Below are 64,393 nucleotides of genomic sequence, written 5' to 3'. Positions count from 1 at the left end.
AAGGGTTTATCGTGTCAAATAATAATAACCTTGTACTAGGGAGTCGGTGAAAGCAGGGCGGTATCTAGACAAGATTATTACTGTTTGTCGACGAAAAGTCAAAACATCCAAAATAATTAGAGGGAAAGAGAAAGTAAATTTACCAAATAAAATCCATGGCACATGTTGAAACTTGACCTCCAACCCAAGCTTGAAAGAAAATTAGATAGTCATAATTAAATTATGGGCAAAATGAGAATTTATTAGAATACATAGGAAATACAAGATAAAGAAGAAATTACAGAAAATTAAACTAAAAAATGAATTCAAAGATGCCAAATTAGGGGGGGAGAGCCTCATTTTTATAGATATATTGAGTAAATCATGGCCATCGGATTAAAAACATTTCGGACGCTTAAGATTGTACCATGTCATCAGTCAACAGTACGCGGTTTGACCACATGGTTTAAACAGTTACACGGTTTGGTTGTAAGTTATCATGTGTATATCCATGTACCGTACGCATAATTTTTGGTCCACTGATATGCTGCCACATCACCGATCAACAGTATATAAGAATTTTAGTCCAATAGAATCGTGACACCTCATTAGTCAATGCCACATCATCGGTCAATGCCACGTCATCGATCCGTCTATGTGAACAGTGACGTAGACAGTAACGTACATGTGAATAGTACCGTACATGTGAATAATGCCATTTTTCCTTTTATGCTCCTGCAAAGGTTTTCGACTGTCCTGAGTCCAAAAGTGATGTCCATTTTACTGTCTAGACTCTCGTTCATTGTAAAATGACTATGATGCCTCTAAAATACATAAAATACTTAATTAAAATAAAACACACATAATTAAATCACTAGAAGCTTAAATACATGAAAATAAGGATGTTAGTAAAACTTGAAATGTAAAATGACGTTTTTCTCTTTTATAAATATACACTTTCTAACATTCAACACAGTCGCACAACTAAACTTAAATGTTGCAACATATTTGAAATTAAAAATTATTACAATGTTGCTCCCTTGATTTTACAAGAAAAAGATCACCGCCAAGCTTCATCCAAGATAGTTGGGCAAAATTTTCGACACAAGTTTAATGGTGCTTCATCTTCTCATAAGTCCGTTGATATAAGACAAAATTTTCAAAAAGAGTTTAGTTATGAAATAAGTTATCACAAGGCATGGAGAGCAAGGGGGTTTGCAATGTAGAGGGTTAGGGGCACTCTGGAAGATTCATACTATTTATTACCCTCGTACATGGCAATGCTCGAAAAGAAAAATCCTGGAAGTTGAACACTGATTGAAAAAGATAGTGCAAATAACTTTAAGTACTGTTTCATGGCCATTAGAAGTTCTTTGAGAGGATTCACTTCATGTATTAGGCTTGTTATTGCAGTTGATAATACGTTCATGAAGGGCAAGTATAAAGGAACATTATTCACTTTGAGGGGAGGCATTATGGTATTATGACAACTAACATCGCAGAAAATATGAATTATGTCTTAAAAGAAGCACGAAGCTTGCCTATTCATAAGTTAATGGATTCTATCACTGACAAATTGCAAGAATGGTTTGCAAAAAGGCAAGAAATGACATGGATGCATGTTCTCTAATAAGTACTTGGGATAAGAAACAGTTGAAAGGGAAATTAGAAAAATCACACACATATCCAGTAATACATACTAATTTCCATGAGTTTATAGTAAAAAATGGCGACCTTGATGGTCATGTTGACATTCTACAAAAGACTTGCAGTTGCTATGAATTTCAAATTGATCAACTTCATTGTGAACATGTGGTAGCTGTATGTAAGCATATGCATAACTATTCTGTTTATGATTTATGTTCTCACTATTACTCTGTCAATTCATGGGTTACAGCATATGCAGAGAGCATTTATCCTGTGGGTCCACAGGAGGAATGAAATGTTTTAAAAGAAGTGCGTGCATATATGCTGTCACCATCAGTGAAAAAGCGAGAGGTAGGACGTCCACGAAGTACTAGAATACCTTCTCAAGGGGAAGGCACTGTGCACTGTAAATATGGTAGGTGCAGATTGCAGGGACATAATTGACTAACATGCACTACATCAATTTCACTTTCAGAGTAAGAGCATGACCTTAGGGCTAACCAAACTTAAAATAAATAATTGTAATACATGCAATATTAAATATTGCATTTGCAAAATTTTAGTTTTGGACGTATTGTGTCTGGAAAATGTTATTTGTTGCATTACGAAAGAACTTAGTTTTTCTATATTCTAATTTACTGATCATGTTAATGTGAATTGTCCTTATTTTCACTAAAGAGAATGCAAACTTATATGATTTCATTTAAAAAACTTCTTTGTTTAGTCAGTTTACAAGCACTATTTTTTAGTAGATTTATTCATTAAAGAAATCATGGAGTCATATACATAAATAGTCTCTCTTACAATGTCAACCTCAGCAAGAATCAATGGCACTCAAGGACATTAATTGGGGCATGTAAGCCTACAATAATTTGAGCAAACTTAAATAGGAAAATTTAAACTTTAGAGCAACACTAAGAAATAATTATAACTGTAATTGCTTACCTTATAAACATCTCTCCATGGAATAGCAAATGGAAGGTCTTCACCATCTGCTTGTTTGATTGTTAAATCATGTTTTTTCATCTCCATCTCGTATTGTAGTTAGATCATTATTAAACAATTTATACTTCAACAGAAGCTTTTGCTGAAAAAGAATGAATTGCTAGTTGTCAGTGCACACATCTCACTATCTCATTTGTTTCTTAATATAGATTACCAAGTACTTGAAATACACTGTCCATGATTGCATATCGGTGCAAATGTGATGTAGTCAGCTTGGCCAAATTATGTCGTATCACATAACCAATGTCTATATGCTGTTTGTATTCAACATATGTAAATTAATATTTATAACATGAATTATTGCAATAATTTACAAGCTAATTAAAATTAAACAATAACCCGCCATTTAACTACGCGTCTGCCTCTTACAAGCCATGAAAGAAGTTCTTCATTACTTCATGCATAGGCCGCGATATTATTTTGCTATATAGTTACGAGAAATATGAGGAATATTTATTGCTTGTTATAGTCAAGAAAGAAACATTGTTTGAAATAAAAGTAATATAAAGTAAATCAGGGAATTACAGTTCCATATTATCCTCCTTTAGCCAATACTCGAATTGGACTTGCTGTTTTAGTTCATTAACATTGACATGTTGTAGTTTTCTAAATGGGTTAGAGTATGACGTGCGTAAAACAGCGGCGTCTTTTCGAGATCGCCTTTTTCTTTCATATTTTTTTACCTTTTGTTGTGTAGACGGAATAATTATTGGATCCTCTTTCAGTATACTAAGATTTGTGGTCAAGCTTGGTTTAACAGTCGCAGGTGTGGCAATACTCGGGTCATTATCAAATGTTATTTGAATTACCAAAAAGTAAATATTATTAACATCACACAATTTTTAATGCAAAAATTTGTACTTAGTTAAAAATAATAACTTAATAAACCTTCAACTTGTAGTCCGTTGAATTTAAGAACTCCCCTAAGTCTACAATTTTATTGATCTGTCCACTCATCTCCCTTACATCACTCGTATTATCCTCTAATGAGTGAATTTTCTGTACCTTTGCTTCGATCTTTTTGAGACATTTATCCAAACAATTAAAGTTGTTCTCGATGAAGGAAATTAAATTATCAATGTAACCAAGACGTTTACCCTTGAAAAAAAATGCAATTGTTATTAAAAGATAAAAATGACTTGCAATTTTTTCCTCAACATAATTTGCATGTACATAATCCTTTTTACATTTCATGGACATAGCCTCACCATCTGCATGTTTTTTAGTCTCTTTAACTTCTATGACCATAGACTCTTGCTGCACAACGCCACAAATTTTCTGTTTTGAGAGTGGGGTGACTGATTTTGTATTCTTTGAGTGAATACGAAAATCATTTTCAAGTGAGAAAATATCCACCGTCCACCTATTTTTTCAAACTTTATAAAAAATACACAATTCTTTTTTTTTTTTGCTGGAATCCAGCTAAACTTACATTTTGTTTCATTTCTCCACTTCCGTTTGCTGCCCGTTATAACATTACTGTTGTCGTAGGGGTAAATCAGTCATTTCAGCATAGCAGCCAAAAACGACGTCGTTTGCAACTTTAATTGGACAAAAAAAAGACAAAGTGGTCCAGAGAAGCAAACGAGAACAACCATGTTTATTCACGAGTGACCCACCACCACCCTACATGAAGAACCAACAAATTCCCACCATTCTTTCTGCAATTTCCATCAATTTTCATTAACAAACAACGCTTGAGTATCAAAACTTTTGTTAAGTCAAAGATTCAGAGGTATTGAGGGAAGCTGTGTGCGGTTTAGAAATCTCGACACTTATGTTTTTTGGGGTTTGAGGCTAGTATCAAGTAAGTTTAGTTTTATTTATTAATTTTCATTTATTTTTCGTATGAAATAATGTTATTTAAGATTTGTATCGAGAACGTTGTTAATCGTTGTTTCTTGGAACCCTAGAATACAGATTAAGTTGATTTATAGTAAATTGAGTCCGTTTTTTTATGGTAATGATAAATTGAGAAGTAATATGTTGTTTTAAGGCTGGTGAGAAGCACATGCATGAAAGATTATTGCTAGCATGGTTGAATGCATGTTTATTCCCTGCATACTCATGTACTTGTGCACGTGGTTTACAAAATTTGGGGTTTTTGAAAATTTGTAGTTGCTACACTATGGGTCGTGATTTTTAGAAAATTTTTATCTATATGCCCTAGCCCCCTTGGTGAAGGTTTGGCATATGCATGTGAAATTTGAATCTCTCAAAGATTATAATTTTTAATCTAGCAAAGTCCTCCAGGATGTTTGTTCCTTTGGTGAATCTGATTGTTTGTTTTGGACATTCAGAATGCCACCTCTAGAGTTAGTGATATTCTTTCGAGGTACGAGGCAAAATTTAGGGTTGGTTGAACCTGACTGTACTGTTATGAAGATAAAAGAGGCTACTGTAAACATTACAAGTCCATATGGATTAGACTCCACTTCAAAAATAATGTTGAATGCCACGAACCCGGAGAATAAGATGAAAGTTGCACTGGATTCAGAATTTGCACTTGAATTTTGCGTAAAATTCATCAGATTGTGGGTGTCAGTACTTTAACTGTTGAAGTTGTACCAGTTCTTCACCCTCAGTTTTAAGATTCCTCCTTACTGCAAGCATTATTAACGAACATGGGAGTTATGTTGCTTGATGAATTAATTACTCAGCTGAATGAATCTGTTGATGGAAATGCTTCTGTTGGGGGACAAATTGTTGTCGGGAGACAAGCAGTTGCTGGGGAACAAGTTGCTGTTGGGGAACAAGTTGCTATTGAGGCTGATAAATCTGATGAGGATGCATGGCTATCTGACTATTCAGACAGAAGAGCTGACAGTGATGATGATGATGTTAATATGGAATTCATGGAAACTGAATTTGATGGTGCTGTTGAACCTAAACCTATTATTGACGAGGGTAGTGAGGACAGTGGAGATCATCAGAGGGGTGAAAGCAGCGAATTGGAATCCGATTCAAATGACAATCTGTTTGATGCTAATAAAGAGGTAAGAAGACTAGTTGATTCTTCTGATGATGATGTTGAGTTAGGCACTGTCCAATTAACTAATTACTTACAGCAACATGAGTACAAAGTAGGTGCCGATGGGAAACATAGGCTTAAATTAGGGCATGTATTTAGAGATGTTGGTCATTTTAGGGAGATATTGCATGAGGTAATGGCCAGAAAAAGGTTTGCCATTAAAACAGTATATAGTGAGCCAGTAGGTACTTGTAAAAAAGCTAACTGTCCATGGTACGTGGCTGGTGCAAAGATGAATGATGGGACTGGTTTTATATTGCGAGAATACAATAAAAACCACGAGTGTACGCTTATTAACAAGACTGTGAAAGTTACATCTACTTGGGTTGCTTCTAAAATAAAGGGTCAGGTTGCTGTTGACCCTAATGTCAAGATTGATATTCTGAAGAATCATGTGCAAGAGACATATGGTTTAAAGATTGGGAAGCTGACACTATATAGGGCTAGAGCAAAGGCAAGACTTGAAGTATTTGGGGATCATTCGAGGGGATATCAGAAATTATTTCACTATGCTGCTGCCATTCACAAGGCTGATCCAGGAGCAATATGCAAGGTGTTATGTGATGCTATTTCTATTCCTACTAAGGTATTATTCCAGAGGTTTTTTGTTGCCTTTCCAGCATAAAAAAATGCATATCTTAACGGCTGTAGACCTTTTATTGGAGTAGATGGATGTCACTTGAAAGGTAAGTACGGTGGAGTATTGTTAGCCGCTGTTGGCATAGATGGTAATAATGGGATTGTCTCTTTAGCGCTATGTGTTTGTGAGATTGACAATACAGAGACATGGGGATGGTTTATGGAGAACTTGAATAATTATTTGGATGATGGAAGGCAGGTCACTTTCATTAGTGATAGACAAAAGGGGTTGATTAATGCAATTTCAACCACTTGGCCTACTGCCTATCATAGGGCGTGTTCTAGGCATGTTTATGCTAATTTTTCCAAGTCGTTTGCTGGTGCACAGTTGAAACAATTATTTTGGAAAGCTGCCAAGAGCAGTAACAAGCATGATTTTGACGAGGCAATGGCACAGATCAAGGCTGAAAAAGAAGGTGCATTTGAGTGGTTGGAATGAGAACTACATAGTTATAATTGGTCAATGCACACATATGACAGAAATTGCATGGTAGATTGTACCGATAACAATGCATCGGAGTGCTTCAACAGCTGGATATTAGCTTACCGAGACAGACCTTGCTTGACAATGCTTGAAGAAATAAGATGTAGACTTATGAAACGGTTTACAAGAAGAAGAAATGAGGCAGCCACTTGGAAAAAACAGCTGACCCCTAAGGTTTTGAAAGACTTGGACAAAAAAAATAAGATTGCACAGAAGATGATTGTACAAGCTTCTGGTGATCTTAATTTTCAAGTCATGGATAGAGGTTATAATCTACCTAGGAGGTTTGTTGTGAAGCTAGAATCTAGAACATGTGATTGCGGTTATTGGGAAATTGCTGGCCTCCCTTGTCAACATGCTATGGCTGCCATGGGATATGTAAGACATCAAGTTCAGGAATATGTTCCAACTTGCTTTAGCAGACAAGCTTACCTTAGCACTTATTCAGTGATGTTCAGCCCCTTTCCAGATCAGTGTACATGGGAGCCTACAGGAAGGCCGTTGATTGACCCACCAATTGTTGAAAGAAAGATTGGCAGGCCCAAAAAATCCAGAAAAAGAGCAGCAAATGAGCCTCAGAAAGAGAAAATAAAATTCTTTGTCATTTGCTCATTTTGTGGTGGTTCTAATCACAACGTGAGAAGCTGTCCGTTGAGGCCATCTGTTGCAAGGTCAAATAGAGCGAGAAACAATCATTTTCAGGTATATTTAATATACTATTACTATTTATTATGTTTAATATATTTATACTGTCGTTATGTCTACTATTATAATGGTTTGTAGGCATCAACAACATCAAGCCAGCCATTAAATGCTTCACAGCAGTCAAGATTGAGAAGAAAACAGGTGCTGCTAGCAGTTCGTTTGTGCCTTCATAGTTTGTTTTATGTATAATATAAAATTCACTTACAAATCAACATATTTTATAGGCGGCAGTAGCAAAGTCAATTGGTTCAGGCCAGCCAGCAGCTACTGCATCTGAACCAGCAAGAAAGGTGTTATCTTGGTTTAATATTTGTATATTTTTCTATTTTTTGTTCAAGTTCTTAAACTAACATAATATATAATTTAGATACCTAGTGGCCCAGGTCAAAGTTCTAATGCTGGAACAAAGAAAAGAAGGGCTCTTCGAGGTGCTGGAATAAGGGAAAGACAATCAAGTCCAAGACTGAACCAATCCCAAAATCCATCTCAAGCTTCAATTATCACAGGTTCTTTGTAATGGGAACAAACTAAACTTGTTTAAACAATCTAAACTTGTTAACTTGCCATTTTGGTTGTTATTTTGGCATATTACTGGTTATTTTGGATAATTATGTGGCTGTCAAAGGTCATTTATAATTTATTTTGATAATATGATTAATGGTTATTTTGGTTGTACTTTTGGATAACTATGATATGATAATATTTTCCAATTATTGTGGTTAACAAAATGTTATTTAGGGTGTATTTAAATGCAATTGCAAAGATAGATACTAGGACTGTCAACAATAAGCTTTTATTTCAGTAATGCATGTTTTATAGGATACATTACATTTTAATAAATACAATTGCACAGAGGCACACTAGCAGTTGCTTTCCTTCAATCAGCCTAAGCCTTTTCTTTATCTTCACCATCTCATCAGCTCCAAAGTTTACTGCATTTGGCTCCAAATTTTGATTATCTACTATTTGATCACTTCTACTAGGGTATGTTGTGCAAATTTTAATGTACTCGCAAGCGCACGAATCTATTGTAGTATAGATCTATGGTGACGAGTGTCGATCCCACGAGAAGGTGGATTTTAATTGTGTATAGAATTAATTTTGTAAATGGGTTGTTGGATTTATGGTGGAAATGATTTGGTATATGCTAAAACTTAAATTAAAATGGCGAGAATAAATTCTAAAATTGGTATTGAAATGGTGAGAATAAATTGAAGAGAATTCTATTGAAATGACGTACTTGGGTATCTGGATCCGTATCAACATGCATCATGGGCTAAATATTCCTTATTAATGCCAATTAAATCATGAGGGGGGAATCCACACCTCATGAACCACGCTCTAATCAATATGGTGCTAAGGGCTTATCGTGCCAAATAATAATAACCTTATACTAGAGGGCCGGTGAAACCAAGGCGGTACTAGACAAGATTAGTATTATTTGTCGACGAGAAGTCAAAACATCCACAAAAACTAGAGGGGAAGAGAAAATAAATTTACCAAATTAAGCCCATGACACATGTTGAGACTTCACCTTCAACCCAAGCTTGAAAGAAAATTAGCCACTCATAATTGAACTAGGGGCAAAATAGGAATTTATTAAAATACAAAGAAAATACAAGATGGAGAGGGAATTACAGAAAACAGAGTCCAAAAATGGATTCAGAGATATCAAATTAGGGGGGGGAGGCCCCCTTTTTATAGATACATGGAGTAAATCATGGCCATCGGATTAAAAATAGTTTGGACGCTCAGGATTGCGCCACGTCATCAGTCAACAGTCCACGGTTTGACCACGCGGATGAACAGTAACACGGTTTGACCCGACTTTGAACAGTAACGCGGTTTGACCCGGATGAACAGTAACGCGGTTTGGTTGAAAATAATCCTGTGTGATGCATGCACCGTACGCGAGATTTTTCGTCCACTGATATGCTGCCACGTCACCATCAACAGTACATAAGAATTTTAGTCCAACAGGATCGTGACACCTCATCAGTCAATGCCACATCATCGGTCAATGCCACGTCATCATCCGTCTATGTGAACAGTGTCGTGAACAGTAACGTATACAGTATCGTACACGTGAATAGTACCGTACATGTGAATAGTGCCATTTTTCCTTTTATGCTCCTCCTAAGGTTTTCGACCGTCCTGAGTTCAAAAGTGATATCCGTTTTGCCGTCTGATCTCTCCTTTATTGTGAAATGACTATAATGCCCCTAAAATACATAAATTACTTAATTAAAATAAAACACACGTAATTAAATCATAAGAATGTTAAATACATAAAAGTAAGGGTTGTTAGTAAGACTTGAAATGTAAAATGACGGTTTTCTCCTTTATAAATATGCATTTTCTAACACTCAACACACCCCCCAACCAGCTTATTGCTAGTCCCTAGCAAATAAAGCGAAAACAAAATTCAAATTCAAAATAATTTTTTTTTTGTTTTAATAGAAACACTCGTATTTATTCCATCAGATTAATGATAGCAATCAAATAAAAGTATAAGCATTATCTCCAGTCTAAAGCAACATCACACCCACATCAACCATCCACATGAATTAGCCCAGTAGACTTTGTTTTAGCTACTCTCAAGAATGACATGTCAAACCCCAAAATCTCACTGGAAGTAGTGACACTCTCACAAATAAATTAATCCCAATAAAAATAGTCACTCCAATGAATGGTAATTGAGAGAGAAAATAATAAAGAAGTGATATCACATGCTCTCACCAAGATGAAATAAATATGCCCTCAGCTTAGAAATAATACGATCTCAAGTCAAATAAAATGTTAGTCAACCCACTTTATTTATCTTTTTTTTTTTTTAATTATGCATCACTACATCTTTTTAGCCCATATAACTAGCTTCTACTTCAAACTATAGTTCCCTAAAATCAAGAAGGACTTTTATTAGGACGAAACGTAGGCTAGGGACATGGCTAACAAAGAAGGAAAATAAGGAAAACAAAGTGTATGTTTGAGAAAAATGCAGAGAATTTTTTTTTTTTTTTTTTTTGGAAGTTGCAAGGTGGATTTCTCCTTTTTTTTTTTTTTTGAAACAACAACTTTTGTTTTTGTTTTTGTTTTTTTTTGTTTTTTTTTTTTTTTGCTTTTATTTGGCATAACTTCACTGAACAAAATAATTATTTACATTTTCTCAAACATACATAGGTGATGGAACTTATAAGATATCAGGTAATACTCCAAATCGGAGTGGGTCAAGATGATAAGTTGACAAAGAAAATGTTTTTTTTTTTTTTTTTTTTAAAGGCTCAAAAGGGTTAACTATGGATATTAAATAAAAGGGATGGCTTGAAAGGCTCAAACGGATCAAAGATGGCCTCTCCATCGTCTTTTAGGGCTCTAAATAATTTTCCATATCTACTAGTTAGATGGGCCTCCAAATGTAGCAACACACTCTTTTTTTTCTTTTTTTTTCTTTTTTTTTACCATTTTTTTTAAAGGGTTAACTCAAAAGAAATGTAGAGATCGTGTATAAAATAATAAACTGCTAAGCTGTATAGAGAATGGGCAAAAGGGTTACTCTCCAAGAAAATGATAGGCTCAACAACTCACTTGGCACTTATTTATGACATGTTCATTCCTTCAAGCAACTCATATTTGTCTCCGACATCAACATGTAAAGTAGCAAACATAGCGTAACATCACTTAAGACCAAAGATAATACAAATAATAAAATTTGAAATTAATCATGTCATCCAATGTTAAAACAAATAACACAAATTTTTTTTTTTAACAACATTCTACCCCCCAACCTATTCTAAACATGAAAGAAAAATATGCATGCAGGAATGTGAAAATGATGTAGAAAAATTTATTAGAAATTTTTTTTTTTTTTTTTAACTAAGAAGATGCGTTTCTAGAGGCACTACACTCCATATTCAGCCATCTTTGACTCAAAAGTTGGAAAATGTATATTTATAGAGGAGAAATTAAAGAAGAAAAATAAACATAAACACATAATAAAGAAAAAGAAAATGTCTGAAATTAATTTTTTTTTTTTTTTTGATTTTTTTTTTTTGAATTTGTTTTTAAACAATGAAGATGCGTTTCTAGAGTAACTACACTCCATATTCAGCCATCTTCAACACAAAAAGTTAGCAACAGTTAGTTTCTACAACAAAAAATTAGTAAAAACTTAACCAAAATTCCACAATTGTCGACTATTCCCTCCCCCCAACCAGAACGAAACATTGTCCTCAATGTTTGAAATGAAAGAAGTAGAGTTTAGAAGACATCACCTGGGTGGTGCAACACAGAAGAAAATATTTACAGGCGGAGAGTTAAATCTAATTTGTACTTCTTACTGCGGCTACTGTTACCATCATTATTTGGACGCTCCAACACAAAGGTCCAGGGGTCTGGCTCCGGTCGATAAGCTTGTAACATATCAAGTAGCTCATTAGCAGTGTGAGCACAAATAAAGAGTTTTTTCGCATTAGAGGGAATGAAATAGTTTTTTATTGCATGGTTAAGAAATGCGATAAAGCCATCATAAAAGTTATTGACATTTAACAAACCGATGGGTTTCTGGTGGATGTGCAGATGGGCCCAAGATGCTAGTGTCATAAGTGCCTCTAGTGTTGCAAGATCTCCTGGAAGGAAAACAAAAGCATCAGCATGATTAAGCATTTCAGTTATTCTTTCTTGCATACCTGAGACGACTAACTCTTCTCCAGTTGATGAGTCAGACGAACTGCCCAATGGTTTTAGGACTCTTGGGATGATGCCTAACACTTGACTTCCTCTGATAAAAGCTGCTTCGGAGACCATTTTTGATAACCCTCGGTTACCTCCTCCATACACCAAATGTAAATTTCTCGCTGCTATGCTTCGACCAAGATCTATGGCTGCCTCAACGAACTCTTTATGTTTGCCATAGGTAAATCCAGAAAGCACACAAATGTTCTTGAATTGTCTATTGGGAGTAGCTGCCATTGGAATATTTCTCAAAAACAATTTGTGAGTGTTTGACAAAAGAAATCACATTTAAGAGTCTTGGTGATAGTGGGTCACAGCTGTGAATGAGGTAACATGTTAGTGTCAAATAACGCATGAAGCACATGGCTCGCGAGTCAAAAAGAAAACAGTAAAAAGGAAATAGCAAACAATAATAAAATTATTAAAGACAATAATGCAAACAATAAAACAACAGTGAAATGAAATAAAATAACAGTAAAGTAAAAGGATATTTACACGTAGTTGCGACTGTGGCTCACATCTTCCTCTGGTTTTACGTCCAGAAACGGCTTGAACGCCCTCTATGGGTCGAGGATAGGCTTCCCATCCAGTTTTCTTATAAACAGGCAAACAGGGTCGTTTATAGTCAGATTCCCGAGACTATATCGTGCATGCTCTTTCTGGAATAATGGCCATAACTGGAGAATCGCTCCTTGCACATATCCACTGGGATGCGTTTCAAGAGACAAAAGGATATCATCCAATGACTCCTTATTCAAGCCATCCCTAATGAATTGAATCTTATCTTCCCTGTTATCAGACATCATTCCTAAAGAACATGGGTTTTTATTGCAACTCATTCTGGCACACTTATGACAAGCAACAGAAATTCTTCGAGCTCGTCGTTTTCTTGCATAATTTCCTTTACCACAACCAGGCATGTATGCAATAAATTTTGGAGGTAACTCACCTGCCGATCGTACTTTAGCCTCGATTAACCAACGGATGTCAGCAGGTATGTTATTTCTCATGAGTAATCGCATGCGTTCGGACCGAGCTTTATAGATCGTAAGGAGGGCATTCTGAGGAAGTGAAGGGAATCGCTTGTGAAGCTTCGTTAGAATCTCGTTTCTGTCCATACCTTCGCCTCAGAATATCAGTTATTATAGGAAACTGAAGTAACCGACTTGATTGTCACGGAGTACCGTTATCCGCCACTTCACCGGGGTAACAAACTAAAGCACACAAACAGAAAAACAAATTAAAACACACAAAGAAAATTAAAATCGTCCTCTTATTGAATTTACCTCAAGCTCCAACTGGATGTCGTAAACACTTCTCTCAATGTCTCTGAGTTGGCTTTCTAAACCCTCAACATAGGCTACTAACTCTGGTGGTTGTAGAGCCCAAATGCGTTGTGTTTTACAAAATTGAATCTGCCTTTTGAGATGAGTTTTGACACGTTGAAGTGGTTTAAGAATGTTCAGGAGGAACGGCCTAAGTATGAGACTCATGATTAACAATGATAAGAGAAAACTTAATGGTAAAATAAACACACTTATGCAAAAACAATTTCAATTAGCAAAAGAATAATATAAAGAAAGAAAACAAAATCAAATCAACGAAAAGAAAGAAAAAAAAAATCAATTCAAATCTGGTGGGTCACTCAAATTTATTTCGGTGTCTTCTCCACGTGGTTGGTATTCTAGATATGGCTTTAATCTTTGACCATTAACTTTAAACGTGACACCGTTCTTTGGGTCCTTAATTTCAATTGCCCCATGTGGAAAAACAGTATGAACAATAAAGGGACCAGACCAACGAGAGCGTAACTTACCTGGGAATAGGTGCAAGCGAGAATTGAATAAAAGCACTTTCTGACCTGGAGTGAACGATTTTCTCATAATTTGCTTATCATGGAAGACTTTCATTCGTTGCTTGTAAATTTTGGCATTTTCGTATGCATCATTGCGAATTTCTTCAAGTTCTGCCAGCTGTAATCTTCTTTCTGAGCTGGCTTGCTGCATGTCAAAGTTGAATTTCTTGATGGCCCAATATGCACGATGCTCGAGTTCCACAGGTAGGTGGCAAGCTTTTCCATACACTAGCCTGTAGGGTGACATCCCAATTGGGGTCTTGAAAGCCGTTCTATATGCCCATAATGCATCATCAAGTCTTAATGACCAATCTTTTCTGTCTGGCCTCACCGTTTTTTCTAATATGTGCTTTATTTCTCGATTGGAGATCTCAACTTGGCCACTGGTTTGCGGATGATACGGGGTCGCCACTTTGTGTGTGATTGAATACTTTGTCAAAAGAGCCTTGAATGCTTTGTTACAAAAGTGGGCACCACCATCACTGATTATCGCTCGAGGGAATCCAAAGCGTGAAACAATGTTGCTTTTCAAAAATCCTATCACCACTTTGTGATCATTGGTCCTACATGGAATTGCTTCTACCCATTTCGAGACGTAGTCAACACCAACCAATATGTATTGATGGCCAAAAGAAGGGGGAAAAGGTCCCATGAAGTCGATACCCCATACGTCAAAAATCTCAACCACTAAAATTGGATTTAGTGGCATCATGTTTCTTCGTGTAATGCTCCCCATTCGTTGACACCTATCACATGAAGAACAGAAAGTGTAAGCATCTCGAAATATAGTTGGCCAATAGAAACCACATTGTAAAACTTTTGTAGCTGTTTTCTTAGCACTGAAATGGCCTCCACACGCTTGTTCATGGCAGAATGAAAGAATATTCTGAATTTCATTTTCAGGGACACATCGTCTAACAATTTGGTCTGCACAATACTTGAACAAATATGGGTCATCCCAAAAGAAATTCTTTATTTCTGCAAAGAATTTAGCCTTATCTTGCTTGGTCCAATGCTCTGGAAGTTTACCTGTAACAAGATAATTAACTATATCAGCATACCAAGGTAATACTTCCACATTCATTAATTGTTCATCTGGAAATGACTCATTCAATGGTAATGATTCTGTAATTGTGTCAAAATGGAGACGAGAGAGGTGGTCCGCCACAACATTCTCTGTGCCTTTCTTATCTTTGAATTCCAAGTCAAATTCCTGCAAAAGTAATACCCAACGAATTAGTCTAGCTTTTGCATCTTTCTTTGTGAGAAGATATTTAAGAGCAGCATGATCTGTGAATATAATTATTTTACAACCAATGAGATAAGATCGAAATTTTTCCAATGCAAACACTACTGCTAGCATTTCTTTTTCAGTAGTTGAATAGTTCAACTGTGCATCATTCAATGTCATACTAGCATAGTAAATAACATGAGGAATTCGATCAACTCTTTGTCCTAAAACTGCTCCTACTGCATAATCAGATGCATCACACATAAGCTCAAATGGTAAGCTCCAGTTTGGGGCCTGAATGATGGGTGATGATGTCAACAATTGCTTTAATTTTTCAAAAGCCATAAGACATGAATCATTAAAGATAAAAGGTACATCCTTAGCAAGTAAATTGCATAAGGGTCTAGAAACTTTGCTAAAATCTTTAATGAAACGTCTATAGAAACCAGCATGCCCAAGGAAAGATCTTACTTCTCTGACTGTTTTAGGTGGAGGGAGATTAGAAATGAGATCCACCTTGGCTTTGTCAACCTCAATACCTTTGCTCGAAATGATGTGACCGAGAACAATACCTTGTTTTACCATAAAATGGCACTTCTCCCAATTTAAGACTAAGCTCTTCTCGGTACATCTCTGCAGAACTAGCGTTAGATGATGTAAACATTGATCAAACGAGTCACCAAAGACAGAAAAGTCATCCATAAAGACTTCAAGGAATCGTTCAACCATATCAGAAAAAATGCTCAACATACATCGTTGAAATGTAGCAGGTGCATTACATAATCCAAATGGCATTCTCCTATATGCAAATGTGCCAAAAGGGCAAGTGAAAGTAGTTTTCTCTTGATCTTTTGGTGCTATGGGGATCTGATTATATCCTGAGTAGCCATCTAGAAAGCAATAAAATTCATGGCCTGCTAATCTATCAAGCATTTGATCAATAAATGGTAAAGGAAAATGGTCTTTACGTGTGACAGAATTCAATTTCCTATAATCGATGCATACACGCCACCCTGTAGTTACTCTAGTGGGTATCAATTCATTATCTGCATTCGTAACTACTGTGACTCCTGACTTTTTGGGGACAACTTGTACAGGACTGACCCATGAACTATCAGAAATTGGGTAAATGATACCTGCATCTAATAGCTTAAGGACTTCAATTCTAACAACTTCTTTCATATTAGGATTTAACCGACGTTGCATTTCCCTAGTAGATTTAGCATTTTCATCAAGGTGAATGTAATGCATGCAGTCTACTGGATTTATACCTTTGATGTCTGCTATGGTCCATCCTAATGCTCCTTTGTGCTCTTTTAAAACATCCAACAACTTACCTTTTTGTTCGTCATTGAGGGATGATGAGATGATTACCGGTAGAGTACTTTCTTCTCCCAAAAATGCATATTCCAATGTGTTGGGTAATGGTTTGAGCTCGAGTTTCGGTGGTGATTCTGATGATGGGATGAGTTTCTTCTCTGATGGTGCTAGTTGTTCAACTCTTGACTTCCATTTATTAGTGTCCATAGATGGTGCTGAGTCAAGCAGGGCGTTGACCTCATCAACCGATCTGTCAATATCAAAATCAAAACCAAAGTGAGTTAAACATGTTTGTAAAGGATCATCACTAAGGTTTGAAACAAAAGTATCATCAACTAATGCTTCAATTAAATCCACATCAACAATTCCATCATCTGCATTGTGAGGTTGTTTGGCAATATTGAAGATGTTCAGCTCCATAGTCATGTTGCCGAAAGACAACTGCATATTTCCAGTCCTGCATTGAATGTGAGCATCTGCAGTTGCCAAGAAAGGTCGGCCTAGAATAATGGGGATGTGCTTCCTTGAATCCTGTATTGGTTGAGTGTCAATTACAATGAAATCAACAGGAAAATAAAACTTGTCTACCTGGATAAGCACGTCCTCCACAATACCACGAGGTATTTTCGTGGACCGATCTGCAAGCTGTAACACCACTGGAGTTGGGTGTAATTCTCCCAGTCCAAGTTTCACAAACACAGAGTAAGGCAACAAATTTACACTAGCTCCTAAATCCAACAAAGCATTCTCAATTGTGTGGTTCCCTATACTACATGAGATAGTGGGGGAGCCAGGGTCTTTGCATTTTAAAGGAATTTTATGTTGGAGTATAGAACTAACGTTTTCTGTTAAAAATGCCTTCTTTTGAACATGCATATTTCTCTTTTTAGTACAAAGGTCTTTAAGAAACTTGGCATAAGATGGAACTTGTTTAATAGCATCAAGCAAAGGGATATTAACACTTACCTGTTTGAAGATTTCGAGAATCTCACCTGTGGATTTTCCCTTCTTTCCTTTCGCTAACCTTTGAGGAAATGGAGCTTTCGGAACGTATTCTCGTGGGTTGGTTTCTTCTTTCTCCTCCGGTGATGAGTCTTCAACATTCACAGGTACAATTTGATTTTCTTTGGTTACCGGCATCTCCACTTTGTTGTCGACTTCTTTTCCTTTTCGCAAGGTCATAACTGCTTTGACCTCTCCATGCTGCTGTGGTGAACTGGTACTTGCTTCATGTACTCCTTTAGGATTAGGCACTGGTTGACTTGGAAACTTGCCTTTCTCAACAGTCATTGCCAAGGTCTGAACTGAAGAAGCAAGTTGTCCCACCATCTTCTCAAGGCTTGAAACTGATTGGGCTTGTGAGTTGAAGCCCGCTCTCAACTCATTTCGTAGTCCATCAATGGTGCGGTTCTGTTGCTCAATCGTGGAGTGAGTAACATTCCTAAAATTCTGGAATGCATCCTCCCATGGTCTAGGTTGAGAGTGGTTCTGGTTCTGATTGAATGGTCTAAATGGGGGCTGAGAGGCTTGAGGATTTTGAGGAATTTGTTGCATTGGTGGAGCTGGAGCTGCTGGTCCATTCTGTTGGAATCCTTGAGACCATGAAAAATTGGGGTGGTCTCTCCATCCAGAGTTATATGTGTTGGAGTATGGGTTGTAATTAGATGGCTTTCTCATTACACCTATGGCATTGGCTTGATCTGGATATGAGTCAGGGTCATGTGATTCTGTTGATTTAGCAGTCGATAAGGATGCTATTTGTCGAGCAAGACCTTCAACCATCTCCTTGACTTCTTTGATTCCCGAAGTTGACTCACCAATGTGAACCTCATTCACTCCTTTAATCCTTCTAGTATTCCTGAGTGATCGACTCCGTTGTTGGGAATTGTCCGCTTGTCGCTGGAAAAACTCCCAAATTTCTGATGCACTTTTTGACATTAGCTCTCCTCCACTTGTTGCCATTAGCCATTCTTGCACATTTGGTAGTAATCCCTCCAAAAAGTATTGGCATTGATGCCATTTCTCGTACCCATGATGTGGACACTTCAAGAGTAGCCCATTGAATCGCTCCCATGTTTCGAAAAATTGCTCGTCCTCTCTCTGGGTAAACTCCGAGATTTCCCTGCGAATAGCGTTGGTTTTATGCACTGGGAAATATTTATTCAAAAATTTCGTTACCATTTGTTCCCATGATGAAATGCTATTAGCAGGTAAAGTATTTAACCATGAACGAGCTCTATCTTTTAAAGAAAATGGGAATAGTCTAAGTTTAACATCATCATCTGAAAAATTCTCATATTTGAATGTTTGACAAATGGCATGAAAATCATTCAAATGATTATATGGATCCTCATTTTCTAGGCCATAAAATGTAGGGAGACAATTTAACACACTAGGTTTTAATTCAAAACTCCTAGCAGCTACATTTGGGTATCTTATGCATGACGTGCTCAAATTAGCTAAGGGACTAAAATAGTCCTTAAATGGCCTCTCCTGTGGTGCTTGTAAATCCATTTTATTTTTAACGTGTTTGTGTGTGCGAAGTGTTTTTTCTAATTCAAGGTCTATAGGTTCAAGATTAGGTAATAATGACCTACGACCATGCATGCAAAATAAATAAAATAAAAATAAAGATGCAAACAAAACAAAAAATAAAGATGGGAACAAAACAAATAAAAATAAAGAAGAGGGAGAAATTACGATACTAACCTTATTGCGCTATTACAACCTTTCTATAAAAATACACAAAAATAAATACGTGAAAGAAATTAACTAAAAATTAAATTAATAAGATAAACAAAAAAAAATTACAAAGAAAAATAAATGGAAAATTAAATTACAAAATTTTAAAGAAGAGAAAAAGAAAAGAAATACTAACCTTTAAATGTAGATTCACTTTTTTTTCTTTTTTTTTTAATAATAAAAAAAATACAAGAAAACAAATAAAAGAAATTATTCACAAAAATTAATTCTATGAATTAAAATTACTTACCTCCCCGGCAACGGCGCCAAAAACTTGTTGTGCAAATTTTAATGTACTCGCAAGCGCACGAATCTATTGTAGTATAGATCTATGGTGACGAGTGTCGATCCCACGAGAAGGTGGATTTTAATTGTGTATAGAATTAATTTTGTAAATGGGTTGTTGGATTTATGGTGGAAATGATTTGGTATATGCTAAAACTTAAATTAAAATGGCGAGAATAAATTCTAAAATTGGTATTGAAATGGTGAGAATAAATTGAAGAGAATTCTATTGAAATGACGTACTTGGGTATCTGGATCCGTATCAACATGCATCATGGGCTAAATATTCCTTATTAATGCCAATTAAATCATGAGGGGGGAATCCACACCTCATGAACCACGCTCTAATCAATATGGTGCTAAGGGCTTATCGTGCCAAATAATAATAACCTTATACTAGAGGGCCGGTGAAACCAAGGCGGTACTAGACAAGATTAGTATTATTTGTCGACGAGAAGTCAAAACATCCACAAAAACTAGAGGGGAAGAGAAAATAAATTTACCAAATTAAGCCCATGACACATGTTGAGACTTCACCTTCAACCCAAGCTTGAAAGAAAATTAGCCACTCATAATTGAACTAGGGGCAAAATAGGAATTTATTAAAATACAAAGAAAATACAAGATGGAGAGGGAATTACAGAAAACAGAGTCCAAAAATGGATTCAGAGATATCAAATTAGGGGGGGGAGGCCCCCTTTTTATAGATACATGGAGTAAATCATGGCCATCGGATTAAAAATAGTTTGGACGCTCAGGATTGCGCCACGTCATCCGTCAACAGTCCACGGTTTGACCACGCGGATGAACAGTAACACGGTTTGACCCGACTTTGAACAGTAACGCGGTTTGACCCGGATGAACAGTAACGCGGTTTGGTTGAAAATAATCCTGTGTGATGCATGCACCGTACGCGAGATTTTTCGTCCACTGATATGCTGCCACGTCACCATCAACAGTACATAAGAATTTTAGTCCAACAGGATCGTGACACCTCATCAGTCAATGCCACATCATCGGTCAATGCCACGTCATCATCCGTCTATGTGAACAGTGTCGTGAACAGTAACGTATACAGTATCGTACACGTGAATAGTACCGTACATGTGAATAGTGCCATTTTTCCTTTTATGCTCCTCCTAAGGTTTTCGACCGTCCTGAGTTCAAAAGTGATATCCGTTTTGCCGTCTGATCTCTCCTTTATTGTGAAATGACTATAATGCCCCTAAAATACATAAATTACTTAATTAAAATAAAACACACGTAATTAAATCATAAGAATGTTAAATACATAAAAGTAAGGGTTGTTAGTAAGACTTGAAATGTAAAATGACGGTTTTCTCCTTTATAAATATGCATTTTCTAACACTCAACAGGGTATATGAGAGCTTCAGTAGTAAACCATTGCCAAAACTTGCATTTGTTCAACCTGCATGACCAAAACATTGCATTAGGATTTTGTGGTGTAGTGGAAACCATAGCACACGCCTGCATGCCACACCAGCAGTACTTGGGAATGCATTTAATTTTTTTATGTGACTGTCCACTTGCTGCAGAACTTGAACTATAACTTGATGCCATTTTAAATGTGTAGATGATGTGTTTCAATGAATGGTTAATCAAGTGATGTGTGGATGATAGTTGAGTAGGTCTTGAGTTTGAATGAATGAATGGTTGAGTAGCTGTAATGTTTCAATGTGTTATGATGAATGGTACAATTATGATGTGTTATGGATTATGGTTGTATGAGGAGGTTTATATGCCTGGTTGTATGAGGAGGTTTGTATGCCTGGTTGGGAGCAGCTTGCATGGTTGAATGGCCTCTTCATGCATGCTGATTCTTGTGTTTATATGCCCCAAATTGAAGCCGTTGGCAGCTAACGGCTACAATAACAAACTGCCATTTTTTGCTTTTTTTTAGGGTGAAATTGTTATTTTTGTTCTGGGGGCAAAATAGACATTTGACTAAGAATCCATTAGTTTTCATAACGGGCAGCAAATGGAAGTGGAGAAATGAAACAAAACGTAAGTTTAGGTGGATTCCAGCAAAAAAAAAAAAAGAATTGTGTATTTTTTATAAAGTTTGAAAAAATAGGTGGACGATGGATATTTTCCCTTTTCAAGTTGATTTTCCCAATTTTTTTGCCAAAACCACTGTAGATGAGGTTGTAATGCCTCTTTTTCATTGGTGGCATCCAATTTCTCTTTTACCTTAAGTTATAAAAAGTAAGCCAATTACTAAATGTCAAAGAGAAATTAAAAAAAAAGAAAGATATTAAAGGTTTAGATTGTTTGCTATATACCTTTTTCTTATCAAATATGAAAGAGTTAAAGGCATTAAAACTAACATGTTTAGTGATTATCCAATTTAGGATTCTTGGATATTGGACACGCTTACTTTTCAAAGCAAAAGTTTGACACACTTCATGAAAAATTTCAAGTACCCATACCTGTACAAGTAAAAGAACAAATTAATATTCATATTCTTAACAATTTCTATGAAAACAATATTGACAATTTGTTACCTGAACTGCAAATGGACAACCATGAAGGTTGTATGTCTTTTTTTTCAGGGACATAGTCTGGATTTAGCCTTTCTTTATTCTATCTAATTGCAATCGCATTCTTCATACTTTCTAATTTTCCTCAAAGTAGACATGGCCCTAAGGATATTTATTTAAATTTTTGAAGTTGTCAATGTGGAGAATGTGATCCATAATTATAGATGATCTATACTCTTTTCGAAGTAATACAACCTCCAAAAGTACGATATGAAAAATGTAACCATTTTCATATAATCCTTAGACTTAGTTGCTTCAAATGTCTGACCTAGAGTTATGTTGGTGAACTTTGTGCTAACTATCCAACAAAACATCACATACACGACTATCATCATTGACAATATCTAAGTTAGGTTTATAAATTTCTTCACAATTCAATCCAGTAACTACTGCAAATTCAAACATTGAAAATCAGCAAACTTTCTTCCCTATCTTAAAATACATTGCCTTATCGAATGAATGCACGTGCCTTAATACCAACTTGTGCAACAACTGGGCACAAAACTGAAACTTATTCAAGTTCAAAAAGTGCCCAAAACATAATTTGTGAAAAATCCCTAATTATTCATCATTAAGGTTCTTTTTAATTATTCTTATTGGATCTAACGATGACAAGTTAGTAATTTTCACCTATGCTCAACAAACACTCATTTTCCACATTGACAACTTTGATATGAAAATGGTTAAATTTGCCATGTTGTACTTTTTGAAGGTTGTATTACTTGGAAAAGAGTATAGATTATGTATAATTATGGATTGCATTCTCCATATTGATAACTTTGAAAATTTCAAAAACTATCTTTAGGGTCGCGTCTACTTTGAGGCCATATTAGAAAGTAGGGGTGGGCATTTTCTGGTTCGGTTCGGTTTGATTCTCCGAACACTCAAACCAAACTGAACATAATTTTAGAACCAAACCGAACCGAACCGAAACGAAATATTTCGTTTCGGTTCTAAATTTCGGTTCGGTTTGTTTTGGTTTGGTTTGGTCCGCACATATTCCTGTATTTTACAGTTTTAACCAAATCTTACTGTATTTTATAATTTTCACCTGCATTTTACCGAATATAAGTTCACAATAAGAAAAATAAAACACAATAAGTCTATAATACACAATCAACAACTTCAAATACAAAACCTTCAGGTAAAAAATAAAATAACAAAAGTACTAATACAAAATAGTGATAATTCAAAAACACACCTAGATTTAAAATCTATTACAAATTATAAGTTCATAGCAAGAAAAATAAAACACAACAAGTCTACAATACACAAGCAACAACTTCAAATACAAAGCCATCAAGTAAATAACAAAATAAGAGAAGCAACAATTTCATCCACCACCCACATCATCTACATGAAAATCCCATACTCTAAACAAAACAAAATAAGAGAAGCCTTCAACTTCAATACACAAGCAACAATTTCATCCGCCACCCACATCACCTACATCAAAATTCAAACTTTCAAAGTGAGCCAAAGCACTCAATAATTAAACTAAATAAAATAAAGTGATTTAGTAATTAATTAATAAATATATATCAATTTAATTACCTAAAATGGTTTATGTTCAACCGCAATTTTCATGTTGACCTACAAAGTTGGTCAGCCGTTGTTGATTTGCGAAGTTCTACATACAAAAATTGGACAAATTGAACAAGGTTAGTAATACTTAAAAAATAAACTTAGATTAAAATTAAACAAATTATATAATGTTGGTAATACTTAAAAAGTAAATTTAAATTAAAGTTTTACAAAATATACCTTTCGCAAGTTGATCCATAAACTCATTGTCTTCAACTAATTTATTTAGGTCCGCCGTTGTATCCACGAAAAGAGAAGTCCGCAACCAATTTTGTAACAGTACCAATGCTTCCACCATGTCTGGAGTCAAAGAGCTTCTATACTGATATAATATACCACCTCCAGTACTAAAGGCAGACTCAGAGGCAACAGTAGACACCAGAATCGCAAGAACATCCCTTGCTATACTTGATAAGATTGGGTAATTGGCACTATTCACCCTCCACCATAATAAAATATCAAATTTAGTGCCCAAATTACTTGTTGCAATTTTTCAGTCTTCTCCATCAAGTAAAGATCCAACTCATTTGATAACTCCAGGCTACCTTTACTAACCGCAACCACTTTACTAAATTCGGAGAAAGGATCCTCAATCATAACATCATCATCATCACCTAAATCCCAAAAATTCGAACCACTTCCACTTTCAATAGTTAAATTTTGGCTCCCGCTTTTGCTTCCGCTTGCACTTCCACTTGCACGCCCACTTCCACCCGATTTGTATTGTGCTTTACAAGACTCGTAAAGCTTAATCAATAAATTCTTGACCATTTCCTTCATCTCAACATATTTAGCACTATCCTTGCCATATAATTTCTCAAAGCAATGTGTTGCGAATTTTATTTTTCCTCTTGGATCAAGTACGGAAGCAACAATCAACAACTTATTTATCTTGAAACAACCATCCAAATTTTTGGGTTATTATCAGAAACCTCCCCTGAGGTTTAGCGTATTCTCAGTTTAAGAGATTGTATTCGCATATTATCGGCCACCTCCCCTGACGTTAATAACCGGTTTGTTTGACCGTTTATTGACTGATAAAATGATGAAAATACCCCTATCGTGGGAAAATATCTTTCTGTACACAAACTAAATAATTGTGCGTTGATAATAACATGTATGTTTTGGCGCCAAAATGGTCAATAAAAATACCAAATCATCCTTTGGACTTTCTAAAATGACTTGGATAAATTAAACAAGCAATTATAATTTTTTTTAATTATTGGACAGGATGTGAAATATTGAAGTTAATACTTGAAATTGAACTGCAGTTGTTACTGACATTATTACCGTTGCCTTTAACAGTTATATTGCCAATACCAGTGGCTATATAACCTGCCATAAGCAAGCTAAATAAGCAGCATACACTTTGAACTCAAACTAAAGAGAAAAATTAGCTTTCATTTCACTTCAAAGGCACCAACCCAACACTACCAATATCACTTCATCTCCTTATCAACCATCTCTGATATATTCAATTAAAAAACTCAGCATTATTCAAAGCTGGAACATTCTTGCACATCAATGGAGTCACAAAGTTCAAACAATTATATTCTATCAAGCACATTTTATGAGCCTGCTTGGAGGAATACAGTCAATGGCAAGCTCATTAAGTTCTCAAACAAGATATGCAAATGCTATATGAGAGCTGATTTGAAGATTTCAGAATCTGATGACAATCCACATATGCTTTACTACCGTTGTGCCAAAAAAAAATGTTGTGGATATTTTAAGTGGTGGGCACCAAATAGAGATGATTTTAACAATGGAGCTTTATTTGAAGGATGTGTGTCAACAGATGTATGTTATATGGTACTATCTAGAACTGAAAATGATGTGAAGACAATGAAGACCATAGTGGAGAAATCACGAAAATCTACGAAAGTTGCAACTGTTGCTAAGGTTATGGTTGTATTCAATGTGTTATTCTTTCTTTTCAATGTTGTGATGTACCTTATGTAATATGTCACCAAGTCTAATGCTTTCTAAACTAAATGTTCCAGTGATGACTAAATTTTTTTTTGCTGCTTTATAACTCAAATGCAATAGTGTTTTTTAAGTGAAATATATTTATAACTCTAATTTGCAATGAAACACAAAGTCAATCATGCCGCTCATATATTTTTTAAAAAAAACTAACTGAGTTGACCTATTATCAGCATCCAAATGTGTTCGAGCAAAAAAGAAATTGTAACTACAAAGTAAACAATAACAATTTCTGAGCATCTGTCAAAGAACATTCACACATCTAATCATGTGATATTCCAATATCACTTGTAACCAATCCATCAACAAATAAAACTGAACTTAAAAATATCAAGCAACCAAATGTAGTAATATGATATTTCCATATTAATAAAATCCAGCAACAACACAAGTGTTAACTGTCACCAATGGACAATCAGCCAATACAACATCATCAACAACCCATATTTACAAAAAAAAATCAACTTTCAACAGTTTGTTAAGTTTTGACTTAACTGAAATGCTTTGTTAATGGTGTGAGTATTTTCACTATCACACAGTTCACAAAAAAAAAAACAAAAAGATGATACAACATCTATACAATTTAAAGCTTATACAGGTAAGGTGAAGTATCATCTCATCCCTCCAAAAAATTTGTAGTATGGGATTAGTCTGGGCTCTGTCATTACTATACAAAAAATTTTCTTACCACCAAAGCTGTTGCTGCAGGATTTATCATCTACAAGCTCTCTATGATTGGGTTAATTGTCCTTCAATAATAAAAATTGTATTAGCAAGTATGAAATAGTTTATAAACAAATAAATTAAGAAAAGTGAGTTGTTGAATCAGTAAATTCAAACCATTATCATGGACAAATTCTTACGTTCCAGATTTAATGACAGCTGCTGCCTCACGTTGATTCTGGGCTCCTGAGCTCTGTCCTCTTTCATTATTGATCCCCGATCCATTTCCCTTGAGTTGAAGTGTAAACAGATCATGAGATTATTAAACAGATATATAAGCTGGAAATTTAAATAAAGAGAACTTCAAAACTTATAATTACACAAAGTAACCTGTGTTGACTTTAAATTTTTCATTTTTGTCATTTTTTTGAACCCTTATCAACTTTGCATGTCCTCACATTATGCCCCCACTCTTCGTAATTACTGCACCTAACACTGGAACTCCTCTTGAATGCCATGTTTTCATCCGCCTCTCTTCTCCTCTTCGTTTGAGGCCTGCCAGCAGTTCTAATGATTATAGGTGGAAGCATGTTATCATGCAATTCAAAAGGCCACCTACTTTCATCAGGCATTGGATAGTACTGATGCTTATAAGTCTTCTTCAATGCTTCATTCTTCAATAAAGGATGCACAAAATCATTGACGTTGTACCTCATAGCATCAATGAAATATAGTGCATGAGCATAAGGCAAACCAGACAATTGCCACTCCACACAATCACACTCCTTGGCCTTTAAATTGACAAATTTTCTTTTGGAAACATCCTCCATAACTTCAAAGGTATCATTATGCCCAAATATAACTGACATGGACCTGGACTTCACCCTTCCATCTAGTATTCTCCTCCTAACTTGTGGTGGCAGTTCATCTTGACACATGACAACCTGCTCATACCTTCTATGAATTAGATTCATCACCTTTTTTCTTATCTCTTCTACCATCCTAACAATAGGCAATCCCCTAAAATTATTGATCCAGTTGTTGAATGACTTTGACATGTTGTTAGTCATATGGGAGCATTTTGTGTGCATTGGAAATTTATGCTTAGCCCAACAACAAACTGGAATCTGTATCAGCCAATCATGTGTTGCAGAATGAATATTATTCAACTCAAACATGTGAGTGTTGAAGTCTGCTAGGTTTGAACTTCTACAAGCTTTCCAGAATGAATTACGTAATAGTACACTAGGAAAGTTCTGCTTGAAGTTAGCATATATATGCCTACAACAATACCTTTTCAAAGATTTAGGAAACACTATCTCCAAAGCATTTAAAATTCCCCTCTGCCTATCACTCATGAAACACAACCCACTACCATTATTACAGCCTATCTGCTCATATAATTTATTCATAAAGTACACCCAAGAGTTAGTATTTTCACTCTCAACAACACACATTGCTAGTGGGTAGATACCATTATTAGGATCTATACTAACTGCAGACAACAATACACCTTTATATAACCCCTTTAGATGACAATCATCAAGCCCTATAAACTGTCTACACCCCTCAAAGAACCCCCTCCTATTTGCATCAAACATAACAAAGAACCTTTGAAAATGAGGGTTTTGCCCACCACCTAACCAATCTCTATCTATAGTTACAGTTGAACCAGGATTAGAGATGAGAATTGCATGCATATACCTGTATAGTTTGGTATAGTTGGCCTTATGGTCCTGCCCTAACAGCTCCAATGCCTTGTTCTTAGCCCTATACAACCGCTGATTACTACATTTAATACCAAATCTCCTAAGCAGCTCACTTATTATTACTTCAATATTTAGTTGAGGGTTGGCTCTAAATAGATGAAGAAATGTTGCAGCAATCCAAGTTGAATTTGCTTCGTAGTTATCATTACCTCTAGCACAAATGTGTTTAGGCTGGAATGTTTTGATTTGAAAGTGTTTACCATTCCAATTTGGACTTGCGTGAACCCTCCAAGTACAACCTACTGCTACACATGCCAGTGTGATTATACTCTTTTCATTTTTTACCCTTTTCAGCCTAAAACCATTTTCTATCGCAAAAACTTTCACCACATTCTTAAACTCATCCACGTTCCTATACACTGCTCCAACTCTCAACATAATCCTTTCCCCATCTATATTGAACTCAATACCCCCTGAATTGGCCTCATATCTATTACATGCATCCTGAACTTCATCATCTGACAACATATCTGAGTTTAAACCACTATCGTCTGTTGATTCGTAGTCATCTAAACCAGCATCCCAAGTATTATTATTTCCAACATCATCCCCACTATCACTGTCCACCATTTCTTCACACCCTACACAATCATCAATAGTTATATTCTTAGTTGACCCATCTCGTACAATCTTAATTGGCTGCCGCTTTTTGAATGAATCTTCTACAATAACACTACTGCTCTCAAATTCTGAAGTTATTACGGCTTCATTCAAGTCAGGCACTATAATTTCATTCACTTCAGCAAGGTCAAACCACTCAAATTCAGCCTCTTTATCCAACGAAATATGGAATTGCTCAATTGGGGATCTGAAACCATAATCTCGTTACTAAATGTTCTAAATGAGTTCAAAAAAAAAATTTGGCCACTTTAACAGTACACATACGAAGCAATAACCATTACATCATCATTTCAGAGCATGAACAAGTAAGGTTATGGGTTTTGCTTTTATAAAAGGTGTGCTTATTTTCATACCTTTTTCGTGGCTCAGACGAGTTGGGGTTGTTTGTGGGTCGACGAAAAAACTCACTGGTCAGTCTTCTTCCACCTGGTGGTCGTGATTCAGTCGTTCCTGGTGTTGGCGTCTTTGGGTTTGTCGTCATTGTTTCTTGCTTATGGCACTCTTTCTCTACTAAAGCATAACAGAGATGGAGAAAATGGATGGAATGTTGTTCTCGGTAGCGTTGGTTTGAGTTGAGCAGGGAGATGCCCATTTCTCTTTCTTTTTGGGTGGATTGATAGTATCTTTTGGTTAAATGCTTGCTTCTGGTTTTTACTCAATGGATATGAACGAACATCAAACCATTTTTTTTTTTTGGTGGAGTGGTAATATCTTTTAGTTAAATGCTTGATTTGATTTTAAACCCAATGGATTTGAACAAACTTCAAATCATTCTCGGAATCCAATGTGATAATTTAAAGTTTGTTAGAATTTTTTATTATTAATGAGTTCTATTACCATTTTATCCTCACCAACTCAAATTATACTAAACGGTATACTAACGTCAGGGAAGGTGACTGATAATACGCGAATACAATCTCTCAAACTGAGAATACGCTAAACCTCAGGGGAGGTTTCTGATAATAACCCTTAAATTTTTCCTTCATTTTAATTGCCATGAAACTCAAAAGACTATCGTTACTAGTGGACAATGATCCCAAAGATTGTTCAATTCGACATATCAAATTGTAACAAAGATTTGATGTCACCTAAAAATAATAATGTTAATAAAGCTAAAATAAACTTCATCATATTATTATATATCAAAAATTAAAAAAAATATAGCTCATAGAAAATATAATATAGCTTATAGAATTTCTTTTTTTTTTAATTGTCTTTTGTATTCTATTATATAAATAAAAACAATGTTAATAAAGCTAAAATACACTTCATCATATTATTATATATCAAAAATTAAAAAAATTTAATAAAGATTTGATGTTACCTTCAAAGATGAAGAAAACTGCAAAGTCGCATCATAAAACGTCTTTAAAAACTTGCCTGTGTCGAGTATTTTCCTAATCACTGTACAATGGGGGTCCCTCCCTTTTCTTCTTCCCACCATCTTTTTCATTGAAATAAGCATCATAAAGCTTATCTTCAAGTGCCATTCGATCAAATGCTGGCTTAAATTTTAATGTCGTATTCAACATGGAATATGTAGAATTCCACCTAGTGAGACAATCCAAAATCACACTTCCTCGACATTTAATCTGCTCTTGTTGCACACGAATTTGAAATGCTTGCATCCTAGCAATGGAAGATCTCACATACTTCACCGCATTCCGAACACTAACTATACTCTGCTCTAATTCCTTCAACCCTTCAGTAACGATCAAATTCAATATGTGTGCACATCAACGAACATGCAAATAATCTTTATTCAACACTAAGCCATCATCCCTCCAAGTCTCACTCTATCAATCAAGTACCTAAGAGCACCCTCATTTGGACTTGCATTGTCAACAGTTACAGTAAACACTCGCTCGATACCCCAGTCAATTAAACATTTTTCAAGTTGCTTACCAATGGTCTCTGATGAATGATCATTAACAGTGTTAAAATTGATAATCTTCCTATGTAAGTTCCAATCTCTATCAATAAAGTGAGCGGTGATGACCATGTAGCTAGCTGTTGTAATGGAAGTCCAAATATCCATGGTCAAAGATACTCTCTGCTTATTCCCAGCCAATAAACTCTTCAACTTAGCCTTGTCCTCTAAATACATCTCAAGAGTATCCCTACTAATGGTTCTTTGTGATGGGAGAAGATATCTCGGAGCTGCAACACTACAAAAATGTCTAAAACCCGGATTCTCCACAACAGAAAAAGGAAATTCATCAAGAACAATCATTTTCACGGTTGCCCGTCTACAAGCTTCTTGACTAAATCCTCTTGCTACAACTTCATCACTACCAACATCTTAAGTTAATATTGTTTGGTCATTTTGCAAGTCCTTGAACTTTTGACATCTTTCACGGTTATGAGTTCTCAAAGTGCTAGTCCCGTACCCGACCGTCCCACATTCAAATTCTTGACTACAGTAGTTGCATTTACACTTTGTATGATCATTTGGAATTCTAGTGAAATGTTGCCACACTGGTGATCTTGGAGCCATTTTTTTCCTTGGTAGTGCTGGTTTGGATGAGGATGACTTTTTCCGCTTGTTTCCACCAGTGACAATTGTTGCCGAATCATTTTCATTATCATTTACTTCAACTTCATCATCGGCTACACAATTAAGGTTGTCTTGAACTCTTGAATAATTAGACATCTAAAATAAATTAAATAAAAAGAAATAAGCAATAATGATTTATTTAATAATTTGAAGTATTGAACTGAATTAAGCACATTTGGATAATCTCAATCTACTTTCCCAAGCCATTACAGAGATGCTAAACATATCACTATTAGTTACATACATGCCTAGAGATGTTATGATATATGGTGCAATAGGTGCATTCCAGGGAAAATTAGTTATCTTTTAGTTACATAAGAGGAGACATCCAGATTCTGTTAATTATATTTGAGGTCATGTATTAATTAAGGATCTTATTGTGACATTGTAAGTGTTCACTGTTGCATATCAACTCATAGTAACAAGCTAATTTAAAAATCTATGATGCCATTGCGATGAAGATCATAATGTTTAGGCAACCAAGTCAATAAAAAAAAAACAGTACATAAAAATATAAAATGCTAAGTCATGCTAAGCAAAATGTTTGCTTTACACCAGATAAAAGGAAACATTCTCACATCTCTGTATCCAAATTCCGAATTCATATCAATATTCTCACAATATACAATTATACAATTCCACACTGCTAGCAATTCCACACTAATTTACTTGTACAATTCCACAAATATACAATTATACAATTCCACACTGCCAGTAATTCCACACTATTTTACTTGTACAATTTCACACTGCCAGCAACTGATATACACCAACACCTCAACAAATGTAACCCCACATAAGCTTCAATTCAAACACAGAGGCCACAACATAGATTAACAAAACAAAATAACCTGCATTAGTGAAGATTAAAGACGCGGGCTAATGGTAGGAGGTTTGGACCAGGGAGCATATGTACCTTCCAGATGCTGCAGTAACCAAGATGAAGCTTAACGACGGCGTCACTGTGCTTGAGGGGAGGGGTTGTGCTACTATTGAGGGGTTATGCTAGGCGCTGACCGTGTTGTGAGGCGAGAGGAAGATACCAAGAAGGGTTGAGCCGAACCGCACCATGCACGCGCAAAGGGGGAAGATACTGCCGATGGATGGTGCCGCCGTTCAGGAGCTGCACCATAAGGAGAGAGAGACGCGAGGGAGATGCGCAAGCGAGAGAGGCAAAGGCAAGTTGAAATCATGATTTAGATTTTAGGGTTTTGAATTTTTGTGATTGAAATTTGATTTTAAATTTATTATTTTAGTTTAAATATTTTGTAATTAAATTGAACCGAACCGATCGATTTTTCAGTTCAGTTCGGTTTTAAACTGAACCGAACAAAAACCAATCGGTTCAGTATTTTTTAAACCATTCAGTTTTTACTCATAGAACCAAACCGAACTGAACCATTTGCCCACCCCTATTAGAAAGTATGAAGAATAAGATTGCAATTAGATAGAATAAAGAAAGGCTAAATCTGACTATGTCCCTGAAAAAAGAGGCATACAACCTTCATGGTTGTCCATTTGCAATTTAGGTAACAAAGTATCAATATTATTTTCATACAAATTGTTAAGAATACAAAAATTAATTAGATCTTTTACTTGCACAGTTATGGTCCCTTGAAATTTTTCATGAAGTGTGTGAAGCTTTTGCTTCAAAAAGTAAGCATGTCCAATATCCAAAAATCCTAAATTGGATAATTACTAAACATGTTAGCTCTAATGCCCTTGGCTCTTCTATATTTAATAAGAGAAAGGTACATAGCAAACAATCTAGACCTTCAATATTTTGTTTTTAATTTCTCTTTGACATTTAGTAATTTGCTTGCTTTTTTTAGCTTAAGGTAGAAGAGAAGTTGGATGCCACCAATGAAAAATAGGCATCGCAACCTTATCTACAGTGGTTTTGGCAAACAAATTGGATAAATGAACCTGAAAATGATTTTCTTATTGACTCAAAGAATACAAAATCAGCCACCCCACTCTCAAAACAGAAAAGTTGTGGCGTTGTGCAGCAAGAGTCTATGGTCATGGAAGTTAAAGAGACTAACAAACATGCAGATTGTGAGGTTATGTCCATGAAATGTAAAAAGGATGATGAACATGCAAATTAAGTTGAGGAAAAATCTGAAAGACATTTTTATCTTTTAATAACAATTGCATTTTTTTTTCAAGGGTAAAAGTCCTGGTTACATTGATAATTTAATTTCCTTCATCGAGGACAAATTCAATTGTTTGGATAAACGTCTCAAAAAGATCGAAGCAAAGGTATAGAAAATTGACGCATTAGAGGATAATACGAGTGATGTGAGGGAGATGAATGGACAGATCAATAAAATTGTAGACTTAGGGGAGTTCTTAAATTCAGTGTACTACAATTTGAAGGTTCATTATGTTATTATTTTTAACTAAGTATAAATTTTGGCATTAAAAATTGTGTGATGTTAATAATATTTGTTTTTTTGTGATTCAGACAACATTTGATAATGAGCCGAGTATTACCACACCTGCGACTGTTGAACCAAGTTTGACCCCAAATCTTGGTATATTGAAAGATGATCCAATAATTATTCCGTCTACAGAGCAGGAGGTGAAAAAATATGAAAGAAAAAGGCGATATAAAAAACATATGAAAGAAAAAGGCAATCTCGAAAGGACACAGTTGTTTTACGCACGCCATACACTAACCCATTTAGAAAACCACGGCATGTCAATGTTGATGAAGTAAAACAGCAAGTCCAGTTCGAATCCAATTCGAGCATTGGCTGAAAGAGGATAATATGGAATCATAATTCCTTATTTCGCTTTATATTACTTTTATTTCAAACAATGTTTCTTTTTGGACTATAACGAGCAATAAATATTTCTCATATTCCTCATAACTGTACAGTAAAATAATATTGCAGCTTACGCATGAAGCAACAAAGAACTTATTTCGTGGCTTGTATGAGGCAGACGCGTGGTTAAATGGCAGGGTATTGTTTAATTTTTAATTAGCTTGTAAATTATTGCAATAATTCATGTTATAAATATTAATTTACATATGTTGAATACAAACAGCATATAGACATTGGTTATGTGATACGACATAATTTGGCCAAGCTGACTACATCACATTTGCATCGATGTGCAATCATGGACAATGTATTTCAGGTAGTTGGTAATCTATATTAAGAAACAAATGAGATAGTGAGATGTGTGCACCAACAACTAGCGAAATTCATTCTTTTTCAGCAAAAGCTTCTATTGAAGTGTAAATTGTTTAAGAATGATCTAACTACAATACGGGATGAAGATAAAAAAACATGATTTGACAATGAAACAAGCAAATTGTGAAGACCTTCCATTTGCTATTCCATGGAGAGATGTTTATAAGGTAAGCAATTACAGTTATAATTATTTCTTAGTGTTGCTCTAAAGTTTAAATTTTCCTATTTAAGTTTGCTTAAATTATTGTAGATTTATGCCCAATTAATGTCCTTGAATGTCATTGATTCTTGCTGAGGTTGACATTGTAAGGGAGACTATTTATGTATATGACTCCATGGTTTCTTTAATGAATGAATCTACCTTTTTGAAAGAATTATTGCCTTATGTTGTTATCATTCCTCTTGTATTAGAAAAGATTGTATGGTATAATTTGCACCCGGGAACTACCCAAAAAAAAAAGTTTAGACAGCTTTGCATGCAGAGAATACCCCACAGAAAGAATCTCGGTGAGCAAAACTACATTTCCAAATTCTTTATTATATTGTAATAGTTATTTATTCAGTATGTGGTTGACTATTTTCTAAAATTCTCAACGGAGACTGCGGTGTGTTTGTTTTGTGTTTCTTAGAGAGACTAGCACGAGGTGAAGTTATTCAAACTTATTGTACTTAGGCACATGTCTCGATTTATCGAAAGCAAATAGCTAAAAGACTTTCCTATGATAAGTCATTACTTTTGGAGAATAACTAACAGGTGAGTTCTTGGTTTCACTTCTTTCAGATTTTCTCTTTAATTAGAAATGGCTTGTATGGGCAATGTTCTTGAACTTATTAGGCAAATGTTTGCAACTTTAAAATTCAATTAAATTCATAGTTTGGTGTAGTAAAATGAAGTTTATGTTCCCATTACTGTCAGTGAGCCTAGGCTGTTAATAGAAAGAATTAATTGCAATGTTATTTTTCAAGTAACCTTTGATATGTTTCCCATGAAATTTTTGAATTGATTAAGTGTTGTTTCTTGAGGTTTAATTTATTTTTATTATTTCTAAATAGTTGAGTATTGTTTTTTGAAATTTTATAGGCTTTAATCGGAATGAATCTAGGTTATTTTTATGAGATTTTGACAACTTTAATTTTTTGAGCATGAAAGGATTTTTTTTCCAGCTTGAGGGGTAAAAAATTATGGCTTTCTCCAGGTGTGTCTTTTGTGATATATCTCTTTTAACATCATTTCTATAATTTCATTTTATGTTTCCTGTCAATAGAATATACACATTACATTTACTTTAACTAGGCTCAAAATTGTTCCCCTGACAATAAATTGTGTGGTTCAGATGCCTTTACCATGTGGAACCTTCTTGCTTAGATTGTTCTTTCTATCAAAACAGTGTTTTTCTGTGTATTTTATTCTAGTCAATTTCCTCGCATTGATATATAGTTGACTAATTGATTTCATGGAATTATCATATGCAGGCAGTCCTATGTATACATATATGCTTAGGCAGAAGAAGAAAACACTTTCAAAATAATAAAAAAAAAGAATATAATGGCTGTAATCTTTTCAACTGCAATGTTCATTAGTGTACCATATCTAGAGATTTATTAAAGATTAAGAGAACTTTGTTTGTATATACTAATTATTCTAATCATTTCTCGAAATGTTGGACATGCAAATTTAGTGGATTTGCTGCAACTGTAGATTCAATTTCATGTACAATTGGAGTGATTAGAAAATTACAATCAATTCATTAATTTTTATTACATCCAAGTCATGACACCATACATTAACCCATTAATAATCAATTCATTAATTTATTAATTTATTCGAACATGATCAATTTATATTGCAAATGTTTCCTTAAATCAAATTTTGCTATACAATTGAAATTATTCTTAATTGGGGTAAAACTCAAGAAATAGGAAATATTTACATGCTTGCCCAAAAATAGTACTTGTCAACTGACTAAACAAAGATGGTTTTTAAATGAAATCACATAAGTTGCGTTCTCTTTAGTGAAAATGAGGACAATTCACATTAACATGATCAGTAAATTAGAATATAGAAAAACTAAGTTCTTTCGTATGCAACAAATAACATTTTCCAAACACAACACATCCAAGACTAAAATTCTGCAAATGCAATTATTTAATATTGCATGTATTACAACTATTTATTTTCAGTTTGGTTAGCCTTAGGACCATGCTCTTGCTCTGAAAATGGAACTTCTGTAGTGCATGTTAGTCGATTATATCCCCGCAATCCGCACCTACCATATTTACGGTGCACAATGTCTTCCCCTTGAAAAGGTATTCTAGTATTTCGTGGTCGTTCTGCCTCTCGCTTTTTCACTGGTGGTGACAGCATATATGCACGCACTTCTTTTGAAACATCTCATTCCTTTTGTGGACCCACAAAATAAATGCTCTCTGCATATGCTGTAACCCATGGATTGACAGAGTAATAGTGAGAACATAAATAATAAACAGAATAGTTACGCATATGCTTACATACAGCTACCACATGTTCACAAGGAAGTTGGTCAATTTGAAATTCATAACAACTGCAAGTCTTTTGTAGAATGTCAACATGACCATCAAGGTCATTATCTTTAATTATAAACTCATGGAAATTAGTATGTATTACTGGATATGTGTGTGATTTTTTCAATTTTCCTTTCAACTGTTTCTTAGCCCAAGTACTCTTTGGAGTACATGTATCCATTGCCATTTCTCGCATTTTTGCAAACCATTCTTATAATTTGTCAATGATAGAATCCATTAACTTATAAATAGCCAAGCTTCATGCTTTTTTTAACACAGAATTCATACTTTCTGCGATGTTAGTCGTCATAATACCATAATGCCTCGCCTCAAAGTGAGAACGACCCCATTTCTCATATCCAGCATCAGTAAGGTACTAGTGTACATTCAAACTAACATTGCGAATGGCATTCATATATTGAGTAAATTTGATGGGTCGATATGCGTTTGTAGTCAATTCAAATAAAGCACCCGCATCAACTTCCTTAAAATGAGCATTTACATTTCGTTTTAGATGATGCGTACATATGTCATACCCTGCATCAGGAAATAATTTATCAATTCCTTTCTTAATGCTTCAATGGCGGTCAGAAATAAATACTAAATTAGGAACATCACCAATGGACTCTCTTAACTTCATAAAAAACCATTCTCATGAAGCATCATTCTCACTGTCACCTACATTAAATGTAACAGGGTGGAGTTGATTGTTGCCATCAAGAGATGTTGCAATGAATAATGTTCCTTTATACTTGCCCTTTATGAACGTACTATCAACTGCAATAACAGGCCTAATACATGAAGTGAATCCTCTCAAAGAACTTCTAAAGGCCATGAAACAATACTTAAAATTGTTTGCACTGTCTTTTTTAATGAATGTTTAACTTCCAGGATTTTTCTTTTCAAGTATTGACGTGTACGAGGGTAATAAATTGTATGAATCTTCCGGAGTGCCCCTAACCATCTCCATTGCAAACTCCCTTACTATCCATGCCTTATGATAACTTATTTAATAACCAAACTCCTTTTGAAAATCTTGCCTTATATCAGCAGGCTTATAAGAAGATGAAACACTATCAAACTTGTGTCGAAAATTTTGCCCAACTACCTTGGATAAAGTTTGGCGGTGATCTTTTTCGTGTGAATCAAGGGAGCAAGTATGAACATTGTAATACTTTCTAATTTCAAACATGTTGCAACCTTTAAGTTTAATTGTGCGAATGCGCTATTTGCAGTTGTCATCTACACAAACAACAAGAAGTAAGTCCTTGTCTGACTTTGGGGTTTTAAATTGGACATTGTTTTCACAGCTAGTGCTTTAAGCTTTTCTTGCAATGCCTCTTTTGACTTAAACACCTCTTTCACCATCGACATATCACTATCACCACTAACTTCTGTGACAATAAATTACTTCTAGTAGCAACTAAATTTATTCTGGGCACATATGCATTGTTTAAGGTTCTTGAACTTACAATAGCTAGAGCATTATCTCCTAATGCTGAATCAGCATCTAATGGTGGCTTATCTAAACAATCAGCGTCATTCACAAATTCATTAACTGCTTTTTGTTCGTTAGTCAATTGCATAGTAGGCAAACACTCAATTGGTGATTCATCTGTAACAGTAAAATTGTTCAAACTGAGAATATGAAATGATGAAGGCACGTGGCTAGAGAAAGCATGACTCCCGTCCCATGAAGGACGAGGTGAAGGTTGTCTATCTACTAGAATTGTCGAAATTGATTTACGTTCAAAAGTAACGCATAACGGATTTTTAAACTTCATTCCAATATCTACTTCTTCTAAGAAAAACTCCACATCATTATTGGTTTGAATTGTAACTGGTGGCATAGGACCAGATGTCTTAAGCTTGAACTTCATTATGATTTTAAATTCTGAAGTATCTATATTAATAACTTGAGCTATCTTCTCCACCAATTTGGCATATGTTTTCGATCATAGTATCATTATCCCTTTAGCCTTAGAACCTTTGAACTTGTATTCGACATTTTGTTCAATTCATTCACCATTGAAGAGAATAGGCACACGTGCCAAAACCATATCTGTTGATACAATAAAAACAAGAATATCAAATTTCATATATAAGTAATTACACGACCTACAAGGCTACATTACTTACATGATCTACAAGGCTACATTACTTACATGACCTACACGACCTAATGACTATATTACTTTCTTGACATACACAATTATATTACTTACACGATCTAGATGACTACATGACCTACGCGTAAGGGTGGCAAAAATACCCGTCTGGTCCGGACTCGGACCGCGCTTAGGCGTTGTGGCCCGGGTAATACCTGGCCCCGGTATGAAGCCGAGCCGGTCTTGGGCATCACTTGATAAACCCGGAATCCAAATTTTATTAAAAATTATTATAAAATATATATTATTTTAAATATTTATATTTATTTGACTCATTTATTACACATATATAAAGTTTTAAACACTTAAAGTTCATATTTTCATGTCAAATTTTATTAAAATAAATTTAAAACTTATAAAATTACCAAAAAATTAAAAAAATATACACATATAATATTGAAATATATAAAATCCGGGTACCCGGATCAAAGCCTGGCACAATCTGGCCCGGGCATCTATTGCATCCAGGTCGGGTCCAATCATTGCGATACCCGGACCCAGCTCGGGGTTTTGCCAACCCTACCTACGCGACTGACTACATGACGTACACAATGTCAAAATGAATGCACAACGCGAAATATTTTTGCCATAAATAAATTATATTGCTAAAAAAACTAATTAAACACCCTACATTGCATATATTTCTACATATAATGAAAAATAGTGAAAATAATTGAAAATGAAACATTATAATGTGAGGAAAATTTTTCCTAAAAAAATAAAAAATTTAACACCCAACAATATTAACATACCTTATTGGATTATTTAATAAGCAATGCACCTCTTTTTAATTAAAAAAAATAGTGAGAGTTGAAGAAGAGAATACATACATGTATTTGTGTAAGAATTATGAGAGATTTTAGGAGATTTGGAGAGAATTTCGGTGAGAAGAGAATTGAGTGAAAGAAGTGAAAGAACTATGAAGACAAAGAAGTTGAGTGAATTTGATGTATTCATTAAGGGCATTTCAGACTTTATATGTATTTGTTAAGGTATCTATGAAAAAAAAGGGTATTTAAATAATTTTATAACTATTAAAGAGTATTTAATTAAAAATCTCCAATGTTTGTTGAGCAGAACTGCAGAAGTGATACCGGTTGAATTAAAGTGTTTTAAAATAAGGATAATTTAATAATTTAATGTTAATTTTTAAAATGTATTGATGAAAATTTTAACAAAATCTGATTTGTGAGTATAGAGATAATTTTTGAAGTATCACGGTGTATCTGGTGCAATTTCCTCAGAGTCGAAATCTCGAAATAGACCCAAAGCCCAAAACAGTGGCGTCGAGCACCAAAGAGAACCAAATCAACAACGCCGCTGAAATCCCGCCGCATCGCACTCCGGTCGCCACCAGCACACTGCCGCAAGCAGTCACCGTCGACTGTGAGTTAGTAATTGTTCTTTTTTTTTTAAGTTTTTTATTCTTATATTTGGGTTTTGGGTAATCAGTTTTTAATACATTTATGTATAAATGGATGGTTGGAATAATAATCTAACTAAATAAATTTTTTATGATTATAACATCAAATTATTTAATTGCTTTTTTCTAAAAAAAAATCTGGAAACAAATGCTAATTAATTTTTTTTTTTGTTTCTCACTGGCATGTATGCTTTTAGAGTGTAAATGAACTGTCAAAAAGTAATTAAGCACAAAATCTGTAGATAAAGGCGCAAGATAAATCTGTTAGAGAAAAGAGTGCGTTTCTTGATTCTTTTTTGTAGCTTTTGTGGAAGTTTAATCTGTTTTTGAGTTTAAATTGTTGGAACTGATTGTGCTGTTTTTTTTTTTTTTGAAAGGGTGTTGTTTTTAAGCTTGAATTTGTCTTTTTTTTTTTTTTCTTTTTCTTCTTCTGATAGTTTGTGTGCAATCGATTTTTGAAAATCTAATTTAAAATTATTTTGTTGGCTGGTTTCCATTTTGTTTCCCATTTCTAAGGATGAGATAGTTTCTCTTGGTGATATAGGGGTATAACCGCTGATTTTTTTTTTTTTTTCCTCAAGCGGTTGGAATAAGCTAATGAGGAGTTGAAATCTGCAGGTACTAACATTTTTTGTAGAGACTCTACTCGAGTTGGAATTGGATCAAGAAGACTGGGAGTAGGCAATCACCATGAAATACCGGTATGCCATGGTATGCTCGTCCAACCAGAACCGAAGTATGGAGGCACATTATCTCCTCAAGAGACATGGCTTCGACGTTTCATCCTATGGCACTGGAGCTCATGTTAAGCTCCCTGGACCATCACTGAGAGAACCTAATGTCTACGAATTTGGTACTCCCTACAAACAGATGTTTGATGATCTCCGCCGCAAAGACCCCGAACTGTATCTTCTTTCTGCCTTAACTCAATTCAAGTTTTTAATTTATTATATATTTTATTGGAGAAATGGAACTTACTTTGGTTAGTTAATTGTCCTAGGTACAAGCGTAATGGTATTTTGCCAATGCTTAAAAGGAATATAGGTGTGAAAGCGGCACCTCAACGTTGGCAAGATAATGCTCTTGATGGTTCCTTTGATATTGTTTTTACTTTTGAAGAAAAGGTTTTTGACACGGTTGTTGAAGGTTGACACTTACAATTTTCCTTTCCTCTCTTTTCATCATCTCTGGTTATATTGATAATTTAACGCACTGTATGAATCAACTGAATGGATTTCTGTTCTTGATGTTGCTGTTGTTTGTTTTAGTTGACGTTTGTCAACAAGATTTCTTAGTAAAATATGTGAACAAAAATCTATGTAATGTGTAATGCGTACTCATTGAAGCGCATCCCAGTGCCTTTTGGCCTGTCCATCATTAAGTCAAAATATAATGAATAATCTTAGTTTTGTGGTAAACTTTAAAATCAAAGAATTAAAATGGGTTTATAGTTGACTGCAAAAGTAATTCTCTAGCCCAAGAACTAGAGGAACAATAGTTTTTTTGGGGAAATGGTATTGGTTATGATTTTGGGTTGCGAAGGTGGGTTATAAGCATCAAATTTGGAGGTATAGGTATATACTTTGCCTCTAGCATGGGAACAATTACGTGTTAGGATCAGAAAACAACATGAGTCAGTTTAGAAAACAGACTAATGTGAAATTGATTGATTTTTGGTCCTTTAAATTGAAAAGCCAGATTATATTTGGGTCTTTTGTCTACAAGTGTATATGGCAGATGTAGAATACTTAAGCCTCTGGGATATATCTGATGGAATACTAGAGTACTGGAAAAAAGCAACAGTTTATTGTTTCCTTAGGATTGTAAGGTTTAGTGGGCCATAACTTTGAACTCAACTTGCTAAGCAGGTTTGGGGTTTATATAGATAGCCAAATCAATAATTCTAAAACAAGGCTGAGCCTGAGGATTTTCAAGAGTGTATTAAGACTTCACTCCATTTGTCCTTTTTAACTCTGCCAGGGGGATCGTTACCAGGCTGGATCATTGAATCTAGATCCAGCAGGATGTTCTTGAAGTTTTTTAATTTAGCTGACTTCTTCAGAATGGAAGCTATAACTAAATCCAGGAAATATTTAGCTCTCTTTTAATCTCTACACAATAGGCAATCATATCATTATTGAGTTGGTCAATCATCTAAAAGAACTGATTGAGAATTCCATTTTAACTCAGAGTAAGCATAAATTAATGAGTTCAGTCAATCATCTAAAAGAACTGATTGAAAATTCCATTTTCCATTGCTTTTCTTGCAGCATTTCCATAATATCCATTGGTTCTTTTATAGCTTCTAGCTCTTTGCAAAACTATATGAAAGGAACCTTTCAAGAGCTGCAAAAAAATTATCAGAACTGAAATGACTGAACAGTTGGGTTTTAGTGGAACGTTCAGTTCTTTTTGGGTCAGCTAATGTTGGTTCCCTCGAACTCCAACCAAAACTTAAAATAGGTATAACTGGCTGCAAACCAGCTTATAAACCGACCGGTTGATATTTCTGTAAAGTGGTTCAAGAAAGCATGAAGCATTCGGCTTTCTGTTCAGCTCGGCTTGCTGAGAAAACAAATGAACCACTGTTTGTCCACCCCTGCTTATTGGATAGACTGTCTTACTAAGAAGAGGTTGGAGTGTCAGTGTCTTTTGTACTTATGGACGCTGCATTGATCCGTAACTTTGATTTTCTCACTACTTTTAGCATGTTGCTTAATTGTAATAACTACTTAAGTACATTTAGTTTCACTTCTACATAACTGCTGCAGAATTCTTCTCCTCATCTGTGAATCCTGCAGTCTCTGAGTGAATCTCTGACCTCAACAATACCATATATTCCTGGAATGTTTATCAGTTGCTTGGTCTGTGATTCTGGCAGCAGTTCATGTTATCATTTGATCAACATTGATGTAGGAGCTTGACATTTATCTTAGAAGCTTTGCAATCAGTTGGACCTATATAATGTAATTGACTTGGCATGAAAGAATTCCGAATGAGTTTAAGAAAGTTATTTAGAGCTTACTTATTCTAACCAATCATGTTTTGATCATGATAACAAACTAGGATATTCCTACATTTGAGTGACAACTGAAGAAGCTTCTCTGAAGTCTATACCTGAGAATTCTGTCTTACTGCTCTTTGCATTTTTAAATATCTACCACACCAAAATTGCTGAATCCAGTGAGAGTTGCCAATCCGTCTACCTTTACAAACTCTCATGTTTAATAAGTAATATTTTTTAGTAATTTGTGGGAACAGCATTTTTTCAAAGATGCTTTCCAACTCATCCCATGACTATTTTGGCTTTCGTAGACCTTTTCATGGAGACTTTTGAAGCTTGTTGTTCAAATTAATCAGAAGAGCTTTTTTCTTAGTAGTTTTAGACATCTGAGACAGTGTTCATATATGAGTTTGATGAAAGCTGAGAGAGCCAGATTGTAAAGCAGTTTTCTCCTTAAAGAGTCATAAATGCTGACTCATTTCTTAAAAATATCTTATTTTTATTTCCATATTCTTGTATAGTTGTTTGATTTTTGTGTTATATAATGCAGATCTCAATACTCGAGAACAGCCTTTTATGAAAACTGTTCTGGTGATCAACTTGGAGGTGAAAGATAACCATGAGGAGGCAGCCATTGGAGGACGACTAACTTTTGATCTGTGCCAGGAGGTCTGTCTCTTGTTATTTTTCATAGTATCACTAGTCTATCATTTAAAACATCACTGTACTTTTACTGGTTTATGTATAGATCGAAGCAGCTGAATCATGGGAGGAGTCTATTGATGACATTATAGCTGCATTTGAGAAACGGCACCGGCGAAAGCTCTTGTATAGTATATCTTTCTATTGAAGACATCTATATACTCGAATTGGATGACTCATCTTTTCCAACCTCGAGGTCTAATTTCGTAAGGTCAGCGAATCTCCTGACTTCAGGACCACCCTTCCCCTTTTAAGTTTAACACCTCAACTTCAACTATAAGAAAAGGATAGCCTTAATGAAGTTAGCATGATTTTGGGCGGGTGCTACTTGGCTCAACTAGCAAGATATTGGGAGATGTTGTAGAAGGTTTCAAACGGCTTACAAGTGTTGATAGGTATTTGGTTCACATTTATGTGTTATTATTTTTTTCTTTTATTTTTTTAAAAGAAAAAGATGATTTTGGTTTCATTCCATGTGCTGTCTATTTGAAGTCATTTCATGGACAATCCGCCGAATAATTATCCACGTGTTATTCATTATTCCATTACGTTGTTTAAGCAGTCATTACCTTGAGGGTTTCAATTTCTCTAACTGTAAAAAACCTCAGATGTTGCAAAATTGTTTTGCAGCTTGAACCTTATCATAATGCCATTACATTGGTCGAGAATATAAGTGCCCACAGAAACTTGATGGGTTTGTTTAAAATTTTAAAATGCTAGTGAAATATCATTGAACTAACACTTAATTAACATCCTTACAGAGGTGAAAACTGATTAATTCTGGGTTTTAAGTAAATTCCAGTTATTGGTACTTTGGTCATTTAGCCGCCTTCTGCTCAGAGGAACTACCTTCCAACTCATTTTGCATGGTGTATTTGATTTTTTTTTTTTTCAGCAAACATAATAGTCAATTCTTATTTATTATGTTGACCCATTTCTTATTCCTGCAGCTGATGTAGCACAATACAATTAGTTAAATTTATACTTTAGGTCTACTTATTTTCTGGTAGAGAAGTTAGATGATTTGATGTTGAAATTATTTATGAGTGTTATACATTAGATACTCATAAATGAAATTTTGATATTATTAGCCATTACCTTACATGTTTGATGTTGCTTGATGAATATTTTTTTCATTGGAGACCTATCGTGCTGGTATCAATGAAAAGTAGCAAAAGAGAAGTAGATTACGATAATAATGTCTGGATTTGAATTGAATACATAGGAGAGGTGTCCTCTTCTCTTGTGGAATGAGAATGAATATGTATGGGATTGCTGTGGATGATTAAATTTACAGTGTTGAGCTGATCCTGAGATTAATTCCATGCGCTTTTAATTCTGTGCTTATCTTTGTATATAAAAGTTGTTCACCAGTTTGTGCTGAGAGCTGATTGGATTCTTTTTTCTTGTTTACTGAATTTACTGGGTGTTTCCACTTGATGTTGAAACTCAAAGCTTCTTTACGCTTGCATGGTTTGGTTTATGAATAACAACAAATTAAGCAATTTAGCAAAAACAGACTGCAATGGTGGTGCTACAAGAGCTTTCTTTTCTGGTGATCCCCAACGTTAGGAAGAAGCATTTTCGGATACAGCGGGGATTGAAAGTAACATAATGCGCCGAAAAGTTACAAGAGCTTTGATTTCTCATGGTAGTTTTCTTCATGGATTAGGTTTCTTTGCTGCTAGATATGATGATGATTGAGTCAGAAAGAAACATGTGCGAGGTCTGAGGTGACTTTGGCTTTTACGTGGTGTTTTATTTTAGATTTTTTACCAAATAATTGTAGAGTGCCATCCTCTAAACTTTCAAACTGCAGTCGCCAGTATTTTACCAAATATTTTACGACAATGAATATAATTACTAAACAACTGTTCAAATTAAAGATTAGCATCGAGTGATTATAGACTTAGTTATTTCATTGTTTTATGAAAATTATTACGAGTTATGTGTTTATCACATTAGTTAAAATACAAATTTTATTGATGTGAAAATCGTTGGAGCAATAATTTTGGAAATTCTTAGTGACCAAAAACACTTTTTAAAAAGAGAGGAAAAAAAAAAAAAAAAAGAAAGGTTAAAACAAAAGCCCAAACCAAAGGCCGAAATCGTGGGGTGTCATTCTGTATGAATTATTCCGCCCACCAATAAAATTGCAGGTGGCAAGGCGTATGCTATGCCACGCACAATTATTCTTATTGTAAAAGGCTGTGGCAAAAAGTAAAATAAATTAATAAATAAATAAATCTTGATTCCTTCATGCCGTGGTCACCTTTTCAGACTTTCTGAGAAGGATCTCCACTAACATTAGCATACACGAGTTGAAATTTTATTTTACCATTTATTAGTTTTTTTTTTAATTTTTCTACTTATATATATAATAGCTTTCTCATGTATGGGTGGCTTCATTATTATTATTATTATTATTATTTTCAGAAGCTTCAATATATCATTTTGATTTGCAGAGAAAGTCACAGAACGTGAAAACTTGGGAGTGTTATGATATTTGGCCGTATGCCTGCTAGTCACGTGACACCTTTTTTTTTTTTTTTTTTTTTTTTTTGAGGGGCAAATAACAAATTAATGAAACTGACTCACTAATTACATAAAAATATTGTCAGCATCCCTGTCCAATCCAATTCCCCAATTTTGTTTTGTTCGCTCCAACGGTCCAATTTTTCAATAACTTGCCCAGTTGCCCATAAAGCCATTGAAAAACTTTTCTGACAAATAATCACGTGCCTGACATGTGCATTTCGATCCCAAATTCTACCAGAAAAAAAGAAAATGATATTTACGCCCGCAATTTCATTGAACCGGAATTTATTCCAATTCTATTTTGTTTGACAATGGATGATGGAATATCTCCTGATTTTTATATTATTTTAACCGAAAATACTAATTTTAATAATTTTGGTAGATAGAATTTCGAGTTAAATATTAATGTTGTAAAAAAAAAGAATATATATTGAAGTATAAATTAAATCACAATCTTTTGTATGAGTCGTACGTAAGACTGACATTACATTTTGTAAAATACATATTTATTTTTTTACCTCACTAAAAATCCTAATTCGTAAAGACCCTTTTCCCGTGTATGTAATTGGGTACGCTCAACTTTTTATTCCTTTTCCTATTTCCATAAAATAAAAAGAGGGGGAAAAAAAATTAAAGAAAAGCGAATATTAGGAAAATTCTTAAATTATATGAAATTAAAAAAAGTCATTTGTGAACCAAGAATGTATCATCAAAATCCGCGGACAAAAATGTCTTCGTACAATTTTGAAGTAGAAAATTTCGCCGCCGATGCGAGCTTCGAGACCTTGATTACCGCCAATTGTTTTCTTTTGCTCAATCTTTTATTTATTTATTTATTTATTTATACCACCAATCGGTTCCCTATACCTTGGCCCCAGACAGTCTATCAATTAATCACACACACGTGACCTCTTAATTTGATTACAATGCTTTGAAAATCGTAATTTTAGGTTTTTTTTTTTTGTTGGTGGAATATATTAATTTTATTATTAAATGAAAATGGAGGGTGATCAAAACATAGGGAGGCGATGACGTGGCAGCTGTAATTGCAACATCTTTGGTGGAGACATGTCGCGTTCCTTCATTATTAGGCTTCCACTGTTATCCGAAAAATCAATTCTAAGAAGAAAATTGATGCGTAAATTATTGACTAACTCCACATCGTAGCGTGTGGCGCATAGTTAATTGACTCTTAAGGCTCTGAAAATAACATTCATGTAATGTATATCATTCAAATAAAATTATCATTCTCGCACCACCAACAAAATAAATCCTCCTTTTCGAAGTGTAGAAAAAGCAAACTGCATTTAGATTTGTGGTAACCGATAATCCACACCTACGTTGACGTAGATTCAACCTATTAGAAGGATTTATTTTTCTAAATTTTCATAACGAATGGTATTTTTTCCACATATTTATGGAAGTAGATTATTGAATTAAAATTTGACTGAGGTATACGTTATATGTAAAAATAAATTTATGAGTTAATGCTCGACAGACCTGTAGACTGAATTATTATAAAATATAAATTTTAGATTGTAATGTGTACATGAATTACAACAACAATATATATATATATTAATTTTTCAATGAGGGATCCCCAACTTTAATAAAGTCATGAATTAGTTAAAAGATAAAAAAATACAAATTTTAATGTATTGTATTTTATCATGTAGTGTATTAAAATCTAAATTTTTTTTATCTTTAAACTGATATCTGACTTTATTAAAGTCAGAAATTCTTTATTGAAAAACTATATATACATATATAAAAGATGCATCATTTGCTGGTGCTTTATAGATGCCATATGCCACCGTATCACAGTTCACAAACTTGTTGTGTGTGTGTGTGTGTGTGTATAAAAGAATTAATGTTCCATGGTTAAACAATTTGACCAATCTCTGATTTATTTATTTATTTTTCGTTTATGCTTTCTTTATTCAGTTCAACTTGTATTTAATAAATTACTTGTTATTTATTTATTTATTTTTTGTCAAAGGCATTGGAACCTCGTCCCAGAAAAGACAATCGAACAATTAATTAAATTTTGATCAAAGCTTTGGGGGGGAGGCTTGTTCGACATTGAAGACAGCCACACCACCAACCTCGTCAGCTGCTGGCAAACAGAATGGATCATTTCATCTCTCCCACGCGCTTCCACCGCGCGTGGATCAATATTTTCGGATAACCCACCCAAAAAAAATAATATTAAAATATTCCCCCTCTTTCAGTCACGTGACCTGAGACTGAAGAAGAACCCTGGCCTTCCCCAATTGGGCGGTAATCTGGTCCATTGTTTTTGTACAAGATCTATTGGGTGGAGTGTATTTGGGGTAATTTTTGGTAAGAGTATTTGTTGTTCCCCTCAAATCAAATAAACTAGTGAGTGATTTGCAGAGTTTTTATCATTTGCATCTCTTGGTTTTGAGTTTGTCAAACAAGTCCATTGATTGTGTTTGACCTCAACACATTCTCAATAATGACTTTTACATATAGAAAAGAAACCAAATTTAGTCAAGATAAAGATAACTATCGTGATTTAGTTTTTAATAAGATATTTGTTTTAGAGAATAAAAATAGTGTCTTCCATTTGAATCTTTCAGCATTAAATACTAGCTTATTTTTAAAATAACACTAGAGAATCAAAACAACGTACATATGTATAGTAGTATATTATGAAAAATTACTAAATAGAGTGATACATCCGTATGTATATAATCTAAGATAATGATCTTGTTATTTTCTATGAGACTCATACGATTTGAATGTACAGTGAAAATTTTGCTTGCAACCCATAAATCTAAGCATGGGTTAAAATAATATATCATCAAAGTATAAGTAAATAAAAAAGTAAACAGAATAATTTTTCGTGATTCAGTAGCGTTGCCTGATCATTGTTTATGCATTTAATCCAAATATATCGAGAATTCTAATAAATTTGCTTTATCCCTCCCCAAGTCTAAAATCTTTGTAATTTGCTTTCAAAGTGTCGATGGATCATTACTCGCACTCTACTTTTAAGGGTATAAGTGGTGACATACATTTTGACTGATTGAGCTAGCTACCAACAACAAGGACATTGACAACGAGTTTCAGAATCCAGATGGCGATTTTTTTTATTAACAAAAACTTGAGGGACATCCATGTAAATTATCAAAGTACAGTTGGCGTCTCTGTGGCTTGGGGAAGAAGAGAACTTTGACAACTTGCTTACACATTCGGCACATTCAAAGACGCGTGGAGTGCCCAACACTACGTCGTTTAAACGAGCAAAATAAACACCAAACGCGACGCAACCCCCAATTATTTGACTGGCTGAATGAAAATTGTTAGGCTGCTTCTGATTTAGCCTCGTTTTGACAGCCTCTCACGCGCACAACAACACGCACAGTTGCACATTTTAATAATAATAATAATAATAGAACATATCATACATACATATATAGATACTATTTACTATAAAGTTGCCTTGGCTTTGCTTCTCCCTGAGTTCAAAGTTTCCTTCTTTTTCTTTCTTTTCTTTCTTTTCTTTCTGTCTTCCTCGTAAACTTAGCCAAACCATCTCTCTTTCTCTCTTTCTTGGAGGAGTTGGCCAGTTGGGGACGTTCCTTTGAGAGCTTATCACAAAAGCAGAAGCTGAAAAAAAATATTTATGGGGCGCTACTACTACCAGCGTTACCTCAAGTTGAAGAAAGCGATGCAACAGATACCCTTTCGAGAACATTTTGTTAATGATGGTGATGGTGATGATGATGATGATGAGGAGTCTCGAGCTGGGGCGGCCGCTCTTGTTTTTGTTTGTGCACCGCCTAGTTACCACAACAAGAGAAGCAGCAGTACCACCAGCAGGACGAAGCTTCTTTCCCTTCTCCTTCTTTCCCTTCTTTCTTGCACCTTCATCTTGACTCCTCATGCTTTGTCTCTCTTCTGTAAGCCAGCTTTCTCTCACTCTCTCTCTCTGTCTATCTTGGGTTCTTTTCTTTTTTCTTTTTGTTTTGTTCTGTTTTCTCTGTTTTTTTTTCTTTTTTTGTTTGTTTCTTGATTTTTGTTGTTGTTTCTTTGTTTATTAAAAGCTTTTGCAGATTCTTTTGGTGCTGAAGATGAAGGACTTGTTGCTGCTGCTGTAAATGCTCCTTTTTGTTCTTCAATCTCTAATGGTTTGTCCTTCATATTCTCTGTCTCTCTCTATCTTTGAAAGTAAAAATAATTAATTTTTGTGTAGTTTGGTTGTGAATTTTCCCACTTGGTCTATTTGGTAGCTGAAAAATGTTAGATTTTTGCCTTGTTTATACTTTGAAGTGAATATCTTTGTTTTTGGTTTGTTTTTTTACTAAAAAAAAATTGTTTTTGATTTTGGTTTTGCCCCCCCCCCCCCCCCCCTTTTTTGGGTATATATTTGGTGAATGATTTATTTATTTTATTTTGTTGTGGGTTTTACAGGGACTATATGTTGTGATAGAAGCAGTATTCGTACTGATGTATGTATCATGAAAGGGGATGTGAGAACAAACTCTGCTTCCTCTTCAATCTTTCTCTACAAAAACACCAATGGCTTCATCAACTATGTTTCAAGCATGGTTGAAGAGAAGGAACTGCAGCATGAAAAGATCAGACCATATACACGAAAATGGGAAACAAGTGTAATGGACACCATTGACGAATTAGACCTTGTTGTGAAGAAAGAAAATGAAACAGCCAACCATCATTGTGATGTTGTACATGATGTCCCAGCTGTGTTTTTCTCAACCGGCGGCTATACGGGTAATGTTTATCACGAATTTAATGATGGAATTCTGCCATTGTATATTACTTCTCAGCATTTGAAGAAGAAGGTCGTGTTTGTCATTCTTGAATATCATAATTGGTGGATTATGAAGTATGGCGATATTCTATCACGTCTATCAGATTATCCACCTATAGATTTTAGCGGAGACAAGAGAACTCATTGCTTTCCAGAAGCGATTGTTGGTCTAAGAATCCATGATGAGCTCACAGTGGATCCTTCGTTAATGAGGGGAAATAAGAATGCAATTGACTTCAGAAATGTTCTAGATCAAGCTTACTGGCCTAGAATAAGAGGTTTGATACAGGATGAGGAAAGAGAAGCACGAGAGAAACTCTCTCTTTCTCCGTCATCAGATCCCTCGTTCAAAAATGTCAAGGAAGTGCAAGGAGATCAATCCAAGAAACCAAAATTGGTTATTTTGTCTAGAAATGGGTCTAGAGCAATAACTAATGAGAATTCGTTGGTGAAAATGGCAGAGGACATTGGATTTCAAGTTCAAGTTGTAAGGCCTGATCGAACATCTGAGTTGGCAAAGATTTATCGGGCACTTAACTCAAGTGATGTCATGGTTGGAGTCCATGGTGCTGCCATGACTCATTTTCTCTTCATGAAGCCTGGCTCTGTGTTTATTCAGGTTATTCCCCTTGGAACTGATTGGGCAGCAGAGACGTACTATGGAGAACCGGCAAGAAAACTTGGTTTGAAGTATATTGGCTACACCATTCTTCCTAGAGAAAGCTCATTGTATGACCAATATGATAAAAATGATCCTGTTCTTAGAGATCCTTCAAGTGTGAACGAAAAGGGATGGCAATACACAAAAACAATCTATCTCGATGGCCAAAATGTGAGATTAAACCTCCGAAGATTTCAGAAGCGGTTGGTTCGTGCTTATGATTATTCTATCAAAAGAATCAGCCAGAACTGTCATCACCAATCACAGTAATTTAAATGCATTTCTGTGGATCTCTGACTCCAAATGTGGTTAGATGTTAATATCTCCATTATCACTGGTTAATTCGATGGTCGTAGATTGGTGGGAACACTGTAACCAGTTACATTTTTGTGTAAAAGCTAGTGATGTTGCTTCTTGATTTGTACATTTAGCGGTAAAAGGTATTGGAGGGAAAAAAAATAAAAAAAGGCACTTCGATTTGGTAAATACTTAGGATGCTTGAAACAGCTGCTCTTTCATGCTTGTAAGACTTAGATTGACATACAACATTTTGACTGTAATAAATCCTTTTACTGTACTTCAGATCTTTCTTACAATCTCCTGATATCCATGAGTTATCTCTCATCTTGATTCTTAATCCAAAGTGCTGATGTTCTTGGCAGTCTTGATCAAAAGTCCTTTGTGTCAGGAAGTAATAAGCTACTCTTGTGTGTACTGTTTGTAATGTTAGCATTTCTAGAAGAAGATACAATCTTCAATTCTTTGCCCTTTTAACTCTTGTAATTTTTATGCTAATTCAGGGATTACCTGCCCTTTCTTATTGGTTTTCCAGAATTTTTCATATATAAACTGCATTGAGTTGAACTCGTATTCATTATGTGAATTTTGTATGTTGTGCTTTTGCTTAGCAAGCTTTTTCATTTTGTACTCTGTATGTTAGATGTTTTGTAGTCTTTTGTTGGAAACTTGAGGTTTTGTGTTCCGAATTTCTTGTCCCTCGTGTCTACTGATTGTAATTTCTTGTGACGCCAAACTAAAACATGGATTCTGGGTCTTTTTGAATTGGCAACAGTATTATTGAAGTGCCTTTTAAGGTGCAGATGGAGGCATGGTTGGCGGTTAGCATGTGCTAGGCTTTAACATTTTTTACTTGCTCAAGTTAATTGATCTGGATTTGTTGTTTTCATGTGACATTTCTCAATCATTTAACCCTTTAACATCTTTTATTACTTCAGTTTTTGCAAGTGTGAAGACATACATTGCTTTGAAGGCTCCTTTTTTTTTTGGGGGGGGGAAGCAAAATTACTTTCGGCTAGATGGTACTTTGACATGCAAACTTGTGATTTTCTCACTTTTCATTTGAAAAATTTAATTGCATTTATAGTGTTTTAAATGGGAACTTTGTGTCCTCTTTGCTGCAAGTTTCAGAATCCATAAGGAATTCAAGTGGTCCTAATAATTATGACTGCCCCTGCCAAGAGATTGTCATTTTCCATGTGAAGAAGCTCAATAGCTAGAACTATTATTTTTGTACAAATAATTCAGGAAAGTATGGGGAAGATCTTATCACCCACTTTATTGGTGGGCCTTGAAAAATCTTGCAAAACTTAACTGCAAATTCTCTGAGATATTGGAAGAATTTATTTCTATATATGAAGTAAAGCATTGATTTCCAAGATAAATTTCAATAGGGGATTTGTTTTTTTTTTTGGTTTATGTTACGGATTTCTAGTTGCAGTTTTAGTGGCCCTGACGTTGTGGTGTTGGCAAATTGGCAAACGTAAGTAACTAATGTTTCAGCAAGAAATGAATGTGATGAAACCAGAAGTGCATTGTTACAGAGCAGAGAGCTATTCAACCCTCAAAGTTGATCTCATCACACCCATTTCTTAGTTGCCGGGAGCTGATAGTAACTCTCAATGTCACAAGTTGAACTCAAACAGCGTGCCAAATGCGGCCATTTTATTACACGATTGTGAAATAATTTCATTAGAAAAGATAGTTTTTTAAGAAGGTGGAATATGAATCAATTTACAATCTTACATTCTACTTCTATCTACATGAAGATTTTCTTCTTGTTCGATCTGCGAGCCTGCTAACTCTGGGTTTGTCTATTTTGGAGTGTGTCCAGCTCAAATGTCAGCAAAGCAGTATGCTTCGAGTTGAAGCACTACTGGAGTCCTTTAAGTGCAAGGGTAGATCTACATCCAGCGCTTTGTAGTCTGTGCTGATGGGCGGATTGGAGGCGGTGTCTTGGCATTCCTATAGTCATTTGCATCTGCAAAAGATAATACTACGAAGAACTCAAATCATGAAACAGTTGCATAAAATGAGGCAAAAAACCTGCATCAGTTCTGTGCAGGTGTTGCTTACTTGATTCAGTTGGCTTCCCTCCAAGAGATGATCTGCGAGACCTATCTGACCCCGAAGCTTCAGTTCCAGTAAGTGATTGCCGCCTCAGGGACCTTGTACTGGTTCTAACTGGGGAGTTTCCATCATTGATTTTGCCAGCACCCTTGGTGGGTAAAATCAAGTTTTGTTGGTTCCTGTAATTTATAAGGCCACAAATTATGATTACAAATACTTTTTTGGGATAAACTTTTAAAATATATGATTTGCTGGAAAGATGGCATAAACAAATATTTACATAGTAATCCAGTGCCCAGAGACTGTTCATCCTTTAGAAATGTTCATCAACCAAATGGAAATTATGATAAGATGTAAAATTTACCTAACATTGCCACAAGTTTAGTTTAGAAATTAAGTACCAGATTTCACATACCTCTTTTCAGAGCCATTGATCAGTTTTCCAATGGTTCGAAGGGATTTCCTTATTTGGGATCCTTTTCCATTTGTAGTCCGAGGTTCTGTGGAAAGAGTTAGTTCACTTTGCTTCTCAATCTGAACCTCATTTCTGGCAGATATCTGTGGCTCAGGTGTATTTGGCAGCTGATGAGATGAAATCAGGGGTCTATTGTCAGATTTCACTGCCCGTTTTCTATAGGAAAAATTAGGACTTTTGGGAACGTTATTATGATGATTAGCATCGATAATGGAAACATCATTGCTGCTCCAATGCTCGTATGGCGTAGAAACTGCTTGGAACTGATCAAATTTCTGTCTCGAAGCAGACCCAAGTTGTAGGGGCTTGCTTACACTATCAGATACTTTTACCTGAATGTTCTCCTTGATACCATATCTTGGACCTTCCAAACTTAATCTTCGTGCACGAGTTGGGACTGAAGGGGTTTTTGTCCCCTTTTTCTCTTGACTATTTATCACTTTCTCAGTCTTCACTGCACTAAGACTCTCAATGCTCAGTCTTCGGGTACGAGGAGGAGTTCGCTCAGTCACTGCTATTGCTTTCTGAGCTTCCTTATTTGCCAACGCTTTTTTGAGGCTCTCAATCTGACAGATTTTAAAACATAAAAAACAATAAATAAATTTGTGTACTCGTATGCAACTGTCTGGCTCATGAACACGAATCAATTAGTAAATTAGAGATAATATGACACGAAACCATGCAATTTCTACCTAAAACAAAACTTTTCAGAAAGTATTCATTTGTTTAGATATTTGGTACGAAATTCCAGAAATTACGGAAAATAAAAAGAACAACGTATCAAGAATCTAGTGCATGGGCATTCAAAAATGTAAAAATGAACAATTTTAGATGAATATAAAGATTAAAAAAACAGTCAATTAAATCGATATGTTCACCTGTTCCTTGAGTTGCATAACCTCATTACTCTCTTTGTTCACTCGTGCAGCACCAAGCTCAACAGTTGAAACCCTTTGAGCAAACTTCAATGTACTGACTGTTTCCCCAAAAGAATCCACTTCTGGACTCACATGTGCAAACATTAATGTTTTAGCACGTCCACCTGAAATACAATTTTTCCATAAGGAGAATTTGGTAAATATACGCCTCATTTCGAATGTATTCAAGGAAATGTCTACACACAAGAATAAGATCTTTTTTTTTTTTTTGTAAAGTTATCAATCACATTTGGCTGCCTCACAATTTACAGAGGAGCTTTCAACATAAATGAATAAACAAAAGGGTAAAAAACCTACAGATGTGCATTCAGTTCTTTTTCACCATTTTGGATACACACCATACCCCCTCACCCTAACAGATGCAGCAAGTCCAAGCGACAAGTTACAAATTACACACTATTCTAAGGAGAAGGAAGTAGAGGCTTTATGAAAAGGTGACATGTAACAGCATTTAATTACCTAAAGAGTCTTGCAAGAGAAGAGTGAGCTTGCTGTTACGGTAAGGAATGTGAGAGTTCTTCTGAGCCAAGGCTGTGATCACATCTCCTAAACAAGAAAGGGACTTGTTGATATATTGAGCCTCCTTTAGCCGATCACCTGTAACTTCTGATTTGTCCACCCTTTCGCTGCCTGCAAGATCTACTAGATGCAGGCAACTACGAAGAATGCTTCCGGATGTATCTTTACCATGGACGTGTATTGTCAAGACACTGCAGATACAACTCCATCAATTTTCAGAGAAATCTTCAAATGTAAACTCAACGTTTCATATATTCTAAACAAAACCGACTTTTTCAATAAATACAATAAGATGGGCTAAACAATCAGCACAATCCCAAAACTGACCTGTGGGAGCGGCTGCTTCTGTTGTTGATTGCTGTAGAACTGACAGCACGATTCACCTCACCAAGTTTCATCAGCCGAAGAACATCAGCTGTGGACTTCACTGAATGCATCGTAGCATCTGGAAGATTCAACCCATTTTCACTAGCACAACTCCTTATCTCTAATTTGAGCACAATTAAGGATACCGGATGTTTGCATTTGCATTTTAAAAAAAAAAAAGTGAGAAACAAACTTTCCTATCTAAAGTTTTATATATGAACATATTTAATAGAACAAAAATATTTCTACAAGGTAGAAGATGAAATATAAAGGATATTTGGTATTTGATGAATCCTCTATGAGAAGGTCTCGTACTTGTTCATTATATATCTCGATCATTTGAACATAAATGTCATAATTGATGATGTCCTTCCTTGTACTAGATATATGAAATAGATCTTCCAGAGCCAAATAATTAATCCCCCTATCCTTTTGCATTCCTCCTGAAGGACCACTCTGTCACAAAAGCCATACATTAGCTGAAAATATCTTGGGAAGATGTAGAGAAACTAAGACAATAATTTGTATTGTGCAGATGGAAAATGCATTGCCAAATCATTAGATATTCAAAACAAATCAAATGAACTTAATGGAGTTTTAGAAAATTTGAACTGCTGAAACAATGTTGACAAGGATCTTACCATGGTATGCGTTTTCCCAGATCCAGTTTGGCCATATGCAAAAATGCATACATTATAACCATCCATCACTGATCTTATTAATGGTTGAGTGTCCTTAAATACATCATCTGAAAACAAAGATTGGTATTCCGAAGCAATCAGAGGCACATACGAATCAATGCAATATTAAATTGCTATTCCGAAGCAATCAGAGGCACATACGAATCAATGCAATATTAAATTGCAGTAAGCCACCCTCTCTAATAAACCATCCTCCCCAATAAATTTCAGTAATAGATTAATACTGAGCTTTACCTTGCGTGGCAGTTGGACCAAACACATGATTGAACTGAAACACTTTTCTTCCTTCCTTTCGGGCCTTTAATGGGTCCAAAATCACTAGTGAGCCATCCTCACCGATAAATTCTATCACATTTTTTGTTTCAGCCCTGAAAGAAGGCCTGACTCTGCAGTAAACTCGTATATTGCCTGAAGAAAATCTCAACCCAGTACATAATGAATAGATTTGACATTACATCATTTCCTTTTTTTGTTTTTTTCTGAAATTGACATTACATCATCAATGCTTCTAAGTAAAGCAATATTTCATTAAAATAATCAGAAGGGTAACATAAGGATAGTTTTTGGTACCTTTCAAGTCTTGAACCATATTGTATAGCTTCCTGTTTTCATTCACCACCCTGTGATACCCAAGAGCAGCAGAGGACATCTCCTGCACCTGATTTCCTGAAATCATGCAAATTGCCAGATAGGAGCACATTTTAACTTCCAAAAAACTTCAAAAACTTCAAAACTTGATGTGCATATAAAGACAGGAAACCATCATAAAAAAAAAAAAATGGCTTCTGATTATGAATTCATCTTTTTCATAAATAAGGAATTATGGAAACAAAATCAGAAGAAATTCTGGTCTCAGATACACAGGACAAAGATATCAGCTGCAAAAGCTCAAAACATACTTGTAGCATTATCTGGACAACAGTACTAAAGGAGTCCAGCCTAAATTCATTGTATATATAAATGTTTGGTAAAGATTACGAGAATGTGATAAATAATAAAAATTAGGAAAGTATGTTTCATTTTAAACTTAAGGTCCTTTTAGTATAGAACAGACCGAGGTCTTCTAAATCACTATGCAGCTGCAACTCCAAGTCTTTGAACTCTTTCTTCGTTCTTGATAACAAGTCCTTAAGATCCTGAAATAATTAAGAACAAAATGACAAAATTATAGAAGAAGTTCTCATTTAATAGAAAATTGAGGCGGTTATTTATATCATTCAATATTTAACATCTTCCTTTATCATCAATGTGTGTTTGGCCAAGAATTTCTTTCAAAAGAAGAAATGATCAGATAAACAAGCAAAAGATACACAAAATAATTGAAGAAAGAAGAAAGCTTTATGTTCATTAAGGTGCAGCACGTTATAAGCCAAACAGCAAGCTTTGAGCATAGATCTCTTGCTAAAAATGAAAAAGGGATGTGCATTATTTTTCTTACTCTAATAGCAGGGAAAAAGTGAAATAAATTAAAACAAAAAATCAGCCACCACAGAGACCATGTTCTTCGCTGTTAAAAACAGCTTTCTTTCCTAAATAAGGTCTCATGACAAGAATGCTTATACAGGTGAATCATATTTCTGAAAACAGTTCGTTATAAGGGCAATCTAATGAATGTAAGTTTATGCTGAACAAGCAAGAAAATATATGTAAAGCATTCTAAAATTGATTACAAGCAAAAAATATGCGCCAACTTTTTTATCTTCCCGATGTTATTTTCTATGAAAGTACAATTTCATACAGATTAACCTAGACTGTGACAATTCAAGCAAAAAATGAAGTTCATGGCAGAACTACTTACCACAAGTTCTTTTTCTTGCATTTGAAGTAACTGCCGGTGCTTGCAGTTACCTTTCATCAAGCAAGCTCTGCAACACTGTGAAAGAATTCAGGTTCTGTATCCAAGAAACAGATGCATGGACAAATGTGTATGTACAAGCATCACCTTTTAGTGCAGGAAACATGATGTTTTTTCCCTTAATAGGAATAGTGTATTTATTAAATTCTCGGTGGCATTAACTGGGTTAAGAAAGAAAGTGCTCAAAAGTACATCTAGGGAAGCAGGATTGATGCTGCTCCAAGCACATCTACTTATTTAGATCACTGAGATTGTCAACATTAATGATCTGACAAGGTCGAAAGGTGTTTTTTTTTTTATGAAGAAGAAAATCATATCAGGGAAACAGTAAAACAATAATGGTGACCATTCAGGTAAGTGCTATGAATCACAAAATATTAATGAGAAATAATTGCAGTAGAATTTTATATTAATGAGAAAGATGACATCTAAGAAATCGAAGCAGTTATGTTTAACATGTTTCTTTAAAGGTACATGCTTATAAAGCCACATCCATTTGAAATTTTAAAAAATTACCTGAGAAATTCCAAGTACAGGTAAATCCTCTGGAGAAGAAGTTACATGGGTTTGCAACCTGCTTCCTTTTAGAAATGCTTCAAACATTGATTTCAGCTGCATTTGAACAGGAATAACTATATTACAGAGAGCTTTATGAAGCAAAAGCATTGGCTTAAAAAAGTAAAAACAAAAGTTGTTCAAATAAGATAAAGCAAGGGAGATTTTTCGCCTTTTAGTTACTTCAAGAGTCCTCTTAATCTGTGCATACCAAGGGAGCCTTTTGGCATTGAAAGTCTCAAAAAGATGCATAATTTACTTTTTAGATGTATTATTTGTAGTCAAGTTGCTTTTTGCACACGTTCATTGCCAGTAGTCTCCCTCATCTAGTTCCTTTAGGGCAAATATTAACATTCCCTTAAAAAATTAGATTTCGATAACAGTATGTTTTATGGCGTAGCAGGATAACAAGTGTAAATTAATTTAAAGCGAGGACTCTAGGCCACGTCTTGATTGCGCGATACAGGGGATTAAGCAATATTTCTTGTTGTCATAGTCTAATAGCACACAATTAAACTCTAAAATTGGACTGGACAAATGGTGTGGCTCGAAACTTTAGTTCCATGAATATAGGACAATAAATCTTTTAAAACATAAATATAAGATGTTTAATCAGAATGCAGTTTAGTCCGGAACTGCACTAGACAAAGAACAGTACTATAGAATCCACTCTATCCAAATCCAGTTCCAGTCCCATCTTATCCCAATTCCTACATTCAATCAAACTAAGAGAACATACATATAAATATCAAGAAATTTGCTAGTGGATATATTTTTCAGGCTTGATAAGACAAGATCCTGCTGGTTGAAACATAGGTAGCAAGCCAGGGGGTGCCTTAGTCAATGTCTATAGATAGCTATGATCACACTTCCACCATTATCCTGCATTCTGTCTCTACCAATGGACATAAAAGGAAAAAGAATATGTACCAACAAAACCAGTTTATATTTTGTTAATTTTTCTTTGGTATATCTTATATTGAGAAATTCAACCAGGAAATTTTTGGAGTAATCTTTGACTGAAACCAGACTGACCTCAGGGTACTCTGTCTGGAGTTGTTTTGAGCAACTAGAGAGGACCTTGGTCAACAGCTTAAATGAATCCTGGATCAAATCAGAGAAAAAAGAAAATCCATTAACAAAGAAAATTATCTACTCCACTTTAGCTCTCCATTCTAGTTCCAATTTTTACACTTGGTGAATCTAAATTCAGTAAGCAAAAGAATTAAAAATTACCAGACTTCTGTTATGAAAGGAAGCTAAAAGGTTCTCATCAAGGTTTTCCTTTGCGCCAATCATGCATTCAGCAATCACCTTAACAATTAAATCTACAAGATACAATGCATTGTATAAAGTAAGATACGATAACACACCAAGGCAAAAATAAGTAGCATCTGGATCATCTATCAAGATAAATGCTATTTAAAACGAAAAATCTCTTTCAAGTATATGGCTGTTGCTACTAAATTCTACATAACCAAAAACAAAATAAATTATTTTCTATCATTTAACAAGGATGAATATTTGTAATACCTTAGTTATGAAATGTGACAATGGCATATTAGGTACATTATAAACCAGTGAGCAATTTTGACAACCATTTATTATCTTTACAGTGACAAGCGCATTAGGTAGGTACCAGAAAGTATTATTAAATCATTTATTAACATTACACTGACAATAATTACACAATCTAGATGTCAGGCTTAGAAGGTTTCTTAAAGAGTTCTTATGGGATGTGAATAAACTCGTATACAAATCTAAGGTTAACATACATGAAAAACACCTGTGGAAAAGACCAACCTACCTTCAAGCTTCAGATTTTCACCATTGGCAGGTAGCTGTTTCTCAGATAATGCAGACATGTCCAAATGCCTAGAAGAGCCTGAAGTGATAACTGTTGAGGCTCGTGAAGGCCTACTGGCAGATTGCAGAACCAACAGAGTTTTTGCAGGCTTATAAAATCCATTTTCACAGCTCATCTGCTTCCACTCATGGTATGATTTCAGGGATAATATGCAATCGACAATCTTGGCTGCTGACCCTGCCTCCAAAGTATCCTTAAAATAACATAAACAAATGAGTCAATTAGTCACAGGTCAATACTAACAACAAACAAATATATATAGAGAGAGAGAGAGTGGGGGGGAAGGAGAGAGAGAGAGAGAGACATTCTATTCATCTAGTTTTATTGCACACACAAAAAACATTAGATGAGTTATATTACCCTTTCAAGATCAGAAGCTTCAAAAGCTGGCAATTTCAACTCCTCAACAGCCACCAAAAAGTTCCGTACATTCTCAAAGTATTGATAAGCAGGAGGCGGCTGAGATTCCCGGCTGAATGATTGTATATATGAACTATTCTCCACAACCTTGAGAAATTTCCAAAAGCAAATCATCAATTAGATAATTAGAGTGATAAAAACCCACCAATAATCACATTCTGCATTTCCATGAAACAAACAAACATACTACGTTATTCATCAATTTTGGACTTAGGTATTTAAATTAAAGAATGGAGTACCTTGGTTACAGTCCCTGGGTTAATCTTGTTAATGGCATTACACAGAATGAGACCATTTCTCAAGCAAGAAATGAATTCTCTCTCTGATGGCTCGCTTGATACTCCAAGAGGGCCCACTAAGTTTTCAAGCCACTCTGCTGCTTCAAATCGCCTCCAAGCTACAAAATAACCCACAAATTTGATAAAAGAAACGTTTTTTTTTAAAAAAAAAAGACTCACTATTCATTATCTGGCACACAAGAAAACAAAACAAAAAACAAAATTAAGAACAAACACATTGAAAAATCTACATCTACACACACACACACATATAGAAAGAAATAAAGATAGCATCAGCATTCACCAACCTGATTCTTCAGCTTTTCTTGACGCCAAATTGAAGTCATGTAGCCCACTTCTTCTTCTACTATCTTCCATCTTAATGTCCCCATATAATTAACCAAAGAAACAAAAAACTCAATTATATCAATTAAAACAATCAAACAAAAAATACCCAACAAGTCATTTCACATGCAAATGCATTTACTCGCACAATTTACAAATTCAAAACAATGGAAAGAAAGTAAAGATTCAAGAACATACTGGGTTTCTTTTCTTTCCTTTAACAGAATGAATAAAAACAAGAAACCCTAAAGGACCCAGAAAGCTAAAAAACAAAGAAAAGATTTGTGTAATTCTCTTTTCAGTGATAGTTCTTGATTCTTTTGTTTCTTCAGTTGATTGGGCTTGCTATTTTCTTGTACAATGGAATAATGTGTCAGTGTTATGCTTTTGTTTTTGGGGTTGTTCATTTTAGACACATTTTGGTTCGGTTTCAGATTCGGATCCGAAGCTAAGGCTATGGAAAATCGTAACGTTAACTTGTATAGTTTGAATTCAAAATCTGTACAGTGAGGTCACACGCGGTTTGGGTTTTGGAGTCAGTGAAGGATGATCGGAGCCGTATGATTTGCCACGTGGGTGGTATTAGTTAACGGATGAGATTCATTGTTGATATATTTGGGTTGGGCTAAGTTTGGGCCTAGATTAATGATACGATTGATTGGATATTTGATTAGATTTTCAGTGGCAAAAAATTGAGGTAAGGTGCATAAATTGTTTTGATTTGTTGCCATATTTAACAAAGGGTGAGATCCTCTGTGATGTGAATTCTCCTTCTTCTTCTTCTTATTTTCAATAAAATGTGTTGTGTTTTAGGGCAAAATTATGGTACCACATTAGTACCATAGCTGGACCCTGTCTTTTAACATGTTAATAAATAGTTTTAATAAAAGATATATTTTTACACGTATTTATTCGCTAGAAGATTGTATTATCATTTTATTATTATTGGTATTTTTATTTTTAAAAATAATAATAGACATTTCAAGTATAATCCCAAGTGTTTATGCGACACTCATGTATTAAAATATTAGTTTTATAACTTGTCAAATTATTTTTTATTTTGTTATATCATCCAACAAATGAATGTTACCTTATTTAAGATTGTAATGACTGTGATTCTAGTTCAAAAATATAGCATTACTAAAAAAATCTAGCTTATTGTATAGTTCATTGAAATGTGTGTGTGTGTATGTATGTGTGTATCAAAACATGTCTTTATATAAAAATGGGACTATTACCCTTGTAATTTTCTTTTCAATTTTTTTTTGGTC

General features: G+C 34.9%; 4 protein-coding genes and 1 non-coding gene across 8 annotated transcripts; 3 read left to right on the top strand and 2 right to left on the bottom strand.

The window, feature by feature from the left end:
- Window positions 1-18,653: 18,653 nt before the first annotated feature.
- On the top strand, window positions 18,654-18,757 carry LOC127900168 (small nucleolar RNA R71). Its single transcript, XR_008052185.1, has one exon. It is a non-coding gene; the product is annotated as a small nucleolar RNA R71 (small nucleolar RNA).
- Window positions 18,758-26,244: 7,487 nt separating this feature from the next.
- On the bottom strand, window positions 26,245-27,980 carry LOC102611373 (uncharacterized). Its single transcript, XM_052434252.1, has 2 exons — window positions 26,626-27,980; window positions 26,245-26,534 (listed from the first exon to the last, which is right to left on the bottom strand). Exon 1 carries the CDS (start codon window positions 27,903-27,905, stop codon window positions 26,868-26,870), a length of 1,038 nt encoding a protein of 345 aa, XP_052290212.1. The 5' UTR covers window positions 27,906-27,980; the 3' UTR covers window positions 26,245-26,534; window positions 26,626-26,867.
- Window positions 27,981-40,390: 12,410 nt separating this feature from the next.
- LOC102628888 (uncharacterized) lies at window positions 40,391-46,279 on the top strand. 3 transcript variants are annotated; one of them, XR_008051899.1, is made up of 6 exons: window positions 40,394-40,693; window positions 41,349-41,635; window positions 41,731-41,876; window positions 44,285-44,403; window positions 44,483-44,831; window positions 45,892-46,279. XR_008051899.1 is itself a non-coding variant. In XM_006492878.3 (5 exons), the coding sequence occupies exons 2-5, from the start codon at window positions 41,421-41,423 to the stop codon at window positions 44,582-44,584; spliced, it is 582 nt and encodes a 193-aa protein (XP_006492941.2). In that variant the 5' UTR covers window positions 40,391-40,693; window positions 41,349-41,420; the 3' UTR covers window positions 44,585-45,019. The 3 variants fall into 3 exon arrangements, 2 of the variants coding, with proteins under 2 accessions (XP_006492941.2, XP_006492942.2); XM_006492878.3 differs by lacking the exon at window positions 45,892-46,279 and having other exon boundaries at window positions 40,391-40,693; window positions 44,483-45,019; XM_006492879.4 differs by lacking the exon at window positions 45,892-46,279 and having other exon boundaries at window positions 40,392-40,697; window positions 44,483-45,019.
- Window positions 46,280-50,437: 4,158 nt separating this feature from the next.
- Window positions 50,438-53,013, top strand: LOC102628603 (xylan glycosyltransferase MUCI21-like). The gene is made up of 3 exons (XM_006492877.4): window positions 50,438-50,903; window positions 51,048-51,131; window positions 51,415-53,013. Exons 1-3 carry the CDS (start codon window positions 50,627-50,629, stop codon window positions 52,704-52,706), a joined length of 1,653 nt encoding a protein of 550 aa, XP_006492940.2. The 5' UTR covers window positions 50,438-50,626; the 3' UTR covers window positions 52,707-53,013.
- A 1,352-nt stretch (window positions 53,014-54,365) lies between these two features.
- LOC102613143 (kinesin-like protein KIN-14L) lies at window positions 54,366-63,566 on the bottom strand. 2 transcript variants are annotated; one of them, XM_052433649.1, is made up of 20 exons: window positions 63,321-63,566; window positions 63,086-63,155; window positions 62,739-62,896; window positions 62,440-62,586; window positions 62,020-62,272; window positions 61,449-61,540; window positions 61,248-61,316; window positions 60,174-60,269; window positions 59,601-59,675; window positions 58,857-58,938; window positions 58,373-58,468; window positions 58,037-58,210; window positions 57,743-57,849; window positions 57,382-57,557; window positions 57,063-57,230; window positions 56,676-56,926; window positions 56,157-56,320; window positions 55,219-55,844; window positions 54,810-54,982; window positions 54,366-54,729 (listed from the first exon to the last, which is right to left on the bottom strand). In XM_052433649.1, exons 2-20 carry the CDS (start codon window positions 63,153-63,155, stop codon window positions 54,638-54,640), a joined length of 3,069 nt encoding a protein of 1,022 aa, XP_052289609.1. In that variant the 5' UTR covers window positions 63,321-63,566; the 3' UTR covers window positions 54,366-54,637. The 2 variants fall into 2 exon arrangements, with proteins under 2 accessions (XP_052289609.1, XP_052289610.1); XM_052433650.1 differs by having other exon boundaries at window positions 54,366-54,714; window positions 63,321-63,565.
- Window positions 63,567-64,393: the final 827 nt, after the last annotated feature.

This window comes from Citrus sinensis, chromosome 9, assembly GCF_022201045.2.
Source record: "Citrus sinensis cultivar Valencia sweet orange chromosome 9, DVS_A1.0, whole genome shotgun sequence".
Lineage (NCBI taxonomy): Eukaryota > Viridiplantae > Streptophyta > Magnoliopsida > Sapindales > Rutaceae > Citrus > Citrus sinensis.
The sequence above is the reverse complement of the archived record's forward strand: the minus strand, read 5'-3'. Positions and strand labels throughout refer to the sequence as shown.

Coding starts and splice junctions, on each gene's coding strand:
- LOC102611373 (XM_052434252.1), bottom strand. CDS start 27,905: ATGTGTGTTGTTGAGAGTGAAAATACTAACTCTTGGGTGTACTTTATG.
- LOC102628888 (XM_006492878.3), top strand. CDS start 41,421: ATGAAATACCGGTATGCCATGGTATGCTCGTCCAACCAGAACCGAAGT. Junction 41,636..41,730: donor CGCCGCAAAGACCCCGAACT/GTATCTTCTTTC, acceptor TAATTGTCCTAG/GTACAAGCGTAATGGTATTT. Junction 41,877..44,284: donor TTTTGACACGGTTGTTGAAG/GTTGACACTTAC, acceptor TATATAATGCAG/ATCTCAATACTCGAGAACAG.
- LOC102628603 (XM_006492877.4), top strand. CDS start 50,627: ATGGGGCGCTACTACTACCAGCGTTACCTCAAGTTGAAGAAAGCGATG. Junction 50,904..51,047: donor TCATGCTTTGTCTCTCTTCT/GTAAGCCAGCTT, acceptor GTTTATTAAAAG/CTTTTGCAGATTCTTTTGGT. Junction 51,132..51,414: donor TTGTTCTTCAATCTCTAATG/GTTTGTCCTTCA, acceptor TGGGTTTTACAG/GGACTATATGTTGTGATAGA.
- LOC102613143 (XM_052433649.1), bottom strand. CDS start 63,155: ATGGAAGATAGTAGAAGAAGAAGTGGGCTACATGACTTCAATTTGGCG. Junction 61,541..62,019: donor TGAAAATCTGAAGCTTGAAG/GTAGGTTGGTCT, acceptor TGTATCTTGTAG/ATTTAATTGTTAAGGTGATT. Junction 57,231..57,381: donor ATAGAGGATTCATCAAATAC/CAAATATCCTTT, acceptor CTTAATTGTGCT/CAAATTAGAGATAAGGAGTT.